Source organism: Leptosomus discolor, unplaced genomic scaffold (genome assembly GCF_034619465.1).
Source record: "Leptosomus discolor isolate bLepDis1 unplaced genomic scaffold, bLepDis1.hap2 HAP2_SCAFFOLD_35, whole genome shotgun sequence".
Taxonomy (NCBI): domain Eukaryota; kingdom Metazoa; phylum Chordata; class Aves; order Leptosomiformes; family Leptosomidae; genus Leptosomus; species Leptosomus discolor.
The window spans coordinates 2,534,311-2,603,919 of record NW_028237764.1 but is presented as its reverse complement, the minus strand read 5'-3'; the positions used below and the strand labels follow the sequence as shown (position 1 = coordinate 2,603,919).

The following is a 69,609-nucleotide window of genomic DNA, read 5'->3' as shown; positions in this document are numbered from 1 at the left end:
TATTTATTACAGTGCGATGGAGTCAGCACCCAGACCTGCTGTGTCTGAGAGGGAAGAGCCCAGGGAGGGACCCAGCCCTTCCAACTCTGCTCTCCTGAACAGCAAAGTCTGGGTCAGAATCACTCTCCAGTAGCACAGAACTTTTCTCCCCCCCATTTTCCATCTCCAGGCTCTCTCCAGACATGATAAGAGCAGCGTGTCTGTGGGGGAGAATGGGGCTGTCACTAGGTTCCCATCCTCCCCTCCTGAAGTGCCCCCACAATGGGGGAAGGGCACTTCAACCCCTTTACCCCACGGAAATGCCCAGGTGCCTGAAAAACTCTGCCCAGTGTCTCCTGAAGGGAGAGTCAGCTTGTTTGTAAATTCCACACGCTGCATTGCATACAGCCTCCCAGGGCCCGTGTCTCAAAGTGGATCTGAGATACCTCCACAACCCAGAGCTTCCATAAGGAAGAAAAAAGCAGCAGGAAGAAGAAAAGAAAAACACGAAGCAATACCCTGATCCTTCTGCAAATAGGGAAAAGGAAAGAAAGACAGCTGGCACTTGGGAAAACTTCCTCCTTACACAGCAGAGCACAGCACCTCCACGCTGGTGACAGCCCAGGCTGGTTGCTCTCAGTCCCTTTTCTCTGCAGAAGGAAGAAGTTTATGTGTCAGGAGAGATGCACTTTTGCTCTACTGCAGCTGTGGCTGCAGAGGAAGCAGCACCTGCCCTGGACCCCCTTGCCTTGAGGGCAGAGGGTCTGCTGAGGGGGAGAGGTGACCAGGGAGGCTTGCTCAGAAGAAGCTCTCTGTGTTGAGTCAGGAGCTTTCTGAATTCCCGCTGCCATGACATTTCTAATTTTCTCTGCCCATGTCTCTGCTGCCTGGAGCTGTCCCTGTCAGGAGCTGTTTCTCTGTCCCACATCTCCTCCCTGGCAGCACTCACACGCACCGTCCCACGCGCTGTGTACTCAGCTCAGCCTTGCAGACCCCTCCTGGCAGCAGAGCACTGCCCAGGGCCATCTCCGTAGCTGCAGGCTCTGATGGGAACATGAGTTCATTGCTGATGAGGCTGCAGAGGTGATGCTGAGGAGCTCAGTAAGCCAAAGGTGGTTTGTTTCTGATAACCTCAGATTTAGAAACCTCCAAGTGAAACACATCTGGAGTTCAGTGCCTCCTCCCAAACCGAGAGAATAATGTCCATGTCCAACACTCCCTCCACCCCAGAGGCCACTCAGAGTAGAAGACTGAAAGCACAGGCTCCTTCCCATTCAGGTAAACCCTGCCTTGATGTACTTCTTGAGAAGCTTCCTCTGCCGATGTCTGGGGGGGGGCGGATCTGGAGTTGTGAGAAGTCCTGAGCAGCACAACACCCTTTGAACAGCAGAAGATCCCTGCCCTGCCCTGCTGGGGATCTGTCCTTCTACCCAGAGTTTCTCCCCACAGCTCCATGAGGAGCTCCAAGAGCAGGCTGAGTGCTGATGCTGGCTGGTGACAGAGTCCCTGCCCGAGGACGCAGCCTCCTGTGGTGAAGGCACCCTGCTTGGAAGGACAGCCCTGGGCACTGCTGGCTGCACACCCACCTTCACACCCTCAAGCCTTCCACAGAACTTGACACTCCACAGCCATCCCCACCAGAAGGCAGCCATCATGCCCTGTCCCTCTCACACTGCACTAGGGAAGCCCTGCTCTGCAGCCTGGCTTCCTCTTCTCCATCACAGACAGATCCCAGAGGTTGGACACATTCAGGAGATCCTGCAAGGAGCCACCGACACATCACCCTGCACCCAGAGACTTACTGTGTCAGAGGCTGGGAAGAGTTCTCCTCCAGTGAGCTCTCAGCCATCCTCCCCCTCTCCCCTGCCTTCAACCTCTCTCTGCCCCGCTCCTTTCTCCTTGGTGCCCACAGGCAGCCCCCTCAGCCCTGCTGTGCTTTGCAGAGCAGCTGCTGCTGGGCAGAGCTGTCTCCCTGCAGCTCTGCCTGCTTGCTAGGAGCTCTCTCTGTCCCAGGAGCCCAGCCCAGATCAGCAGCAGAGCAGCAGCCCAAGAACTTTTTAATGATCACTCTGGTGGTTTTGGTGCCAAGTCCTTCAAGCTCAGACAGTGAGAGGAAGTTGAGGAAACCTCTCAAGGAGTCAAAGTCAGATGCAAACTCCAAAGTTTCTTGGAGCACTAATGGGTTCCCCTGAGGGATGTTACTGACAAAGCCTCCCTGAGGGCTGGTTAAAAATGAAAACTGGAGGCAGTGAGGACAGGTAGGCAAAGGCAAGGTGAAGGTGGCTCTGATGCTGAGTAAACCTTGGTGTGCTTCATCAAGCCAAAAGACCAAGCCCTGACTCCCCAGCCCCTGCAAGGCAGACCCTGTCCCTCAGCCATTCCTCAGGGTTCTTCCTGGGGCAGGGTGATGTGGGGATGTGCAGTGCCAAGGGCAGGGCCAGGGTCCTCTGCTTCTGGGTTTGTGCTGGGTGGGCTGAGGAGGCACTGAGGTGCTGGTGCCTTAAGGTTAAAGGGTAATCTGGCAGGCTTTGGGGGTTGAGACAACAGCCGTAGCCAAGGGGAGAAAGCCCTCGGCTCTCTTGGGGGCTTTTTGTCTTGCCAGAGCCCTTGAGCATCTCCACCACAGGATGTCCTACAGTGTCCCACACCTGCGCTTGCCATTGCACCGTGCAGATCAGACTGTCCCCAGGAGAGGCCTGAGCAACGCCTGAGGGACATGTTCTCCCTTCCCAGAGGCTGGAGGTCAGGACCTGTAGCCTTCATGGAACACCCCCAGGTTTCCTCAGCATCAGATCGACCTTGCCCTTGCCTTTGCCTGCCTGGGACGAAGGGAGCTCCTGGCAAGAGGGCAGTGCTGCCAAGAACTCTGGAGTGTCCCTCTCCTCCCACAGTCACAGAACCAAGGAGGCTGGAAGCCAGCAGCTCCTTTCTCAGCTATGCCAGCCTCCTGCCACCTTGATGTGACCTCCAGCATGTCAAGTTGGACCATTCTGGATCATGAAGAGAAGATCCTTGAGCATCAAACAGCTCTCTGAACCAATCTTCTCTGCAGGGCTGTAGCTCCCTGGCAGTCTTTACGTAGGTCCCTCAGCAGGCCAAAATCTGCCTTCCAGAAGCTCTAATCTTTTGTTTCCTTCATTTTCTGAGGATTTTAAACCCAAACTTCTCACCCTGGACTTTTCCATTCCTCACCAGCTCTACCTTGTTTGTAAATGTTGCACATTAACTCCAGCAAGATGTTAAGCACCACCCTGCAGCTTGCTCACCTCCCTCTTCCAACCTCATTCACAGAGTTGAAGAGCATGTTCAGTTGCTACATTGACCTGGTTATGTCCACTCCAAGGCTTATGCACCCCCACCCCCCCAGTCTATTCACTGAAGGGGCAGAATCAGAAACAGAGCAGGCCTTGATGCTGTGCAAACCACTAGAACATCACTTTGTTCTCAGCATTGGTTTTGCCACAAATTGTCAATTAAATATCTCTCAAATATCCAATAAATTGCCCATGAAGTATCCACTGAGTTCATGTTGTCCATGATTTGGGTTCCATTTGATATGGTGCTTTCTCAGGACAAGAGTGATGTGTTGTCTGGAGTTTCTGAACAGGGAATCTAGCTCAGGTTGGGTCAGCTTTTTACGAGGTACATTTAGGAGGTATCACTGTAGAACTTCCTAAAATATGTAACTCAAATCATAGATTATTTCTGACCCAGGTTAAATCTACTGTAGGTGCATGTCATATTCCCCCATCATCCACCCAGTGGACCTGCGTCCTTGAGCAAAAGCAATCCCACAATCAGGTTGGCCATTTCCAACCCGTGCTGTCTTTCCCAGCCTGTTCCCTACATGCACTATAGGGATCTTATCTCCTTCTACAACAGGCAGGTTTTTGTCTGGGCAGGGCCAGGTCGGTCAGTCGAGCCTCTGGTATTAACTAGGCAGGTGGCTTCTGCCCAGGCTGCATCCCACCGCTTGTATTTCCCAGCCCCCTTTGCTCTCACTCTTGTCCTTAACAGTCCCTTCTCTCGGTCACTCATTCCGGAGGCTGGTGTGTGACAGGGGATGTGGCACACCCAATCATTGCCACGTTCCCTGGCCCAGGGGCTTCTGAGGGTGTTTCAGAAAGGAATCCTGCTGTCTGCCTCAGGTCTTTCTGGGGTGCCACAGCACTTGCTCTTCAAGGCCCAGGATGGTGTTTTGGTAAATGGTGTGCGTCACAGGCCATGTTGCCAACCATCTGGTTGTCACTTCCACCACAGTAAGGACATGTCACTTGCCTTGGCAGGTTCGTGGCAGTGTGATATAACCCATCTGTGAGGCCTCTCTGGATTGATATCGCAGCCACCATCCTTCACACCACAGAGGCTTTGCTCGCTTGGCTCACTTGACTATGGTGCGTGTGTCACACTCCTGAATAACACCTGCAATGGCTACAGTGGTCAAGTTCACCCCTCCATCTCAAGCCCATCTGGACATTGAAGTTCTCCCTTGATGTCCTGACCCTACAGGATTCCACCAAGTTATGTCTAGTGAACTGTTGTGTTCCCAGTCTAGGGCCACCTCAACCACTTCCATTGTTGCACCTGGTCTACTTGCTTGTTGTGTTGATGTTCCTCAGGGATTTCTCTGTCACTTCCCTTGTCCCTGGTGAGTGACTCCAGCTGTTGAGCTTCCTCACCCTCTAACTCCTTACTGGTGCCCCACCATTCCAGCAGCGCAGCAGTCAGGCACCGCTCTGCTTGCCTGTCTGGCACCTGTTATATTGCTGCATTTCTCCAAGGTCTGTCAAGGTCAATGGCCTCGTAGTTTTGTTCTCTTTTGGTGATTTTTCTCAATTCTTCCTTCTATATCCATGCCAAAGAACAGCTTCATACTTCAATTGTTCTCCTGCCTTACTAATAGATAGTACAGATCCGTCCACCTCTGTGTCTAGTGCTACATTTTACTGCTGGGGTGATTCCTCTAGTGTGTCGGGGCTTGGGTTCCTATCTCATCCCTGGTGCCCTCAAGTGTGGTTTGGGTTCCCATCCCAACCATGGTGTCCTCCAGGGTTATGTCCATGTCATAGTCATGGCATCCTCAGTGGTGGCTTGGGTCCATATCTCAGCCAGGCTCATCTGATAGCACTGAACTGATAGACACAGGCCAAACCCCAGTACAGCCACAGGATCTGCTGGGTTTCACTGGGGTAGGTAAGGCACTCTTCTGTTAGGCAGTGTGTCCATGTAGTGGGATTACCTGTTATTACAGGCTTCAAAGCACAGGCGCTGGGAGGTGATAACCACCCTAGGCACCTGCCTACACACCCTGACACCCAGGGACTGGCTGCCTCAGGGCGTGTCTCAGGATCTCCTCACCAACAACTTGTCTCCTCTGATGCCACAATTCCACACCAGATTGCACAGGTGTTAGGAGACAGGAACACTCTTAGCATATAATTACTGCATCATTATCTCGAGACCCAAGGCTTATCACTTCCCCTTCCTGAGAAGAACAAGTGTTCAATCAAGATAAGGACACCTCTGTTCTCCCAAAAGTAACAGATGGATCTACATTGAAGAGAAACACAAGTTGCTCAAGCCCAATGACTTTGCACTAGTCAATGATGGAAACATAGATCATAGAATCATGTAATGATTTGGGTTCAAATGTAGCTCAAATATCATCTAGTTCCAACCATCCTGCCATGGCAGAGACACCTCCCACTAGACCAGGTTGCTCAAGGCTCTGTCCAACCTGGTCTTGAACACTGCCAGAGATGGAGCATCAACAAATTCATCAGGGATCCTGTTCCAGTGTCTCACCACCCTCAGGGTGAACGACTTCTTCCTTGTACTTAGTCTAAATCTGCCCTTTCCCAACTTCCAACCATTACCCCTTGTCCTATCACTGCAGACCCTTGTAAAAACTTCCTTCCCAGCCTTCTTGTAGGCCCCATTTGGGTACTGGAAGATATCAAAGTTCTCCCCAGACCCTTCTCTTTCCCAGGCTGAACAAGCCCAACTCTCTCAGCCTGTCCGCATAGGAACGATGTTCCAACCCTCTGATCATCTTGATAGCCCTTCTCTAGACTCGCTCCAGCACCTTTGTGTCTTTCTTCTGTTGGGGGCTCCAGAGCTGGATGCAGTATTCCAAGTGGGTTTTCACGATGTGTGGTAGTTTGATGTCTGGCAGGGTTTTGGTGTGATTTTGGTAGCGGGGAAGAGGGCTACAGAGATGGCTCCTTTCAGAGGCTTGGAGAAGCTCCCCCGGCTTCAATTTCGAACCCTCCTCTAGCCAAAGCCAGACCAATGGCACCTCTGCAAGTAACTATTTAAGAGTGAAAGAAGCGTTTGATTGCTCTCTTTGTTTTGTCTGTTTGTTTTGGTGAGCAGGTTAGAGACAACCATGTGGACATTCAGGTCAGTGAGGAAGGAGAGGGGGAGGTGTGCCTGGGCAAAGATTCCCCTGCGACCCATGGTGGGGTGGTGGGCTGAGCCCCTGCGAGCATGGAGACCAGTGTTGGCCCAGAGGTTGGCCTGCAGCCTGTGGAGGAGCCCAGGCCAGAGCGGGGACTGGGCCTGAAGCAGACCATGACTCCAGCTGTGCTGGAGCAGCCCGTCCCTGGGAGGGTGGCAGCCCTGGGAGGGACCCACGCTGGGGCGGTTCATGGGGAGCTGCGGCCCCGTGGGAAAGGACTGACTTTGGAGCAGTTGGTGGAGGAATGTCTGCCATGAGAGGGACCCCACGGTGGGGTAGGGGTGGGCTGCGAGGAGCTCTCTCTCTGAGGATGAAGGAGCAGTGGAAACATCTTGTGCCAGACTGACTGCAACCCCCATTCCCTGCCACCCCCATGCAGTGCTGGGGGGGAAGAGAGCTGAGCCCATCAAGACCAGAGGGGTGGTGGTGGGGAAGGTGTGTTGTATTTAAGACCTGGTTGTAGCTCTCATTATCCTTGATCACAGAATCACAGAATCACAGAATGTTAGGGGTTGGGAGGGACCTTGAAAGATCACCTAGTCCAACCCCCCTGCCAGAGCAGGAACACCTAGAGCAGGTCACACAGGAACGCATCCAGGCAGGTTTTGAATGTCTCCAGAGAAGGAGCCTCCACAACCTCTCTGGGCAGCCTGTTCCAGTGCTCTGTCACCCTTACAGTGAAAAAGTTTTTCCTTATGTTAATGTGGAACCTTCTGTGCTCCAGCTTGCACCCGTTGCCCCTTGTCCTATCATTGGCCATCACTGTAATTCAGAAGCAATAAGTTAAAGACCTGCTTTGCCACCTGCACATCCACAAGTCTAGAGACTGGAAGGGATCCACCCAAGAGTGCTGAGTGAGGTGGTCAAACGACTCTCCATGGGTAAGCATGAGGGAGAAGCCAAAGGAGGCAGATATCCTGCTGGGGTAGATCACCCAACCAGGATGAAGAGGCGGACGAAGCATTCTACAAGTGACTGGGAGAAGTCTCACAATCGCTAGGCCTTGTTCTTGTGGTGGACTTCAATTTACCGGTCATCTGCTGGAAATAAAACACAGCAGGGCAGAAACAGCCTGGAAGGCTCCTGGACTGTGTGGGAGGTAACTTCCTGACACAGCCGGTAAGGGAGCCTACCGGGGAGGTGCCTCGCTTGACCTGCTGTTTACAAACAGAGAAGGACTGGTGGGAGATGTGGTAGTCAGAGGCTGTCTTAGGCTTAGCAACCATGAATTGATAGGGTTCTCGATTCTTGATGAAGCAAGGAGGGGGGCCAGCAAAATCACTGCCATGGACTTCCAGAGGGCTGACTTTGGGCTGTTCAGGTCACTGGTCGAGAGAGTCCCTTGGGAGACAGTCCTGAAGGGCAAAGGGGTCCAGGAAGGCTGGACATTCTTCAAGGAGGAACTGTTAAAAACACAGGAGCACATCACCATTATCAGCAGTCCTGGTCAACGGGGGAGGTCCTAGATGACTGGAGGCTTGCCAATGTGACACCTGTCTCCAAGAAGGGCCGGAAGGAGGATCTAGGGAACTACAGGCCCATCAAACTGACCTCGGTACCGGGGAAGATTATGGAGTGGTTCATCTTGAGGGTGCTCACACTGCATGTGCAGATAAACCAGGGCATCACGGCCAGTCTACATGGGTTCATGAAGGGCAGGTCCTGCTTGACCAACAGGATCTCCTTCTACGAACACCGGACTCACGTAGTCGATGAGGCTGTGGATGTCATCAAACTGGACGTGAGTAAAGGCTTTGACACCGTCTCCCACAGCATTCTCCTAAGAAAGCTGGTGGCTCATGGCCTAGACCGGTGCACACTACACTGGGTTAAAAACTGGCTGGACGGATGAGTACAGAGAGTTGTGGTGAACGGAGTTAAATCCAGATGGTGACTGGTCACGAGCAGTGTCCCCCAGGGCTCAGTGTTGGGGCCGGTATTGTTTCACATATTTATCGATGATCTGGATGAGGGGATTGAGTGCTCCCTCAGTGAGTTTGCAGATGGCATTAAATTGGGTGGGAGTTTTGATCTGCTTGAGGGCAGGAAGTCTCTGCAGAGGGATCTGGCCAGGCTGGATTGAGGGGCTGAGGACAATTGTATGAGGTTCAATAAGGCCAAGTGCTGGGTTCTGTACTTGGGTCACAAAAACCCGACGCAGAACTACAGGCTTGGATTGGCTGGAAAGCTGCTCGGCAAAAACAGGCCCTGGGGATGCTGGTCGACAGGCGGCTGAACATGAGCCAGCAGTGTGCCCAGGTGGCCAAGAAGGCCAACAGCATCCTGGCCTTTATCAGCAATGGTATGTCCAGCAGGAGCAGAGATGTGATCGTGTCCCTGTACTTGGCACTGGTGAGGGTGGTCCTTGAATCCTGTGTGCAGGTTTGGGCCCCTCAGGACAAGAAGGACATTGAGGTGCTGGAGCGTGTCCAGAGAAGGGCAATGAAGGTGGTGAATGGCAGAGAACAGGTCTTGTGAGGAGTTGCTGAGGGAACTGGGGTTGTTTAGTCTGGAGAGGAGAAGGCTGAGGGGAGACCCCACCACTTTCTACAAATACTTGTGAGGAGGTTGTAGTGAGGTGGGGGTCAGTCTCTTCTCCCAAGTAAAAAGCGATAGGACAGGAGGAAATGGCCTCAAGTTGTGCCAGAGGAAGTTTAGATTGGACATTAGGAAATATTTCTTTACTGAAAGAGCGGTCAAACAGTGGAACAGGCTGCCCAGGGATGAGGTGGAGTCACTATCCCCAGAGATGTTAAAAAAAAATTGATTCCATGATTCTGTGATTGTTTCACTTGCCCAGATTTTTGCAAGGCTTGTTTAGGTGATATCTGCTGCAGTACTTGCTAAAATAGACAACTACAACTTGCTGTCGATACAAACTGGGAGGAGTGGCTGACACACCAGAAGGCTGTGCTGCCATTCAGCGAGACCTGGACAGGCTGGAGAGCTGGGCGGGAGGAACCTAATGAGGTTCAATAAGGGCAAGTGTAGGGTCCTGCACCTGGGGAGGAATAACTCGTAGAGTGTTCCTCAGATCGTTGTCATGCTGATTCTGACCTTGCCCAGCACAAACTAGTAGCTCCTGTTCTTGTCTGTAGTGCCCTGCGACTCCTCATGCTGTCACCTTGTGGTGATGGCTCTCCAACCAGGGTGAGCCTCCTGCACAGAAACACTAAGAGCTGACCAAATGGAGCTTCAGCGCAGGCAGACCTTGAGGAACTCTGGGATTCAACCAACAGGAACCTCTGAAGTTTTAAAAGGAGAAGTAGCTTCGGGGGGAACAAATAAGCCTATAGATCAGGTTCAGTTGGGACGTGACTGGCTGAGCAGGAGAATGGCCTGGCCACCACGAGGGACACCGTACAAGCCAGCGGTGAGCACTCACCATGAACAAGGCCAGCTGCACAGGGGGCTGCATGAGGAAGAGCGTGGCCACCCAGACATCTTGAGTTTCCATCCCCCTCCAGTGAGACCTGGTGTGCCCACACCTGGTCTGGTGTGTCCCTCTGTGGGAATTCCTGCTGTAGACAGGTTTCTCCAGGGGAGGAACTGGAGAATGCCCAGAAGAGATCTGCACATGCCCTGGACTCTCAGCCCCCACCCCATCTTTGCAGCCCTCTTCCATCTCCACACATCCCCAGGAACATGCTGTCCCTGCAGAACTGCCCAGCTCTCCCAGCAGCCCCAGATTCCCCTCCTAGAGGATGGGTGTCTTTAGTGTCATCTGTGGGAAAGCCCTGGGTACATCCCTCAATTACACTCACCACCTTACATGTCACCAGACACCCACTGGTGACTCCCAAGTTTGGTCCTATGTCTCTAAAATGCTGTGAACCCTGAGCTTTTTATTCGCAATGCCATGGAGGAAGAGGAACTTGAGAGCTGCAGGTCCTCAGGCTGCTTTGTGGAAAGAGCCCAGCCTGAAAGCACTGCACTGGGAAAATCCCATATTATTGCTGAGCTGCTGCGAAAGAGGCAACTCTGAGCCAGTGTCAGACCCACTTTTATAAAGTCACCAGGTGATGCAAATGCAAACCTTTGTGTGATTAACCTCATAGCCTTGAATGACAATAACAGCAACAATAATAATAACAACAACAATAATAATAACAATAACAAACAAAATCGCCAAACGCAAAATCAAACATCAAAATCCAACAGCAAATAACTAAAACAAACCCAAAAAAAAAAACCCAAGGAAGTGTAAAAACAGATACTTTGTGAATCATTTGTAAAGAGATGTAGTAATTTTTTCATTATTGAAAAACTTGCAAGGAATTACTTTCTTAACAGCATCTTTCAGCTCCTCGTTCCTCATGCTGTAGATGAGGGGGTTCACTGCTGGAGGCACGACCGAGTACAGAACTGCTGTCACCAGGTTCAGGGATGGGGAGGAGATGGAGGGGGGCTTCAGGTAGGCAAAAAAAATTGTGCTAATAAACAGGGAGACCACGGCCAGGTGAGGGAGGCAGGTGGAAAAGGCTTTGTGGCGTCCCTGCTCCGAGGGGATCCTCAGCACGGCCCTGAAGATCTGCACGTAGGACACCACAATGAACACAAAACACCCAAAGGCTAAACAGACACTGACCACAAGTAGCCCAGCCTCCCTGAGGTAGGTGTCTGAGCAGGAGAGCTTGAGGATCTGGGGGATTTCACAGAAGAACTGGTCCACCACATTGCCCTGGCAGAGGGGCAGTGAAAATGTATTGGCCGTGTGCAGCACAGCGTAGGGAAAAGCAGTGCCCCAGGCAGCTGCTGCCATGTGGACACAAGCTCTGCTGCCCAGGAGGGTCCCGTAGTGCAGGGGTTTGCAGATGGCAACGTAGCGGTCGTAGGCCATGACGGTGAGGAGGCAATACTCTGCTGGTATAAAAAAGACAAACAGAAAGACCTGGGCAACACATCCCGAGTAGGAGATGGCCCTGATGTTCCAGAGAAAATTAGTCATGGCTTTGGGGAGAGTGGTGGAGAGGGAGCCCAGGTCGAGCAAGGAGAGGTTGAGGAGGAAGAAGTACATGGGGGTGTGGAGGTGGTGGTTGCAGGCTACAGTGGTGATGATGAGTCCATTGCCCAGGAGGGCAGCCAGGTAGATGCCCAGCAAGAGCCCGAAATGCAAGAGCTGCAGCTCCCGGGTGTCTGCGAATGCCAAGAGGAGGAACTGGTTGATGGAGCTGCCATTGGACATTTTCTCCCTCTGGGCATGGGGACCTATTCAAAAAGTTAAAGACAGCGACAACTTCAGGCAGACTTCTCTGGGTATAATCTATTCACTTTCTCATAGAACATCCCCCAAACCGCTCTTCCCTCTTCAGGAAGGCCTTTTTTGAGCTCCGGTTGCTGCTTCTTGAGGGTGTCCCAGAGAGCTGGAGGTTCTGCTGTGGGCTCTGCAGGAGTCAGAGTCTTACCTACAGCGAGAGGTAAATAGGAACAAAGAGTGGTCTGAGATTAAATGCACTTCTGATGTCAAAGACCTTTACAGCTTTGTGGATCCCGACATGATTCACCCGACAACAGAGCCAATTTTAGTTTGTGTACTCTGTTCTAGTTGTGCCATCACCGCTGAGGAGTGCTTTTAAGGCAGAAATCCTTGGCATTTCTGTTGCACTCCTTGTGACACAGTTTTGGTCCTGTGAGGCAAGTGACGGCCGCTCGCTCACCCTCCCCTGCCCCAGGGAACAGGAGAGAATTGGAAGGGTAAAGGTAAGGAGGCTCATAGGTTGAGATGAAAACAGTGTAGTAAATTAAATAAAACAAAATTTAAATAATAATGATAAGAATAGCACATATATATATGAATAGTGCATAATGCAATTGCCCACCACCCACTGACCGAGACCCAGCCCATTCCCGGCTAGCGATCCCAGCGGAGAAAATCCTGAACCCGCAATCACAGATAGGGAGAGAGCCAGACCCCCAGCTAACCCTCATCCATGTCCTGAGCATGACATTGTACGATGTGGACTATTCCACTGGCCAGTTTGGGTCCATTGCCCCGGTTATGTTCCCTCCCAGCTTCTGAGGCACCTGCACACTAGTAAGACATGGGAAGTTGAAATGTCCTTGATTTCTTAGCAACAGCTAAAGCATCAGCGTACTATCAACATTCTGCTCATACCAAATCCCATACAGAATCCAAAACACAGCACTGCTCTTGCTCCTAGGAAGAAGAAAAAGCTCTATCCCAGCCAAAACTAGGACAACGACAGTACATGTTGGTGTCTCAGCTGCACTTCAGTCCTCAACCCCACACAACAGTGAGTGTAACAGCAAGAACAAGGGCAGCAGGGAGGAGATGCCAAAGTCCCCCTGCCACTGGAGCCAGGAGAGGAAGGCGCAGTCGGACACTCGAGAGTGTCTCCTCTGTGGTGGTCAGGTTGCTGGGAAGGTAACTCCTGACCAAATCCCCGTGACATTAACGGCAGAGGCTCTGCTGCGTGAGTGAGGAGACCAGGGGGTTGCTCCAGGGAAGGCATCTGCACTGAAGGGGATGGCAGGGAGATGCCTGAATCCCCCTCCCACAGCATGTCTGGGAGCCGTTCTCTCCTCCTCCCTGCCCATGTCTCTGCTTCCTGGAGCCTGTCTTGGCCAGGACCTGCTTCTCTGTCCCCTCATCTCCTCCCTCCTCACACTCACAGACCCCATCCCACCTGCCACGTCCACAGCTCTGCCCTGCAGACACCTCCTGGCAGCAGAGCTCTGCCCAGGGACATCTCTGTGTGGGCAGGGGTTAATGAGCAGCTCAGACAAGTCCCAACAACAAATGGGGTCTCAAGGCCTGGTGCACAACGCAGAAAGAAATTCCCATTTCTCCCTGCCCACCCAGCAAACCAAGAGGACAAAACTCACAGCCCAGATTTCTTCTCTTTCAGGTGAACAGTTCCTTGACGTGCTGTTTCCAGAAGGAGCCTCTGCAAATGTTGTGGGGGTGATCTGGAGCTGGGAGCAGCCCTGACCCACGCAGTTCCCCCCTGCCAGCAGAAGGAGCCTCCCTTGCTGGGGGTCACTCCTTCCACCCACAGCATCTCCCCACAGTGCCGTGGGGAGCTCCCTGGGCAGGCTGAGAGCTGACCCTGGCAGACAGCAGAGTCCCTGCTCTGGCACACAGCCCCTGGGGGCCAGGGACCCTGCTCTGAAGGGCAGCCCTGGGCACCCCTGCCTGCACACCTACCTTCACACCCCGCAGGTGTCCCTGAGAGAAGGCAGCCGTCATGCCCGGTGCATCTGGTGGGGCAGCAGGGAGTCCCTCACCTGCAGCACGTCCTCCTCCTCTACACTAGAGAAGCTGTTGGGATCCTCGTGAAAGACTCTATGTGCTGTGGGGTGTTCCAGCTTTCGGATAGCCCCCCCGAAACACCAGCTGCATTGCCCTACACCCAGAGACTTACCATGCAGATGACTGTAAAGGCTTCTTTTCCAAGAAACTCTCAGCTTCCTCCCCTCCAGACTGGCATTAAGCTCTCTCAGCCTCACTTCTCTCCCCTTGGTGCCTGCAGGCAGTGCCCTCAGCCCTGCTGTGTTTTGCAGAGGAGCTGCTCCTAGGAAGAACTGTCTCTCAGCAGCGCTGCCCTCTTCAATAAGCTCTCTCCTTCCCAGGAGCCCAGCCCAGCTCAGCAGCAGGGGAGCAGCCCAAGGCAGCCCTTTCTCTGCCCCCTCTGGCCTCCCTCCAGGTGTCCCAGGGGCTCCAGGGGAACCTGCTGTGAAACAGGCTGAAGGACTCACTGAGGTTGCCTCCCTCAGCTGGGCAGTGACACTGACTGCCAGCTGTGTCTTTTCTCCTATCGAAAGAGAGTTGGGCATGAGAATAACCTCTATTCTCCTGTCACTACACAGGACACCTGGAAGGTGAGAAGCAACGATCTAGTTTCTCCAAGTTGGGGAGATGACTTTAGTTGAGTGAATTTAGACATTTCATTCTGGATTTCGTATCCTAGGGATAGAAAGACATTCCAAATTCTTTTGTCCAAGCCATTTCTCTGCTCTGAAGCAGAGCCTTTGCATGATGGCTGAGCTCAGTACAGCTGCTTTTCAAGGACAGCACAGAATCATGGAATCATTTTAGTTGGAAAAGACCTCTAAGATCGTCAGCTTCAGCCATTATCCTAAAACTACCATGCCCACCATTAAACCAGTCCCTAAGCACCACATCTATTCGTCTTTTGAACACCTCCAGGAATGGTGACTCCACCACCTCCCTGGGCAGCCTGTTCCAATGTCTAACCACTCTTTCAGGAAACAAAATTTTCCTAATATCCAATCTAAATCTCCCCTGGTGCAGCTTGAGGCCATTACCTCTTGTCCTGTCATTAGTTACTTGGAAGAAGAGACCAACACCAGCCTCACTGCAACTTCCTTTTAGGTACTTGTAGAGAGCAATAAAGACTCCTCTCAGCCTCCTCTTCACTAGGCTCAACAATCCCTTTCCCTCAGGCGCTGCTCATAAGACATGTTTTCCAGACCCCTCCCCAGCTTCATTCCCTTTCTCTGGACCCACTCCAGCACCTCAACGTCTTTCCTATACTGTGGGGCCCAAAACTGGCCACGGTACTCAAGATGTGATCTCACAGTGCTGAGTACAGGGGCATGATCACCTCCCTGCTCCTGTTGGCCACACCGTTGCTGATACAGGCCAGGATGCTGTTGGCTGCCTTGGCCACCTGGGGACACAGCTGGCTCATGTTCAGCTGGCTCTTGACTAGCACCCCCCCCCCGGTCATTTTCTGCCAGGCAGCTCTCCAGCCACTCATCCCCAAGCCTGTAGCACTGCGTGGGGTTGTTGTGACCCAAGGGCAGGACCCGGCACTCGGCCTTGTTGAACCTCATGGCATTGGCCTCAGCCCATTGACCCAGCCTGTCCAGATCCCTCTGCAGAGCCTCTCGACCCTTGAGAAGATCAACACTCTTGTTTAATTTTGTGTCATCTACAAACACGCTGAGGGTGCACTCCATCCCCTCATCCAGGCCTTTGATAAAGATCTTAAACAAGACCAGCCCCAAAACTGAGCCCTGGGGAACACCGCTTGTGACTGGTTCTCAACAGGATTGAACTCCATTCACCACCGCTCTCTGGGCTCGGCCATCCAGCCAGTTTCTAACCCAGTGAAGAGTGCACCTCTCTAAGCCATGAGCCGCCAGCTTGTCCAGTAGGATGCTGTGGGAGACTGTGTCAAACGCCATACTGAAGTCCGGGTAGACAACATCCACAGCTTTCCCCTCATCCACTAGGCAGGTCACCTGATCACAGAAGGAGCTCAGGTTGGTCAAGCAGGACCTGCCTTTCATGAACCCATGCTGGCTGGCCCTGACTCCCTGGATGTCCTGCACTTGCCATGGGAGCGCACCCAAGATGAACCACTCCAGAATCTTGCCTGGTACTGAGGTCAGGCTGACGGGCCTGTAGATCCCCAGATCCTCCTTCCGGCCCTTCTTGCAGATGGGCGTCACATTGGCAAGCCTCCAGTCTTCTGGGACCTTCCAAGCACAGCAGTAGTCCACATTGAAACTCAGTCTGCAACAGAAAGGCAATTCAAGGGCACTTAAATAACGAGCTGTTACGTTACTATTTCAGAAGCTGTTAAAAAGGAATCCAAGATACTGTGTGGCCACTGCTGAATTTAGTAAGGGAGAGATGTGAAATTCTCTGCGTCCTCTTTGCCTCAGTCTTCCCCAGCAAGTCCTTCTCCCGGGACTCTGTGACTCGAGGCAGGAATTTGGAGGAGAAGCACCAGTAGTGGATGAGGATCAAGTCAGGGGTCACCTGAGCTAACACAATCCTTACCAGTCTTTAGGACAGGAGGGGTGGCTTCCCAGGGAACAGAGAGGACCGGTTGATGTCACAGTGAGGCCATTCTCCACCATCTTTGAAAGGCCATGGAGATTGGGAGAACCCTCTGGTGACTGGCAGCTTTGAAATGTTGCATGCACCTTTCAGAAACGGCCAAGGGTTGAGCAAGGGAACTAAAGGCTCTACCCCAGAGTGTGTCCATTTCTGTGCGTCTGAAGGAGCAGGTGAGGGGATTTACCCAGGGTAGCTTGTGCCTGTCCATCCTCTTTGCTTTCTGTGAGGAAAGGACGGGATTGCTGGACATGGGGAGAGCAGTGGTGGTCTTTTACCTGCAAGTCAACAAGGCGTTCAACATCATCCCCTGCAATACTGCTGTGTCCAAAATAGGGTATTATGGTCTGCCTGGGTGGAGAAGCACATGTGTAAAATAGCGACCAGGACAGTCAACCATGGAGGGACATGGTCCATGCATGGTGCTCTGCCTGGAGGCCAGGACCTAGTAGTGTCCTGCCGGGCTCTGTACCTTAACCTGCCCAGGTTATTGTGTTTGTGATGACCCAGAGGAGACCAGAGAGTGCTTTTTCATAGCCTTTGTAGAAGACATCACACTGAGGAGAGCAGACGCCTCACTGGAGGGCAGGGCTGCCATGCCAAAGGTCAAAGACAAGCTGGAGTAATGGGACAACAAGAACCTCATGATACCCAGGAAGTTGTGTCTTTGAGGCGGACTAAGCCCCTGCAATGACAGGAGCCAGGGACTGCCTAGGTGGGGAGCAGCCCTGTGGGAAAGGCTTTGGTGGTCCTTGGGTTACCTGAGGAATAAAGTGAGGCATCAGCAAAGGCGGCCAAGAGCATCCTGGGCTGCATGAGCAGGAGCACAGCCAGTCTGCTCAGCACTTTTTATAGCACACCCAGAATTTTGTCCTGGGTTTTCACATCCCACAAAGGCAGAGAGCCCTTGGCAAACTGGGGCCACTTCAGTGGAGGACCACCGAGACAGTCAGGATGGGAGAACTTGTGCTGTGAGGAGAAGCCTAGAGAGCTGGGCTTGTTAAGCCTGGGGAAGAGAAGCTCTTGAGGGGAAGATGTGCAGCCTCTCACAGTTCACGGGAAGACTGAATCAGGCTCACGTCCATGGCACAAGAGACAAGGACAAGAGGCAATGGGCTGAAACAGCAAAGGGGTCAGGCTAGATCTAAGGAGAAACTTTTGCACCATGAGGCCAGTCAAGTGCTGGAAGCTCTTTCCCAGGGAGTGCGTACAGTGTCAGTCCTGGAAGGTGATTAAGACATGTTTGAATAAAGCCCTTTCCGGTCTGAGCCTGCTCTGAGGGGGAGGTTGGTTGAAACACCTCCTGAGGTCCCTTCCAGCCTGAATGAGGCTGTCCTTCCTTCCCCTTCATGTTTTCAAGTTAGGGAAAGCTCTCAGGTTCTCCCTGACCACAGGAGTAATTCACATCAGATGCTCGGCTGCTTCACAGGTGCCCCCAAACACCCCTGACCACATCCTTTGCTCCCCTTTTTGTTCCCCCCATCCTTCACTTTTATTATCATAACACCCTCCAGAAAGTACAGCCTACCTCGTTCATCCTTTCAGAGCAGGTGGCTCAACCAATACCAGCATCCAGGTACAGAGTCTGCACATGATCTGGGCGTTGAATCCACCATGGCAGAAACAGAGACAAGGCATTTGATCAGCTCCTTGAACCCAGGGATCGCTATGCCATGCCTCCTGGCTTTCCTGGGAACACCTAATATGTTTTTTTGCCCAGCAAAGCGTGATTCTTCTTTAGGTGTATGGGCCTGTCTCCGGACACATGCAATGTTCTAGGTGGCGAATAGAATCAGAAGAATCTTTTTGACTGGGTTAGTTTCCTTGTCCATGCTGAAATGCAGGGCAGATGAAGGGAGCTCAGAACTTGCAGGCACTCATCATCTAAGTTATGACTTCAGAGGTCGGAAATGCAAGTGATGCTGTTGTACCTGTCCACTGCAGGAAAATTTTGCCTTGCTTTTTTCCTTTGCACTCATCTGCATCTGTCCCTCGGCCTTCTTTGGATAAAAAAACCCCACAGCTCCCCTACTCTACCTCCTCCTCCTGGTGGAAGTAGGGAGAAAAGACACAGGGCAGGTGTGATTGAGCAGCAATTCTTTCCAAGAGCTGTAATCTTGAAATGCTAACAAAGAGGTAGCAGTGAGAGAAAAAACACTGTTCTAAGAGATTCGTGCCAGAGGCTAGCTGCTGAGAGTTATAGCTATTTTGTATATATAGAATAAGCATTGGGAAGGAAATGAAAGAGTTTTAGTTCACCATCATCATCAAGCATAAGAAGGAGTTCCCTTAGAAGTGCTGTCCTGTTACTGCTACTAGTGATAGCACCACTAAGTCCAAAACATCCTTGGGATAACTTTATTTTATCCTGGAGCCAAAGCTCTGTCTGCTCGGATCTTGAAAGGACTGCCTCGAATCTCTGAACCCTCACCCTCTCCAAGCTCCTCTCGTCCACACCCTTGTAACCCAGGACACTTCTCCCCATCCCCTCAGCACACTGCCTGGTCTCTGGTTTTAGCCGGCTGAAGCCAGGGTGCCCTCTTGCACAGCCTTCCCTACAAAAGTCTGCTCTACGTCCTCATCCCACCTGTATTGCCTCAGGTATTGTACAGCTCCAGCCTCCTTCTGCAGAGCTCCACTGGATGGGCACTTTTCCTGATTCTTTCGGGCCCATTCTCCTTCACAACCTTTTCATAGTTTATGCATCCCAAATACACTCTGAAGCCACACAGCTTCACCCATTTCCAATTGCAGGCTCAGTTAGTTCCGCTCTTGCAACAGACATTCTGAAAAGCGGCTCCACATCTGGAAACACACTTCAGTTCTGCATCTACAGTTGGGCTGAAAAAGGAAAAAGCCCTGCTGGGCTAGTTTTTCAGAGGCACAGTTTCAAAGTGGCAAAGCAGCCTCAACACATTAATTCTGAGAGCCAAGTTACAAAGAAAGAGGAAAAAATAGGGGAATTTGTATCGTCCAGACTCACAACTTCTCAGTCAGTAGAGAAGGTCCCACAGCCTGTGGGATGTTTTCCTTAGCAGGCCCGATGGGAAATGGGTTTCTTGGGCCTCTTGGCTCAAGCCTGCTGCATTCCCATTTCCAACAAGAGTAAAAGCTCCAGTCCAGTAGTTAAACTTTCCTGCCCATCCTGCCTCGAGATCCAGGACAGTTGTGTCACACGGTAGTCAGTGTCAGGGGGAAGACGGAGGTAGTGTGAGTTAAAATCCTTTGGCCTCAAATGGAAGCTCAAATCTTGAGTTGGCAGGACATCATTGGCTGCACTTAGACATAACTTTCCTGACACAGCTGTGAGTTCAGACTTAGTTGGTGGAGTTCCTCACACGTCTCAATGAGGAGGGCAGGGTGTCAGGAGACAGGGAGAAAAAAGCAGGTGTCAGTTTCCCAAATCCCATGGCAGTGCTCAAATCATCCTTCCCCTCACCTGCAATCCCATTTCTTGAGATGCAAACCTGGTGGGTCTTCTGTCGATAATGCATCAACAATCCTTCAGGTGTTTCTGCTTCTGTGATTTCCCTAAGAGTGGCAGTATCTATGGAAATAAGTAAAAATATTAAGTAGTAGCCTGCTTCTGTAGTAGCAACTCTGGGCAATGCCAATTACATCAGTAGTTATCACATAAGGCCTGAGATCCCATCCTGCAGTACACCTCCAAAGCCGTTCAGATGAAGCAGGGGTCTTGCAGAAGTGAACCTTTGTGTCCCCTGGTGGCATGCACACTGCTCATCTGCCTCTGCAGAGAGCAGATCCCCTTCTCAGGACAGACTCCTTGCCGGAAGGACAGAGCCGTGGGGGTAGCTCATGAGGTTCTTAGAGCATTCCACTTGGCATCCATCCTCTTTCTGCACAGACGATCACAAAAAGGGAGCTGTTTCAGAACAGGAGGTCCTAAAGACCCTTTCATGGACAAGCAAGCTCACCATGAGCTCTGGAGGGAACCAGGACATTTATTACAAGCACCAGGATGATCCAGGAAGCTCAAGGCCTCTTCTGAAGAGTGAGTGGCCCTGAGCAGCAGTGATTGGCCGTGTGTAGGTGTGGGAGAGAGGGTCGGGGGATGTCAGGGAGAAACAAGGTTATGGCGAATGGCTTTAGCAAATCCTTAAAACCATGTCTGAGCCCAGACATAGAAAGCAGTTGCTGTCTGTGGGTGGACGAGGAGAAGAGCAGCATTGTCCTGGGAATACAGCAGGAAGGAAGGCCCCTCTGGTGCAAATTAGGGATGGCAGGGACACCTCCATCTTGTGTGCATGTGTCAGCCTGGCTGATGGCAATGCCCGCTGCTGGGTGTGGCTGTGCTCAGTCATGCCCCACCAGCTGACTTTTCTCTCTTCTCCTTGTTCACTCCCCACACTTGGATGGACCCCAGGAAAAATCCTGGAGCGTGGAGGACACACAGACCTCCTGTGCTGAGGACCTATTTCTGCAGGGAAAGAAGGGAGGGTTTGGGAGAGACATGGGAGTGCGGGGAGAGAGAGGTGTATGTGTGGCAGTGTGGGTGCTAAAGAAAGGAAGCTGATGTGGGGTGGTGGGGGCTGGGAGGGTGTCCTAGTGGAGTGAAAGAGGTTGAGTTTTGATTTTGAGGCAGAGGGTGGAGGAGGACGTGCAGTTCAGTGCTGGGGCATGGAGCTACGTAGAGGATTCAAGTGAGTCTGGGGGCTGGGACATCTTTGGTGACTGAGGAGCATTAGCAGGGCTTTGGAAGAAGCTGCACAGGTTATGGGGAACTCACAGCCATGGGCAAAACCTCAGAAAATCAGAGCTTAATGTTTGAAGAAATAGTCAGTGAAGACAGAGAGGCATCATTAAAGCCTGGGACAGGATGGGGTCAGAGTGAGGCGGGGAAGCAGGGGTGGTGGTTAAAATCTGCAGAGAAACAGGCACAGCAAAACAGAGTAAAGCCTGTGGTGGGGATGGCCCCTTTGTTGAGCTTGGGAGCCCCCAACAGGACTGAAATCCTTGTCCTTTCCACTATGGCTGTGGTCTCTTCCACTGAGGCCCCTGACAGGACACCAGTTCTTCACCACCACAACGCTTTGTTGCCTTCTCCCCCACCCTCCAGAGAGCCTGGGAGGAGTCCTGCCGCTGTCTTGCACTTGACATCACCCACCCCTATACCTCACTGACCCCAGGAAGGGCCTTGAGCGTCCTGTAAGAGAAACGGTCCCCATTCTCTGGGTATGGGGATCAGGGCATGAACACCCTGCTTGATGGAACACAACAAGGGGATTCACAGTCACTGAACATTCCATTTTCCACCTGTAAGCAGTGTCTGTGACTTCCTGCTTCATCAGCCCCCAGGGACAGTCCCTTTTCTGTTCATTCCCTCCACGGTCTCTTCAGTGATGGCCCTCAGTGGGCACCACTAGCACCCGCAGAAATTTGGAGGTTTGCTGCTGACTGTCACTTCTCCAGAGGCCAGTTCAATCAACTGTCAGCATCTGCAGGGCAGGAACTTGGCACCACAGGGCTCATTCACATCCAAAATGCCCTAACCACCCCAAGCTCCGGGCATAACTTAATACCTCAGTTTTTACACAGTTAATTAGAGCGATTTCAGAAGTGAAAAGATTTGGGTAGTAAATAACAATAAGAAAGAATATCTTTTTCCTCCACTTTTCTTCATTGGCCTGCTTACACATCATGTGAATTCTGCGATTTCCGAACTGGTGTTGAAACTGAACATCTCCAAATGGAGTCTGACTATGCAGGAAAGTCAGGACCCTGTGTGTCAGACAATGTCCCGTCTTCGTCCCTACCTCCAACACCACATTTCTCTCATCAGCCACTTGGGAAATACAGCACCTTTGTTCAAAGCTGAGCTCTCTCCACCACAGCCTGCAGCTGCACGTTTCAGCCCATGGACACCAGTTTCTCCTTGTTTTACCTGGGGAATGAACTGCACCCATACTCAGGAGGGTGTTTCTTAATTGCCAAAAAAAGAAAAGAAAGGAAGACACGGCTTAATAAAAAAGAAAATACAATCCTCTGCTGCATCTTAAGTCCACCTTACCTCCTCTGGAGTCCACTCTCCGTTGGCCTCACACCAATAGCAAACCCGTTTTTGTGTCAAGCACCAATTCTAAGAAGCCCCAAAGCACTCCCTGCCCTGGACTCCATCCATACTCACTCACAGCGAGTCACACCCTGAAGTCATGAGCTCCCTCCTCTCTTTTGAACAGCCTGCACTAATCCCAACATATTTAGGGTACAGAATAATGTTCTTTGTAGACTCCGCAGCATCTAGACCCACTTATTTCTTGTTCTCCTCCAACGCTGGACAGCTTGGGTGCAACTGTCCAGGCTTAGCTTTCTACTCAAGGGAGAGAAATCAGTTGTCCCAGCGCAGATGCTTTGGCCCACCCTGCCTGTCCACCAGCTCCTGCTCCAGAAATGCTCCCACCAGCCCTGGGGGGTCACATTTCCTAGTACCATGTTCAGGCTTCAGCTGACCCCGTGTATCTCGGAGGCAGTGGTCACCTCTGTGTGGGCAGCTGTATCAACCCTTGAATGAAGATGTTAAGCAGAAGTTGAACCACATGCCGAAAAGACCTCGGTGTAATAAGTGTGTGAGAAGTCCTCTTTATTTGAACTTTGACGCTGGTCTGTAAACGTTACAATTTTCTCACAGGCCATGGATACGACCAGGAAGCTGATGACACTTTCTCTCCCTCTGTGTGCACACAGAAATTTGTACATTCAGGCCCTTCTGACCCATAATATGGGAGTTCATCAAGGAGCTCCTCATTAGATTCCTACTCACTGTTGGCTGTTTTCCTCCAGAGTCCTGCCTTGAGGCACAAAGGCCTGGGACACCTTGCTGGTGAGAACTGAGTCAAAGAGCACACTAAATATTGCAGATCTCTCTACACCTGCTTTTACTAAATTTAGAAGGGATCCCATGTTATCTTTGCTGCTTCTTTAACTCTCTCTGAAGCAGTAACAGCTCGTTATGATGCCCTTGCATTTACTTTCATCTTTAAACTGAGATTTGTCATAGACCATTTCTAGGCTTGGCAGATGCTCTCTTTGAAGACCAGCTGTCCTGAGCTCTGCTGCCCTTCAGGATGCTGACCACTGGATCCCCACTGAAACTCCCCAGAATAAGCCAAAGTCTGCTCCTCTAGTGTCCGGCATCCACACTCTCCTATTTTCCTCTCTCACTTTCCTCAGGAGCAGGGACCCTGATAATTCAAGGTGACGATGGCCAAGATTTACAATGCACTTCATATCTCTGACTGGCTCTTCCTTGCTGGAAAGGATCAGATCCAGGTTTGCATGACCTCTGTTGGCCCATCTGTCAGCTGTGCTAAGAAGTTGTCCCAAGAAGCTCCAGAAACTGCCTGCACTGTTCACAGGCTTCGGTGTTCCCCTTCCAGAAATTCCAGGGTCATTAAACTCCCCAGTGAGGCCCGGGCTTCTGCATCCAGGGATTTCCTTGGGCTGCTTAGAAAAGGCTAAGCCAACTTCTCCACCCTGACTGTGGGTTCTCCATTTCCCACCACAGAGTCACCTCCTCTGATCCTCACTCACAAGGGCTCACCAAAGTTTTCACTTGCCCCACAGAGGAGCTCCGTACATCCAAGCAGCTTCTTCACTTTCAGTGAAACCACACTCCTGATCCTTCCAGCCTGCCTGTCCTGAAAAGCCTGTCCCTACCCATTGCAGCACCGCAAGCTACGTCACTTGTTCTACCACGCCTTGGCAGTCACGCCATCGATGTCAAAAAGCACAGGCTGCAGCTCGTCCTGGCTGTGCCCCTGGCTGAGGGCATCAGGGCATGTTTGGGCTGTAGCACCTCAGCTGTGGCTCCAGGCCAAGCCCTGACTTGTCTTAGGGAAACCTGGTGCAGAGGGTCCAAGACCCCATGTGTGCAAAGACTTTGCTTCAGAGGAGAGACACGGCCGAGTGGGCAGCAGATGGACAAAGAAAGCTGCAACAGGATGCCAAAGGAGGGAGCAAATCCCGCTGTCCCCAGGGCAGAGAGAAAGAGGGCTGGGAAGTGCAGCCCTGTCAAGAAATGGATTTGCTGTCAGTGGGGTCTCTGCTGCCCCTGAGGGCCTTTGGTGGAGGTGGAGGTGATCTGCAGGAAGGAGAAGGTGCTGCTGCCAGGGCCCCTGGGAAAAGTGTTTCTCTGTTCCTTGACTTTATTATCACGGGGATGAGGAAAGGTTGGTGGAGCTTAAAAAAAGAAGTTTGAGACTGCAGGCACACAAGCGGAGACCGGGGTGTGATGTGCCGTGTGTTCCTGGACTGCTCTGCATCTCCTGGCTAGAGAAGGGCCAGACCTTGCCACACTGCAGTGGTGGCAATTCGTCACTTGGGTTGTGAAAATTTGCACCTGACCCGTGCTGACCGAGGAGAGAGGCTGGGACACAGAGTACAGAGTTACAAAAGGTGAATAGTTATTGATGCACGTGAGATGTCTGAGCTAGATTGGGGTACCCCAAACGTGGTTTTACATGGGGTTCTTCCACTGTTCAAGCACTCAGGTACAACATGATTTAACTAATTTCTAATTAACACACACACCACCAATTACTAATCCTAGTAAAACTTCACAAGCAGCTCTATTTCTGCAGCGCCACCATCCATCAGCATTCTTGTCTATGGATGCAGCCGTCCCTGGAGCTGGTCTTGTGGTAGTTATCTAATTACGATGACAGATGCTGGGAGGGTTTCACAGATGCATTAGAGAGGCTGGGATGCCAGCGTTATCTTGGTTCTCCAGGGGTATCTGTGGGGATAGCCTGACCGAAGAAGATGAAGTTGGCCTCGACAGCATCCCAGTATACCCGTGAGAAGATGAAAGAAGGGGATGAAGAATGTTGTAAACAGGTTTGAAGAGGAGATAGAGACTGAGCAAGAAGAGACTAAACAAGTGAATACCACAGAGCAGAAATTTGGCAAGAGAACAGCAGATGAAGTGGGAAATACAGTAGTTGCCCAGCCAATCAGTGTGTGAATAGAGGTGAATGGACAGAGCTATTGAGCGAATCATTTTAGCAGCCACAGTGCATGAACTGGTGGACAGATAAGAAAGGTTATAAAAGGGTATGCTTTTTCTACTGCGCCATCTCAGCCATCCTGGCTTTTGTGACTTAAAGGCTGCCTTCTTACATATAATCTTGGCGTGTCCCGTCCCAACCGCGACACAGGCCAATGACCCGAAATCACCATCTTAAATTTTCTTGCTTTTACTCTACCTTTCCTCTTCCCCTGTCCCACTGAGGTTGGGGGAGGGAGGTGAGCAAGCTGCAGGGTGGTGCCTAATATCTTGTGGGGGTTAAACCACAACATGAACAACTAAGGAAAAGCTGGTTAGGAATTGAAAAGTCCAGGGTAAGAAGGTAGTTTGGAGGATACATTGAAAAGGGAAGAAGGCAAAGATCAGGGTTTAAGGAAAGCAGATTTTGACCTACTGAGGGACCTCCTTGGAAAAATCCCATGGACTACAGCCAGCAGAACAGATGTGTGCAGAGAGATATTTGATGCTCAAGGATTTCCCCTTCACAATCCAGAATGGTCTGTCTTGACATGCTGGAAGTCACATCAAGGTGGCAGGAGGCTGGCATGGCTGAGAAAGGAGCTGCTGGCTAAAACCAAGCATGAATGGGAAGCCCAGAAAAGGTGGCAGCTGGCTGCCTTCCAGCTTCCTTGGTTCTGGGATTGTGGGAGCAGAGGGACACTCCAGAGCTCTTGGCAGCACTGCCCTTATGCCACAAGATCCCTTTGTCCCAGGCAGGCAAAGGCAAGGGCAAGGTCGCTCCGATGCTGAGAAACCTGGGGGTGTTTCATGAAGGCTGCAGGTCCTGACCTCCAGCCTACGCGTTGAAGATTCTCACCTTTAGAGTGAGTCTGAAATGACCTGCCATACATTATTTCAAAAGGGCTAACCTTTTATTTGATTCTGGGTTTTGTTCTTCATCTTATTATTGTTAAAAGTAAAGCTTGGTCCCATCTTAGAAAGTTTGCTTGGCAGATTTTTCTTAATTGTGTCTTAATGAGGCGATTCATCTTTTCTACCTGTCCACTAGCTTGGGGTCGGGATGCCGTGTGGAGTTCCCACATTATTCCCGAATATTTACTAGCCTGTTGAACTACTTGACATACAAAATGAGGTCCTCGATCCAAGGACATTGTCTCAGGTACCCTCAATCTTGGAATAATTTCTCTTAGGAAGTTCTTAGTTACTTCCCTGCCCTTATTAGTTCTCCATGGAAAGGCTTCAGGCCATCCTGAAAAGGTGTCAGTTGGTACTAAGAGGTATCTGGACCCTCCTTTTCTAGGGAGTTCTGAAAAATCTATTTGCCACCCTCAGCCTGGTACGTTCCCTTTTCCTGTGTGCCCAAATTTAACTCTAGTCTCTCTCTTTGGGTTATGTCTTAAACAGAGTTCACACCTCTCGGTAAATGACTTGATTTCTGTAACGTCTTTCTGGCCGCAAATTGTCGAGATAAAAAGGTGTAGAGTGCCTCTGTTCCCCGAAGAGTTTGACCATGTTCTGACTTTACCAAATGCCATAGAATATGAAAGGGAACTACTATTCTCCCATCTTGAGTTTTAACCCACCCTTATTGTTCTGTTTGTGCATCTAAATCTTTTCTTAATTTTGGATCCTTGTCGTCATCCTTTACCTGTTCTGGTAGTGGCAAAGTTCTTTCAGGAATTAAATTTAATACTTCGCTTGGTTCTGCAGCCTCCTTTGCCCCTCGGTCTGCCAATTTATTTCCCAGTTCTTGGGCAGTATTCCCTTTCCGATGTCCTCTGCAGTGCATAATAGCTACTGCAGTTGGTGAGGACAGAGCATCTAACAATCTCAAAACAACATCTGCAGGTTTAATATGTTTTCCTTCTGCAGATGAAAGTCCTCTTTCCTTCCAAATAGCTCCACGGGCGTGTGCAACTCCAAAAGCACACTTGAAGTCTATCCGGATCGTTACCCTTTTATCTTTCCCTGGCTCTGGGGCTCTCAGCAGAGCTCTTATTTCCTCCGGCTGGGCTGACGTTTCTTTGGGTAGAGACTTAGCTTCAACTACCTGTTCCTCTGTAGTTACCGCTACCCAGCCATCCTTTTCCCATTTGGAATGAAGCTGCTCCCAGCTCCCAGGTTCCAGTTGGCATCTTCTTTCAGGTCCAGTCTGCTCACCGGCCGATTCCTCGTCCTGCTTGGAGGAGGCTGTCCTGTAAGGCCTAGCAGGTTGCCTGGGCACCTTCACCCTTCAGAGCTGCTTCCCATGGCCCCACTTGTGCCAGTCTCCTGAGGACACCCAAGTCTTCTCCTCTGCAGTCCCAGGTCTGTGTTCTGCTGCTGGACTTCCTTGCACCCCTCTCCTGCCTGGGACCCCCCTATTTCCTGGTCCCAACAGCCAAGGCTGACACGGATTATAGCGTCCCTGAGCAGCTCTTCCTTGTTTGCCAGGACCAGGTCCAGGGGAGCATCCCCCTTGGTGGCCCTTGTAGCATCTCTGCTCAAGTCATCCCAGCAGCCTCCACACTGTTGGCACTGGGTGGCTTTGTATGGCCAGGGGCTGCCAGGGCCCTTCCCGTTCCCAACAGGAACCTGCTCATCAACCTGGACACTCCCAGACCTTTTCTGCCTACCCGCCCTCATCAAGTAGTTCATAACTGTCAAGACATTGTCACCCTCACTGTCTTCTCCTCTAACCCTCACTCACACAAGCTAATGCAACCTGTTGCCCGTCTTGTAGCGGAGCTTCATGTATCTGAGCTGCTCCTTCACACTGGGGGCATGCCCCCACCCTCATCCTCCTTGCCACTGCCCCTGGCACAGCCTGTATCCTTCCAGCGCAGCACCAGCGCTCAGCAAGCTGTCCCACCACGCCTTGTTTAGTGCAGAAATGTCACAGGGCTGTGACAAGCCATGGGGGCTCCTCCTGGCCGTGTGTATTTGGGCCACAGCCCCTCAGCTGTGTCACCGTAGGGGAGCACAGACTTCTCAGAGGGAAACCTGGGCACTGATCCTGACCAGAACACCATTGTACCTCGGGCAGTTAGTGCTGTGCTGCGCTGTGCTGCACGTACAGCGTGGCCTTCAAACCCGCTCTGTGCTGCCCAGATCCCTTGGGAGCAGGACAACCTCAGCAGCATGTGGTCACACAAGAGCCTGGAGGCAGCTCCCACTCTCTAGCGGACATTACGCCTCCTGCGTGGCCTTGCCTCTACCTAACACAGCACCAAAAAGTTCTCACGCAAACATCATTTCTGTTTGACTGTAGAGATGATCAATAGAGTTGTTTCCTCGTAAGAAAATCCTATAGCAGCTGGAACGACCAAAACTGGGGCCTGTCCTCTATGGATGGGGTCTGCATGGTTTGCTGCATTCAGGTCGAAGGCCCGTTCAGTGCCACATGCCCTGGGGTTCCCATCAGTTAAAGGGACCTACGATTATCTGCATGATTCTTTCCTTATAATGTCAGTGCTAATCAATATGGGTTTAAAGATACCTCACCGAGTCTGAGTGCTGTTCTTAGTGGCATTGTGATGAACCAGTGCCTCCTGGTTCAGCACCCTTGGATGCAGCCTCTCCAGTCCCGTGGCCTGGGAAGAGTGCAGTTTGCTCAAGTAACCCCTGCCTTGACCCCCATCCATCCCAGGTTGCTCTCCTTCAAAGGCTGCCTCAAAGCTCAAAGGCCTTGGAGACCTTACTGGTGGCAACTGAGGCAAAGGGGTCACAGACCATCTCAGATCTATCCACACCTGCTCTCCCTAAATTCAGCAGAGGTCCTATATTATCGCTTTTTCTTCTTTAACAGTTCCTGAAGGACCAAAAATTCATCTTGGTGCCCTTGAATTCCTTTTTGAGTTCCAGTTGGGTTATGATATGGACCCTTCCTGTGCTTGGAGGACGCTGTCCTGGAAGACACAGTATCCAGGCATACGGTTAAAATTCTTGGTCTTTGCATGGATTTTATCCTCAAGGAGCCGGTAAAGATCCCTGGGTGATCTGCTTTGTGCTCATGCAATGCCTGACGCTGGTGGGCAGAGAAGGGGCAGACCTTGCCCCTCTCCTGGCATCTGAGGACTCATCGATCGTATCGGTCAATGGCACACGAGCACCAAGTCAAGCTCTCATCGATGCTGTCTGGGGCCTCTGTGACACACCTGCCTTAATGGGAATTGCTTTCCTGTAGGTCCTGTGCTGTCCCTGCCAGCCTCGGCACCTCATGTAGCTCTGGGGGCCTGGGCTTGAGCATTAAATGCAGTAGCTGCTCTGAATTCTGTCAGGCAACGTGGGGATGAACATGGGACAAATGCCATTGTAGTCACTGGTGATCTAGTAAATCCAGCTGGTGAAAAGAGAGACACCTCGCTGTCCCTATGGCAGACGACCGAAATAGTCCATAGGATCACCTCTATAACCGGCCACGAGCGTGATGAGCAGGAAAAGATTATTTTGGCCTTTATAGGGCTGTCATTTCCCTGGGCCAAAGGAATTTCCACCACGCTCATATATGATCCCTGAGATGTTGCCCTGTCTCTATGAACTTCTCCATCAGAGCCTGCAGTAACCTGTGTGCCTCTTGCATCACCTCTGGCAACTCAGATGTGGCCAGGGGTTTGCATCTGAACACCTCCCTCCTGCCTTTCACCTCCAGGAATTCCCAGGGGAGCTGAGAAAAGACGCTCAAATGCAGGTGCTTATTTTATGCAGAGCTGAAGAGAGGCCAGAGGAATCCCACCTCCTGTGGGTCTGTGGCAGGCACGGGAGGGAGCTGAGTCTCCTTCAAATGGCAGGAATAGAAATGCAGGGTGAGATGTCTCCATTGATTCAGCTGAATCTCTTCCCTCACCAGGGATAAAGGAGATCCCTGCCTGTCACTGCCTGGGTGTCCTGTCTGATAATAAGACAAAAAAAGGTGATTTTTATATGTAACTTTGTCTCTGAAATCTTTTCTCTCTCCAGCTGAGAAAGAAAAACCTCAGGATGACTTCAGCCTGTTTGAGAGCAGGTTCCCCTGGAGCCCCAGGGACAGCTGGAGGGAGCCCAGAGGGGGCAGAGAAAGGGCTGCCTTGGGCTGCTCCCCTGCTGCTGAGCTGGGCTGGGCTCCTGGGGTGGAGGGAGCTGCTGGCAAGTGGGCAGCGCTGCAGAGAGACAGCTCTGCCCAGGAGCAGGGCTGGGGGTGCTGCCTGCAGGCAGGGAGGGGAGAGGAGCCAGGCAGAGAGAGGTGAAAGGCAGTGTGGGGTGGGAGGAGAGAGGAGAGCTCGCTTGGAGAAAAATCTTCAGAGCCCTTGACATGGTAAGTCTGTGGCTGAAGGACGGTGCAAGTGCCTGGAACGATCTCCTGAAGCTGGCCCACCCCACAGCCTGCAGCTTCCCTGCTGCACTGTCAGAGGGACAGGGCATGTTGGCTGCAGAGTGTGAAGCCGGGTGTGATGCCAGGGGTGCCCAGGGCTCTCGTTCTGAGCAGGGTCCCTGCATCCCAGCAGACTCTGTGCCATTCCAGGGACTTTCCATTCCTGTCTCCTGCCAGGGTCAGCACTCAGCCCGCCCAGGGAGCTCCCAACAGCAGCGCAGGGAGAAGCTGTGGGTGGAAGCAGCAGGTGGTGGCAGGAGAGTGTCCTTCTGGTTTCACGAGGGTGCTGTGTGGCTCAGATCTCCTCACAGCTCCTCATCCCCCCCAGGACATTTCTGAGGGCACTTTTCAAGGGCAAGGCAGGGATCACTACAAAGGTAAGGGGCTCTCCTGAGTCTGTGTTCTCAGTTTCTTACTGTTGGGGATTTGGGGGGAGAAAAGGCAAAGGAGCTCTCGTGCTTGAACAAGTCACTCAGCCTGCTGAGCTGTAAGTGAGAGTCCCCAGTAGGTCTGACAGCAGCCTCCGAAAGTGCCTCCAGCCACTCCTCTGCCTACGGACAGCACCAGCATCACCTTTGCTGGACCCAGCAGTGTTGGTCTGACCTGCCCTTTTCCACCTGCAAACAGGATCATGCATCCAGCCAGTGACCTGCAAGCAGTGTCTGTAGGGCCAAGGTGAGTGCACAGCGGTTGGGATGGGCTCTGTGAGCACTCACAGGGAAAAGGCATGGCACAGGGAAACACCTCGCAGAAGAAAACTCTCCAGGCAGCAGGGATATGATCTGGGAATGAGAGAAAACTAAAACCAGGAATGTTGTGGGAGGGAGAATTCAGAAAACTCCCGATCCTCCCCTCCCATGCAGAGCCCTTCCTCTCAGCCAGCCCCCTTGCCTCCCCTCCCACCCACCAAAGCCTCTGCCCTCAGGGCTCCGGGGGTCCAAGCCATGAAGCAGCTCCTCTGCAGCCAGAGCTCCAGCAGAGCCGTGCTGCAGCTCTCCAGCCCCGCGCCCAGGGCCCTCTGCAGAGCACAGGGGCTGAGAGCAGCTGCCCGGCCATGTTGGGGTCTGGGAGGTGGCGTGCCCAGCTGGGGCAGGGGGACGCTGCCCTGAGTGCGCGGCTGCCTCTGCCCTGGCCTCTCTCAGCTGGACCCTCCCTGCATTTTCCCTTCTCTCTCTTATTTGCGTTGTCCTCTTGTTCTTGCTGTCAGTCTCTGTGGGGATGGGAGCTTCATCTGCAGAGTCACACACTGACCTTGGGTGTGCTCCCATGCAGGTGTGTCCGTGGGAACGAGTGTCCCAGCTGTCCTGTCACCTCCTAGGGTCTGGTCCATGCAGTCCGTGGAGCCAGAGTAGGAGCTGACTCTTCCTTTTTGAGATGCCGTCTCTAGGGCACTTGGTTGTCTCCTTGAGGTGTCCTTGCCAGCTTTGAGCTGCCCTCCAGGATGCAAACCTGTCGAGTAGAACCTCCGTTTTATCTGAATGCCATGTGGAGAACGGAAAGACTTCAGAGCTGTGGAAATACTGTTGAGTTGGTGAAATGAGGCAAGAGTGTCCTTGGATAGAAGTGGGGTGCTGGGACCTTGAGAAAGGGTGGGACATTGAGTGGTGTGCACTGGATCCCTCTGCTCCCAGCAGGGTCGAGTTGCTTTTCAGGGTAACACGGGATTGTGATCCTCCTGCACCTGAGAAAGGTGCAAGCCCAGGGCAGCTGGGCACAAGGCGGAGGGACAGACCAGCTCCCCTCCCTCTGCACTAAGCACAGGCAATCCTCCTGCCTCACAGGGCTCTGCCGTTCCCTTCCAGTGCAGCAGGAGTGCTGAGGGTTTCTGGCATCCAAGAAAATTGCCAGGGGAAATGGGAGAGCTGTAAACCGCCCCCCCCCCCAAACGTCTCCCACTGCCTTCTGCCCTCCTGCTTCCTTGGTATGGGGAGTGCAGGTGCTGACCAGCCCTTTTGCATTAGGAGTGGTTTCTGCTGACAAAGTCGAAGCCCAGGACTGGTCTCTGCCCCGTCCGTTCCCGTGAACCCCCTGCTGCAGAGCAGGGCTGACTCCTTGGCTGCCAGCAGGCCCAGGTCCTGCTCCTCATGAGACACCAACGAGAGCTCCAGCCACAGAGCTGAAGGAAGAGCTTCTAGAAATGTGTGTGTGTGTGTTTGTAGATGGGAGAGGGGGTATGGGAACTGGCTTTCATGTTTTAGAAAGTCTCCCTTAACTTGTTTCCCTCCTAGAACAGTCCCCCACACCTGACAGCAGCAAATGTCCAACAGCAGCTCCATCACCCAGTTCCTCCTCCTGACATTTGCAGACACACGGGAGCTGCAGCTCTTGACCTTCGGGCTCTACCTGGGCATCTACCTGGTTGCCCTCCTGGGCAACGGACTCATCATCACCGCCGTAGCCTGTGACCATCACCTCCACACCCCCATGTACTTCTTCCTCTTCAACCTCGCTGTTCTTGACCTGGGCTCCATCTCCACCACTCTCCCCAAAGCCATGGCCAATGCCCTCTGGAACACCAGGGCCATCTCCTACACGGGGTGTGTTGCCCAGCTCTTTCTGTTTGCTTTCTTCCTTGGGGCAGAGTATTTTCTTCTCACAGTCATGGCCTACGACCGCTACGTTGCCATCTGCAAACCCCTGCACTACGGGACCCTCCTGGGCAGCAGAGCTTGTGTCCACATGGCAGCAGCTGCCTGGGGCACTGCTTTTCCCTATGCTGTGCTGCACACGGCCAATACATTTTCACTGCCCCTCTGCCAAGGCAATGCTGTGGACCAGTTCTTCTGTGAAATCCCCCAGATCCTCAAGCTCTCCTGCTCAGACACCTACCTCAGGGAGGCTGGGCTACTTGTGGTTGGTGTCTGTTTAGCTTTTGGTTGTTTTGTGTTCATTGTGGTGTCCTACGTGCAGATCTTCAGGGCCGTGCTGAGGATCCCCTCGGAGCAGGGACGCCACAAAGCCTTTTCCACCTGCCTCCCTCACCTGGCCGTGGTCTCCCTGTTTGTCAGCACTGCCATGTTTGCCCACCTGAAGCCCCCCTCCATCTCCTCCAGATCTCTGGACCTGGTGATGGCATTTCTGTACTCGGTGGTGCCTCCAGCAGTGAACCCCCTCATCTACAGCATGAGGAACCAGGAGCTCAGGGATGCTGTGTCGGAAATCATGACTGGTTGTTATTAGAAAGCAGGAAACTGCCCATCTTCCTCTGCATAGCAGTTGTCCTGTACCTCTGTAGAGGCCCAACCTCTCATCTGTATTTTCTGCTGTTGATGGTGGCGTTTTACCAGTCATGATGTTGTACCCCCCTTCTAATTCACTGTCTGCCTTTCTTTCCAGACAGAGAGGATGTGTAGAGGAGTTGCTGTGCTCCTTGTGTGTTTAAAGAAAACACACAACATGGAAGTCCTGCGGAGACATTTTTCCTGAGATCCTTGCTCCGTTTTGGAGCTGCTGGGAGAATTCCTGTGTGCAGAGGTGGAGGGGAAGAGAGTTCCCAGCATGGCAGCACTGCCAGGAGCACTTGGTCTTCCAGAGCTCTTCTCTTTCCACTTCCACTCTCTCCCTCTGAGCCCTTGGGTTGCTGTAAGGCCCGATTGCTCTGGCAGCTTGGTCACAGTCCTGCTGCGTGGTAGTCCTGTGACCGCAGGCAGGGACAGGCAATGGGCACTTCTCTGACAGAGCTGCCCTCCGTAAGAGCGGTTCCATCAGGAAAGGGGATCTCCTCAGGGCACTGCCTGAAAGCTTAGGTCTTCCTCCAAAGTTGCTCTCAAGAACATGCCCAAGAAACTGTCCCACAGATGACAATGCCAGTGAACAGAGGAAGAGTGTGAGTGTGCAGGTTGTGGGGAAAACAGCAGTGTCCTCGCACAGCCGGCCCTCCTAGGAGAGACCTGAAGGACCAGCAGAGCAGGGTCTTGTCTGTGCCTGGGCTCACTGGACACCCTGGAGAAGCTGCCTGTGCTGGTTTGGGCTGGGATAGGGTTAATTGTCCTCATCATAGCTGGTAGGGAGCTGTGTTTTGGATTTGTGCTGGAAACAGTTTTGATAACACAGGGATGATCTCTTTATTGCTGAGCAGTGCTTGCACAGAGGTAAGACCTTTTCTGCTCCTCACCCCACCCCGCCAGCGAGTAGGCTGGGGGTGCACAAGGGGTTGGGAGGGGAAACAGCCAGGACAGCTGACCCCACCTGACCAAAGGGATATTCCATACCATGGGATGTCATGCTCAGCAATAAAACCCGGGGGAAGAAGAAGGAAGAGGGGGACATTCGGGGTGATGCCATTTGTCTTCCCAAGTAACCATCATGCACAATGGAGCCCTGCTTTCCTGGGGATGGCTGAGCACCTGCCTGCTGGTGGGAAGCAGGGCCTGAATTCCTTCTTTTGCTTGGCTTGGGTGCGCTGCTTTTGCTTTACCTATTAAACCACCTTTATCTCAACCCACGAGTTTTCTTACTTTTACCCTTCCGATTCCCTCCCCCATCCCTCTGCAGGGGTAGCGAGGGAGGGAGCAGCTGTGTGGTGCTCAGCTGCCGGCCTGGGTTAAACCTCGTGCCCTGGCGCTATCATCATGGAGGAGCCCCATCACAACCACCATTTCCAGCACTGCCCTCTCACCCCAGCTCAGAGAGGTTCTTGTCCCGGCACAGAGGGACACTGAATGACCAGGTCAGACGTCCATGTTCTCATTGTTCAGATGAGATGTAAGAATGCACATCACATCCATGAGGAGAGGTGAGCCTGAAGGAGCACAAACGCCATCAGCTGTTCCTGGGGATGCCATGAAGGGCAGTGGGACAGGCAGTGTCTCAGGGTCACTTCACATTGATGGTAACGTCCCCTGGGAAACCACCGGAATGCAGCACTGGGGTGGGCTTCCTTGAACCCAAACGTCCCTGCGTCCATTTCTCTTGCCGTGGGGCATTTCAGATGAGTGCAGGGCAACGGGACACACTGCAGGGTTGAGGTGCCTGCCAGCCTCTGGGAATGGCAGCAGGAGGCCAGAGAGGCACGACAACTCCTGCCCTGCACTGCCTGTGTGTGTGCGAGGGAAGGACTCGTGTCTCTGAGCAGCCCTGCGGGTAAGATGAGTGCACGAGACCAGCTCAGATGTGCTGAAGGAGCTGATAGATACTACTGCTAAGCTACTCTCCATCATCTTCGGCAGATCATGGCAAACAGGAGAGGAGCCTGAGAACTGGAGGAAAGCCAATGTCACTGCAGTCTTCAAAAAGGGCAAGAAGGAGGATGTGGGGAACTACAGAGCAGTCAGCCTCCCCTCCATCCCTGGAAAGGTGATGGAACAGTTGATTCTGGGTGTCACCTCTAAACAGGGGGAGGAAAAGGGGATTGTCAGGAGTAGTCAGCATGGATTCACCAAGGGGAAATCATGCCTGACCCACCTGAGAGCCTTCTGTGACAGCATGACTGGCTGGGTGGAGGAGGGGAAAGCAGAGGATGTTGGTGACCTTGACTTCAGCAAGGCTGTTGTTGTTGTCTCCCAACACATCCTCATAGGGAAGCTTAGGAAGTGTAGTCTAGACGAGTGGAGAGTGAGGTGGATGGACAACTGGCTGAAGGAGAGAGCTCAGAGGGGTGTGCTCAGTGGTGCTGAGTCCAGCTGGAGGCCTGTGACTGGTGGTGTTCCCCAGGGGTCAGTACTGGGTCCCATCCTGTGTATCATATTCATAAGTAACCTGGATGAAGGGACAGAGCGCACCCTCAGCCAGTTTGGTGATGATACTAAACTGGGAGGAGGGGCTGAGACGCCAGAAGGCTGTGCTGCCATCCAGAGACCTGGACAGGCTGGAGAGCTGGGAAGGGGGGGGACACCTCATGAGGTTCAACAAGGGCAAGTGTAGGGTCCTGCACCTGGGGAGGAATATCCCCCTGCACCAGTCCAGGCTGGGGGTAGACCCACTGGAGAGACAGACAGAGACAGTCCTTCAAGCATTTCTCCCACCTAAATTTTTCTGTTTTGCATTTCAGTGGGAGTCCTCACAGAATTTGTTGTCTCTTTTCTACCCTTTCCAAACACTCACAAAGGATTTCTTTCTCCAGAACACATTTTAAAGAGGCTGTTAGCTATTTCACCCCATTCCTGGGTAATCACAAATTCATTCACTCAGACCTATTGCAAACCTCTGTCACACCTATGTGCCAAACTCTCCTCTTCTATAGCACGAATACTAAAAAAGCAAAACAAATGAAATCAAACCAAATCTGTATGTTAAAAGCTGTTCTTTCTATTTTTCCATACTTGTATTTTTGGACTAGGAATCACTGAGAACCTGTTGATTTTAAAATAAGTAATATCAAGTATCTCTTCTGTAATCCCCCACTTTCTTCCATGGCTTCTTGTTCTCTGTTTCTTCAGGAGAGGACAGGGGTGGGAAGGGGGAACAAGGACCAAGTCTGACTTGTCTTCCTTAGTACTCTAAATAGTGACTGAAATTTTCTGTGGTTCCACACAGTCTCATCTGACATCCGCCTGCACTCAAATGCAGTTGTTTCCAAACAGCTGCTCATTGCTATTACCCTCAAATGTCCTGACCTAAGCACAGAGCAAGGGTGTCTGGAAGAGATTTGTAAGCTTTCTTTTACATGCCAGTTATAGGCTGGGAGGACCAGCTCGCATGCTGAGGAGATCCCTATCCTGGGCAAATTGCAGCCCCACTTGCCAAACTTGCTCCCCAGGACAGCAGGAGACAACTGGCCTAGGGGATCCTCAGGAAGGTCCTTTGGACCCAGGGAAAGGCCAGCCTGACCTGAGCTGCCACCCACAACAAAGGGTTTCTCTTTCCATGTCCCCCCTGCACACACACACACGGTGCCCTGCTCTTCTCCCGGGACATCCCATCTCCCCACAGAGACTTTTCCCTACAGAGCTCATCTCTGCTGACCTGGACAGCCATTCCTGCACCGCCTCACCAGGCTTCCCACAGACCTTGAACTGGTGGTGCTGCTCTGCAGAGCAAGTGGGCTGTGGCGGCCAGGGCCATGCTGGTGAGGCTGAGAGGCAGACCCAGCTCAGGGCGCCTACTGCCCCCTTCACCTCAGCACACAGACACTGCGCCAGCACCTCCACAGAAGATGTTGAGAAAGGAACTCAAACAAACAAGTCAGTGCAGGGTCCTTTCTTTGGTTTAAACACACAGAGAGCACAGCTCTTATTTACAAAAATTCTCTGGGGCACACAAGGCAGGCAGACACTAACACAGAAACAGGATGAAGAATAAGGGAAGGGTTTGTGAACAGCATCGATACAACCAAGAAAATCTAAACACAAAGAAACCAAATCAAACAACCTCCTAAACCTACAGGCTATGCCAGTAGTGAGTTCCATTACTAGTGATAGGCAGAGGAAGATGGGCAGTTCATTGCTGCTTTTGCAAAGAAACCAGTCATCAGTTTCTTCAGGGCGTCCTTGAGCTCCTGGTTCCTCATGCTGTAGATGAGGGGGTTCACTGCTGGAGGCACCACCGAGTACAGAACCGCCATCACCAGGTTCAGGGATGGGGAGGAGATGGAGGGGGGCTTCAGGTAGGCAAACACGCCAGTGCTGATAAACAGGGAGACCACAGCGAGGTGAGGGAGGCAGGTGGAAAAGGCTTTGTGGCGTCCCTGCTCCGAGGGGATCCTCAGCACGGCCCTGAAGATCTGCACGTAGGACACCACAATGAACACAAAACACCCAAAGCCTAAACAGATACAAACCACAAGTAGCCCAGCCTCCCTGAGGTAGGTGTCTGAGCAGGAGAGCTTGAGGATCTGGGGGATTTCACAGAAGAACTGGTCCACAGCATTGCCCTGGCAGAGGGGCAGTGAAAATGTATTGGCCGTGTGCAGCACAGCATAGGGAAAAGCAGTGCCCCAGGCAGCTGCTGCCATGTGGACACAAGCTCTGCTGCCCAGGAGGGTCCCGTAGTGCAGGGGTTTGCAGATGGCAACGTAGCGGTCGTAGGCCATGACTGTGAGAAGATAAAACTCTGCTGAAATGAGAAAGAAAAACAGAAAGATTTGGGCAATACATCCCCAGTAGGAGATGGCCTTGGTGTTCCAGAGGGCATTGGCCATGGCTTTAGGAAGAGTGGTGGAGAGGGAGCCCAGATCAAGGATGGAGAGGTTGAGGAGGAAGAAGTACATGGGGGTGTGGAGGTGGGCGTCACAGGCTATGGCGGTGATGATGAGTCCGTTGCCCAGGAGGGCAGCCAGGTAGATGCTCAGGAAGAGCCCGAAGGTCAAGAGCTGAAGCTCCCGTGTGTCTGCAAATGCCATGAGGAGGAACTCTGTGATAGAGCTGCCATTGGACATTATTTCACTGCAGGAATGGGGCACTGTTGAAAGAGAAGAAGACATTGACAAGCCAGAACAGGTTCCTCTGAGCCAATCTTATGCCATATCTCACAAAAACCACCACAATTACTTCTTTCTTTTGGGGGAACTTCAGCCAGTTCCTTTTTGTGCGGTCAGGATTGACGAGCAGGGGCTCTGCCCATGGGCTCCAGACAAGTCAGACCTGTGCTATTGCAGTGGGGTCAAGCAGCCCATGCATTCGGTAGGTGTTCCTGGCAACGGGTGCCTTCAGTTGAGTGAGAGGTATTTGCCTCAGTGACCGTGACAATTGTCCCTATTTATTACAGTGTGATGGAGTCAGCACCCAGACCAGCTGTGTCTGAGAGAGAAAAGCCCAGGGAGGGACCCAGCCCTTCCAACTCTGCTCTCCTGAACAGCAAAGTCTGCAAAGGAATCACTCACAATTGACACAGAACCTTTCTGACCCCCATTTTCCGTCTCCAGGCTCTCTCCAGATATACTAATAGCAGCGTGCCTGTGGGGGAGAATGGGGCTGTCACTAGGTTCCCATCCTCCCCTGCTGAAATGCCCCCAGCACAGGGGAAGCTCTTCAAGCTCTTCATCCCACGGAGATGCTCAGTTGCTCGAAAGACTGTGCCCAGCATCTCCTGAAGGGAGACTCAACTTGTTTCTGTGTCCCACACACTGCGTTGCCCAGGGGCTCTAAGGATCTATGTCTCAAATGCATCTGAGACACCCCAAAAATCCCCCTAAAGTCGAGGGCTTTCACAAGCAAAAGAAGGAACAGCAGGAAGAGGAGAAAAAAAGCTGAGCAATACCCTGATCCTTCTGCGAATGGGGAACAGGAGAGGAAGACAGCTGGCACTGGGGAAAATATTCTCCTTACATAGCAGAGCACAGGACCTCCATGTCGGTGACATCCCAGGCCGGTTGCTCTCAGTCCCTTTTCTCTGCAGAAGGAAGACGTTTATGTGTCAGGAGAGATGCATCTTTACTGGAGGTCTGTCCTTCCACCGACATCTTCTCCCCACAGCTCCATGGGAACAACCTGAGGCAGGATGAGTTCTGACTCTGGCTGATGACACAGTTCCCGCCTCTGGTCAGTGCCCCCCTGGGTGAAGAGACACTGCTTTGAAGGACAGCCCTGGGCACCCCTGGCTGCACACCCACCTTCACACCCCACAGCCATCCCCACCAGAAGGCAGCCGTCATGCCCTGTCCCTCTCACACTGCACTAGGGAAGCCCTGCTCTGCAGCCCGGCTTCCTCTTCTCCATCACAGACAGATCCCAGAGGTTGCACACATTCAGGAGATCCTGCAAGGAGCCACCGACACATCACCCTGCACCCAGAGACTTACTGTGTCAGAGGCTGGGAAGAGTTCTCCTCCAGTGAGCTCTCAGCCATCCTCCCCCTCTCCCCTGCCTTCAACCTCTCTCTGCCCCGCTCCTTTCTCCTTGGTGCCCACAGGCAGCCCCCTCAGCCCTGCTGCGCTTGGCAGAGCAGCTGCTGCTGGGCAGAGCTGTCTCCCTGCAGCTCTGCCTGCTTGCTAGGAGCTCTCTCTGTCCCAGGAGCCCAGACGAGCTCAGCAGCAGAGCAACAGCCCAACAACTTTTTAATGATCTCTCTGGTGGTTTTGGTGCCACGTCCGTGAAACCCAGGCACTGAGGGGAAGTTGAGGAAACCTCTGGAGGAGTCAAAGTCAGATGCAAACTCCAAAGTTTCTTGGAGCACTAATGGGTTCCACTGAGGGACGTTACTGACAAAGCCTCTCTGGGGGCTGGTTGAAGGAGAAACCTGGATTCAGTGATGACAGGTAGGCAATGGCAAGGTGAAGGGGCCTCTGATGCTGAGTAAACCTTGGAGTGCTTTGTCCAGCTAAAAGACCAAGCCCTGACTCCCTAGCCCCTGCAAGGCAGACCGTGTCCCTCAGCCATTCCTCACGGTTCTTCCTGGGGCAGGGTGATGTGGGGATGTGCAGTGCCAAGGGCAGGGCCAAGGTCCTCTGCTTCTGGGGTTGTGCTGGGTGGGCTGAGGAGGCACTGAGGTGCTGGTGCTGTAAGGTGAAGGTGTCTTCTGGTAGGCCTTGGGGGTTGAGACAACAGCCCTAGCCAGGGGCAGAAAGCCCTCGGCTCTCTTGGGGGCTTTTTTTCTTGCCAGAGCCCTTGAGCGTCTCCACCACAGGATGTCCTACAGTGTCCCACACCTGCGCTTGCCATTGCACCGTGCAGATCAGACTGTCCCCAGGAGAGGCCTGAGTGACACCTGAGGGACGTATTCTCCCTTCCCAGAGGCTGGATCTCAGGACCTGTAGCCTTCATGAACACCCCCAGCTTTCCTCAGCATCAGAGTGACCTTGACTTTGCCTTTGCCTTTGCCTGGGACGAAGGGAGCTCCTGGCAAGAGGGCAGTGCTGCCAAGAGCTCTGGAGTGTCCCTCTCCTCCCAGAATCACAGAACCAAGGAGGCTGGAAGGCAGCCAGCTGCCGCCTTTTCTGGGCTTCCCCTTCATGCTTGGTTTTAGCCAGCAGCTCCTTTCTCAGCCGTGCCAGCCTCCTGCCACCTTGATGTGACTTCCAGCATGTCAAGGTGGAACATTCTGGATCATGAAGAGGAGATCCTTGAGCATCAAACACCTCTCTGCACCTGTCTTCTCTGGTGGCTGCAGCCTATGGCATTTTTCCAAGGAGGTCCCTCAGAAGGTCAAATTCTGCTCTCCTGAAACCCTGTTTTTGCCTTCTTCAATTTTCTCCACATCCTCCAAACTACCTTTTTACCCCATCCCTCTAAAAGCTCATTCAGCCATTTCCATGTTTCATCAACCCATAGCTTGAGAACTCCGTCCTTTGGCATCTGAATACTTTTAGGGATTGACTCAGAGTGATCTGATAAATTCATGCAACACATTCCTTCAAAATCCTCACATCCATGACTTGTGCTAAAAGCAAAACACCAATAGCTGTACGATTTTGCAGCATGACATGCCCAACTATTACACAGGCTTCTGTAGAACAACTGCACTGGTGCTCGCTCTGAGTGACCAGTTACAGATCAAAGGAAACACACGTGACCAAGGCAAAGTAAAGCAAACACAGGAAAACAAGCTCAGCCCCTGTAACTCAGACTATTCCTAGCTAGCAGGAATCCACTTCTAGAAATCTGTCAAAGGCTTTTATATCTTTTCTTTTATCTTTTTTTTCTTTTTTTCCCTTTTTTCTCTCTTTTTTCTTTTTTTTTCCTCTCTTTTTTTCTTTTTTTTTTCTTTTTTTTTTCCTTCTTTTTTTTTTTCCCAATTTTCTTAGCAACAGACTTCCCTCCCCCCCCCGAAATTGACCAAGGTGGGAGGGGCAGGTCCATACTGCAGTGTTTTTGGAGGGGAGGGGAGAGCTTGTTTTTTGGGGGGTGGGGGGATGAGATCCATTTTTGGGGGGAGGGGGAAGGGTTGGGTGTGACCCCAGGCGTGATGCCGGGGGTCCCTTTTCCCCCGCCATGAGCCTTCGGCATCATCCTTGTCCTCCTTCCTCCTCGCCGGGGGTGGGCAATGGGAGGTGCTCAGCCAGGCCATGGGTGTCGGGGCCGCAGGGGTCGGGGCCGGCCGGCCCTGGCAGCTGAAGAGGAGGACGCTCTCACTGGGCGCGTCTCTCTCTGCCACACCAGGCAGACACCGTGGGAGCCGACGCCGCCACCAGCACCAGCTGAGCCACCTTCAGCCGTGACAGCGTCCCATGGAACCAGGGGTACTCGGAGAGGGGGTACTCCAGGGGGTCCATCTGGCGCCTGTACTTAACCGGCAAGGCACGCAACATTTCCAAGTCCCCCTCTTCCCGAGCCTTGGGGCGAAATTCGTCCCATATCTCAGGGGAATAGATAGTACATGAGTCCACTCCGGGGACTGCGATCGTGACCCACTTCAAGATACACTTAAGTTAGGACTCAATTTTGGCCTCTCTCTCCTGCACATTTTGTTCCAATTCCCTTTTTAAACTATTGAGATTCTTGCTTTGTTTATCCAGCTGCTCCTTCAGATTATTTAGCTCTTCATGACAGTCTTTTCCTCCCCAGACACAGAGGTACCCATTCTGCCCCGTTGCTCACCCCTGTCCTGCAGAGAAGATTAATGTGACTCCGCGATCCTTCTTCCTTTCAGCAGCCTGGGGAGTTCAACAGGGTTGCCACTGGATCAGCTACTCCTTAAGTTACATTCCCAGCCGCTCACCTTTATTCCTAGGTGATTACTTGTCCGGACGGCAGCTCTCAATCCACTGCTTTATTCGTTCTGCTGGGCTCTCCACCGGTTGCTCACTGCCGCGATTCAAGTCCCTGTTCGGGCGCCATTTGTGGAGATTGAGGGCACGGACTCCGATCGAGGATGAATCGAAGACCTTTATTGTTTGCTACAGCATCATTATATATGTTTCTCTACTAGTATACGTGCCACTAAGTAAGCTATGATTGGTGTACAGGCATTGTCCGTGCGCCACTACCGCTAGCCCCGTTGGCTGCTGTCCTGCAGGTTTGTGTTCTTCTCGTGTCTAAGGGTCTGCACCCGTTTACTTCCCTGTTCTCTTCCTTTGCTCTTGTTCAAGGCTCAGGGCAGGAGCTGCCTCAATCCTGTTACCTCTTTCCATCCTTTCTCTCCTTTAAAGCCACCACACCAGCAGCAGCACATACACAGCTGGGAAGACAGCGGGTCCCATCCCATTCCCCTCTCAGGCTCATCTGGGGTGAAGGTCATGAGGGGGCCTTGCATCCCCTGCAGCATCAACCCATGGATTTGGTTCACTTTGGTCCTTCCCCCTGACATGTTTGTCCGTCCTGTGTTGCAGACTAAGAGATCTCTGTGGCTGTTCACGAGCCGCAGACATTCTCTGTCTCCCTGGGCACGGCTGAGTTTAACTGAGGTGTTGTGACGTGTTTCGATGGCTGCAGGGCCATTTGCAAGTCCTCGCGTTGCTCTTGTCTTTGCCAGGTCCCGCTTGTGCTCCGTGCTCGTGTTCACCTGCTGGGGAATGGCTCCTCTGCCCATGCTCAGCCTCACCATCTTGTGTGCCACCAGACCCTCTGTGCCCAGTGCAGAGACTGCTTCTTCTGGGGCATCATCCCTTTGCTGAGAGGAGCCTGCACGGGCACCAGCTACTATGAACCAGGAGCGTTGCTCTCTCCTCCGCTGTGCTGCTGAGCTCCTTCACAGGGACTGCTGTGGTTTATGCCTCCATGATAGGCACCATCCTGAGGATAACCTCTGTGCAAAGCCACAATAAGGCCTTCTTCACCTGGGTATCCTTCGCCTTCATATCCTCTATTTCTTCACTCCCTATCGCATAGGCTGGCTGCGTGTTTGATGATGCTGGGCCTGAACAGAATCTGTCTGCAAATTTGCAGGTTCCCCTAAGGAGGTACCTTCAGGAGAAGAATAATTTTAGATAATTTAGGTGTCACCCAATGGAGTAAGAATACGCCAGCCTTTGAGTGTTTGAGCTGACCCAGAAAATGGAAACTGGGATGACCACCTCTGATTCACCGATTCACCACGCTCAAATTGCTGGAGGTGACTGAGCTTGAGCTTTTGCTCAAATGCAGCCGGTGGTTCAACCTCAGAAAGTTTTCCAGGCGAACCCAGTGCAGAGCTTCCCCTGTGCCAGACTAGAGGCAAAGAACAAGCCGGGCATTTGGGATGTAAGACAAGCCTGACCCCAAGCTGAAATGTCGTGCCAATGTGGAGCACCACCCTATGCTAAAATTCCAACTTTACTCCTTGTGTAATGCTACCCATTCTGCCCTGGGACAGACCCTGGGGGGACAGCACAGCCTGTGGAGAACTTTTGTTTCACTGCTTCAAACCCACCAGCTCCTCCCCTCGCTCTCCTCCCCTTGTGTTGTGAATCATCCTGTGTCTGGAGTCATCTGCTCTGCTCCTATCTATGTCTAAAAACAATGGTATAGATTAAGGGAAAAACATTGGTTGTTATTATGTACACCTTTCTTGTGCTTCCTTCTGTTAGATTCGTATTTTGATTTTAAAAAATAATAACTGGATATATCCGAGATTTGAGACTTGAACAGTGAGTGTCACCGACTGTGCTGCAGGTGCCTGTGAGAACTTGTTTCCCAGAGGCTCCCTCTATACTCAATGGAGACAAGAGAAAACACTAGAGGCTGGGTCCTCCCAGCCTATAACTGGAATGCAAAACAAAGCTTACAAATCTCTTCCAGACACCCTTGCTCTGTGTTTCGGTCAGGACATTTGAGGGTAACAGCAATGAGCAGCTGTTTGGAAACAACTGCCTTTGAGTGCAGGCGGATGTCAGATGAGACTGTGTGGAACCACTGAAAATTTCAGTCACTATTTAGAGTACTAAGGAAGACAAGTTAGACTTGGTCCTTATTCCCCCGTCACCCCCCTGCCCTTTCCTGAAGAAACAGAGTGGAAGAAGCTATGGAAGAAAACGGAGGATTACAGAAATATACTTGATATTATTTATTTTGAAATCAACATATTGTCGGCGATTCCTAGCCCAAAAAGGCAAGTATTGAAAAGTAGAAAGAACAGCTTTCACCATACAGATTTGATTTGTTTTCATTTGTTTTGATTGTTTAATGTTTGTGCAATAGAAGAGGAGAGTTTGGCACATAGGTGTGACAGAGGTTTGCAACAGGTCTGAGTGAATGAATTTGGGATTACCCAGGAATGGGGTGAAATAGCTAACAGCCTCTTTAAAATGTGTTCTGGAGAAAGAAATCCTTTGTGAGTGTTTGGAAAGGGTAGATAAGGGAGAACAAATTCTGTGAGAACTGCCACTAAAATGTGAAACAGAAAAATTGAGGTGGGAGAAATGCTTGAAGGACTGTCTCTGTCTGTGTCATATAGCAAGACTGCAAGAAAGGAAAGCAGCAGAGAAGGAAGGGCAGAACTTTTCAGCCAGACGGTGAAATTATCACAGTTGGTTTTTGCCAGGTTCCTGTCTCACCAGGATGAACTGAAATTGAACATGGGAGCAGAAAACAAAACTGCAGTTACTGAGTTCATCCTAGAGGGTTTCTCAGGGCTTGATCAAAGACTACAGCTATTTCTCTCTCTGGTCCTTCTGCTCGTCTACCTGACAACAGTGATGGGGAATGTGACCATCATTTTCCTGGTGTGTATGGATCACCGCCTGCAAACCCCCATGTACTTTTTCATCAGCAACCTGTCCTTCCTGGAGATCTGGTTTACATCCTCCACAAGCATCAAACTCGTTGTGATCCTGGCTTCTGGGAGGAGAAGAATCTCCCTAAGCAGCTGCTTTGCCCAATCCTATTTCTATTTTGCCCTGGGCTGCACAGAGTTGGCTCTTCTGGTTGTCATGTCCTTTGACCGCTATGTTGCCATCTGCCAGCCTTTGTGTTACGCTGCCATCATGAAGCCTCAGCTCTGCATCCGCCTGGTTGTTGCTGCTTGGGTCACAGGCATCACACTCGTGAGTTACCGTCTGGTCCTCCTCTACGCGCTGACTTTCTGTGGCTCCAACAAGATCCACCATTTTTTTTGTGACAACTCCCCCTTGTTCAAATTGTCCTGCTCTGACACCAGCCTGTTTTGGAAACTAGACTCTTTTTTATTGCCATTTGTCGTACTGGGTTCCTTATGTTTAACTCTGGCATTTTACATGGGCATCCTTCTCTGTATTCTACACCTTCCAGCAGCCTCTGGGAGGAAAAAAGCTTTTACTACATGTTCTTCCCATCTCACCACCTTGGCCATTGTATATGGGAGCTGCATTGCTCTCTACGTGTGTCCTTCAGAAGATGTTTCCTTGGAGACAAACAGAATCGTAGCTTTGCTGAACACCGTCCTGTACCCATTCTTAAATCCATTCGTCTACAGCCTTAGAAACAAGGCTGTGATGCTGGCCCTGAACAAAGCCATTGCCAGTGCAACAGTACAGCTTTTCCCCTCATCATGATGCCTTTCTGGACAGCGATTCCAGTGACCTGCTGTCACCTCTTAAATGATACCATTGCGAATGTATGTGACCTCCAAACACAGATGCCTCAGGAGGCTGATGTTCTTCTGGGATTGTGTCAGGCTAAGTGATACGAAGCTCATCTGTACAGTCGAAGAAAGCACTACCAATGGCAGAAGGAGTAGCTCAGCTAATACCCTGCCTCAGCTCTCCCAGACCCATCCCAGGAGAGCCACCAGCTCATCAAGAGCCCTTCTCTGCAAACTAAGAAGAGCACAGAGGCACAGTGACAGGTGAGAACCCAAATTACAGGCTCCTGAGGCATGAACAAGTTGTCCCAGCTCCTTCCAGGGCTGCCCTGGGAGAGCCATCAGCCCCGTTTCCAGGTGTGATACCCATCAAGAGAAGTCACTGAGAGCAGCTTTCTGGATCACCACTTGGGCTAAGGGGTCTGTTGCCTGGAGGTGGAGGACACCTTTTGGGATGCAGGACAGGAGCATTTTTGGATTGCACAGGACTTATTATGGGAAGTTTAGGGGAGGCCCTCGACCAGTGTAACCTGTTCTGTCTTCTCATGAATCTTTATTTCTAACTCTTTCCTGGGTGAGTGAGTCTCTCCTCTGTGTGAATCTATGAGCAGAGGGGTGTGAGTGCAGCAACTGGAGCAGGACCAGGGGGTCAGACAGCCCTTGTGTCGTTTGTGCCAGCAACCGAGAGACCGGAGTAACTGGACGTCAGAGTTTGCGTGTGGGTGTGTGTGTGAGACTGAGGTGGTCTGTACCAGCACCTAGAATGGGATTGTAGCCTCAGGGGCTCATACTGAGGAGACTGAGTGTCAGAGCCCAGGCGCTGGAGGGATCCATCCTGTACAGGTTTGTCTATAGAATAGAATGGTTCAGTTGGAAGGGGCCTACAATCATCATCCAGTCCAGCTGCCTGACCACTTCTCACCAAAAGATAAATCATGTCCTTAAGGGCATTGTCCCAATGCCTCTTAAACACTGACAGGCTTGGGGTGTCAACCACCTCTCTAGGAAGCCCGTTGAAGGGTTTGACCACCCTCTTGGTAAAGAAATGCTTCCTAATGTCCAGTCTAAACCTCTCCTGGTGCAGCTTGGAACCATTCCCACATGCCCTGTCACAGGCTATCAGGGAGGAGAGCTCAGCACCTCCCTCTCCATGTCCCCATCTCAGGAAGCTGTCGAGAGCAATGAGGTCACTCCGCAGCCTCTTTATTTCCAAGTTACACAAACCCACTCTCCTTAACCGTTCCTCATAGGACATGCCTTCCAGCCCTGCCACCAGCTTTGTTGCCCTCCTCTGAGCACCTTAAGTATCTTAACATCCTTGAAAATTGTGGGACCCAGAAGTGCACACAGTGCTCAAGGTGAGGCCACACCAACGCCGAACAGAGTGGGATAATCCCCTCTTTGGGCTGGCTGGTTCTACTCTGTTTGATGCACCCCAGCTTCTAGTTTGCCCTCTTGGCTGATGGGGAACCTTGGTGACTCCTGTTGAGCCTGCTGTCAACCAGCACCCCCAGATCCCGTTCTACAGGGCTGCTCTCCAGCCAGTCCTCTCCCAGTCTACACTTGTGACTGGTGTTCTTTCATCCCAGGAGTCGAATCTGACATTTGTTCTTGTTAAACACGGTGACAACTCTGGGTCATGGATACAGGTATTAAATTGAACAGGACCCAGAAAAGGTCTGTGTGTTCCCCACGTACGTCCCAGTATGTATCCTTGCTAAGTCCACACTGCCTGCATTTGGACACATTCTTCTCTTTTAGGGGCCCAGGAACATCACCCAGGAGGACTCTAATTGATGGCACACTCCTCACCAAAACGAGCTTTTAGAATCATAGATTCATTCATAGATTTGGTTGGAAGGGACATTCAATGGTCATCTAAAGACACTGAAATCATTTAGTCCAAACCCCAGCTGAGGCAGGGCCAGCTGGAGCAGGTTGCTGAAGACCTGGTCGAGGTCGGTTGATGGAGACTCCACCAATCCACTGGGGCACTCTGTTCCAGTTGTTGACCACCCTTCCAGTCAAAAAGCATTTACCTGTTTCAGACAGAATTTTGTGTCTATATATCTGTGTCCATCACCCCCTTGTCACTGGGAACTACCAAGAAAAGTTTGACTCCCTGGTCTTCATGCCCTCCCATCAGGTATTCCTATACATTAATAAAATCCCTCCACGCTTCCTTCTCCAGACTGAACAGTCCCACAACTCTCAGCCTTAACACCTATGAAAGCTGCTCCAGTCCCTTAAACCAGCTCTGTGGCCCTTTGCTGGACGTGCTTTAGTAGATCAGCAACTTCCTCGCCCTGGGCAGCCCAGCACTGGACACAGCACTCCAGGTGTGGCATCACCAGTGCTGAGTGGAGGGGAAGGGTCACCTCCCTCCACCTGCCAGCAACGCTTTCCCTAATGCAGTTTTAACCTAATGTTTCTCTACCCGTCCCAACTGGAATGGCCTGACTTGGGTAGAAGAATATTGAGGGAGACCACGACAAGGGTTGGGCTGAAGCTGAGGCAAATGGCAGCCACTTTTTATCTCCTCGTGCACAAGTGTAGGCTGTCAGGTTGGTGAGGCACGAGTGACCCTTGGAGAGTCCATGTTGACAGTCACTCTCTCGCAGGTGCTCAGAACTGTCACCCATGAGGACTCTCAGTGATGTCACACTCCTCCCCAGCGTGAGCTTGTACAGTCTGGGGTTCCCTGGGATGCACTTTTGGCCTCTTTCAAAGATGGATGTTTGTCCTCTCTCAGAAGAGACCTCTGCCATTCCCATGACCTTTCCAAAGGGATATTCCAAAGAAATATCCATCTTCCCCTGTGAGTTCACTAACACTGTTCTTCCTGTTCTATGGTGGATCTAATTTCTTTAATCTTTCAGATATTTGCACCTGTTCAGGATCCAATGACCATTTCTGAAGTCATCTTTTCAGATGCAGACTGACAAAGATCATTACTCTCTGGTTTCCTCCTCCCCTTAATCTTTGCTCATTCAGATGCCTCTCACCTAGGTTGCTGTTTTGAGCTTCAGGCAGTAAAATCTTACCTGTCTTTCAACAGTCTGATTGTGTCCTTAGCCAACGCTTTCATTGTCTTTGTTTCTAATTATCTTGTATCCACTTACTGTAGATATTTCTCCTCAGATTATCGCTTGTAGGAATTTCAAGCTCATTAGAGACAGCTCGGACAGAGCATGTGCTTGCAGAGTGTGTTTTATTGTTCATGAAACTTCATCATGCCTCACTGTTCTCTACACATCAGGAAAGTTCTTCTGTGCCCGTGTGCAGCCAGGTCTGTCAGGAGAGCAGGCAGGAGGTGATGCAATGGAGCTGTAACATCCAGCTGCAGAATGCAGTGGAGAAGGCTGATGTCACAAAAAGTGATGCAGGTTCCAGGGGACAATGAGGAAAACGGTGGGGTTGGGGAAGTGAGGAGCAAGGTTGCCCAGACAGTGTCAGACCTCAAAAAACTGCTTTTCCGACCAATTCAGACCTCTTCAGGAGACCCTCTGGAGCATTAGCACTTGAAGAATACTGCTCTAAACCCTTCTCTGAAAGAAAAGGCAGAAGGGATAACACTTAAAATAAAAATTAAAGTTATTAGATGCACTTTGAAAACTTCCTCCTGAACTAAACTCTGAAACAGCTCCAGTTAGCTATGCAAGTTTTGAAGACTTGAAGAAAATGACAACAAGGCAAACAGCTCGTTAGGGCATTTGGGGCTCATTCCATGACTGTCAGGTACTGACAGAAGCCTGAAGAAACCTCCCCAGAAGTCAAAGTCAGAAGCAAAGCCCCGAAGTCCCTTGAAGCCCTGACTGGCCCCCCTGAGGGCCCTTACTGACAAAGCCTCCCCAGGGCCTCCTTAGAGCAGATCACTGGAGGCCATGCTTGCAGGCAGGCCAAGGCCCTGTGCAGGGGGCTGGAATGCTGAGAAAACCCTTTGCTTTGCTTTAGGAAGCAGAAAGGCCAAGCCCTGACCCTCAGGCCCTGCCAAGGCCCATCCTGACACCCTCCAAGTTCCATCTCACCAGCCTCGCTGGCAGAGGCAACTGCTCTAGCCAAGAGGACCAAGACCTCAGGCCTCTTGGACCTTTCAGCCTTGCTACAGCCCTTGGCCATCTCTCCTGCAGGCTGTCCTACCCTACCCCAAACTTGCACCTCTTTCCCTTCAGGCTGTTGACACCCTGCTTGCTTTCCCACCCAGCTCTCACCCCACCATTTCTACACCTTCCCTCATGTCTCTCCACTCTCGCTGGCCATTCCATGAAACACAAAGCCATAGGCTGATCCAGACCCCCTCTCGGTGACCTCTTGCACCACAAGGCTACCCTTGCAGTGACATCTCTTTTGCGTTCACCTCCAGTCTGAACCTTCCAAGCTTCACTTTGTGGAGCTTTCCTTCTCTTCCCACTACCAAGAAAATCTCCATCAGCTCTGAAACCACCCTTCAAGCAGGTGCACGCTGCTCTTGTGCCCTGAGCCTCCACTTCAGCAGGCTAAAGAAGCCCAGAACCTTCATCCTTCCTGCACAGGCTCCAAACTCCAGCCTGGCAGATCTCCTCGGCAGTCCTTCGTTTCCTCCCCATTCCCCCAGACAACGGAGCTCCAAAGCCAGACTCTGGTCATCCACATGTGGCCACACCAGTGCTGAGTCGAGGGGGATGAGAGGTCCCTTGTCTGGGTGGCCACGCACACCCTAATGCAGACCCGTCTCTGCAGCCCCATCTGCAGCTGGCCTTCCACACGGTGAGCGTGTACCACCGGCTCCTCTGGCATCCCTCGTAGTGCCCAGGCCCTTCTCCTCAGGGTCACTCCTGAGCTGCTCAGCTCCCAGCCTGCCCTCAGCTATGGTTTCACTCTGCCCCCATAAAGGACTCACCACTTCTCCTCACAAAGCTTCCTGGGGTTTCTAGTGCCAAATCCCAGAGATTTCCAAGGTCCCCCAGCAGGGAAGCACCATTGGACCAGCTCTTCATCTGCACCCGCAGATGGCTCACCCTGACCTGTGGTGCCTCTGACAAGACAACAGCATGAGGAATTGCAGGGCACTACAGATCATAACAGGAGGCACTTGTTCAGTGATAGTGCTGACCAAGGGACACATTCCCATGGTGTTCAGCCCTGAAACATCAAAGGAAGCTCCAAAGCAAGGCAGAGTAGGAGCAGGGAGGGAAGGGTGAACAGAGATGGGCTGTTTGCATGGGAGGGTACAAGGATGGTCAAAGGGAAGAAATTGTGACCAGGAAGTGAGGGAAAACGAAAAGAAAAGGTGATGTCGTGGAGCTGATGAGGGCTGTTTGGGGGTACCTGCCAGGCAGCCCTGCATCTCTGCAACAATGCCTGGAGTGGGACAAGAAAGCCACAGGTCATCTGACCAAACTTTCTGTTTGAGGTCAATGGTCAGCAGGCACCTGCATGATTTCCCTCCATCAGGAAGGCAAGATCTGTGTTGGATGGAAATAGAGAATCATTCCTGCTGGAAGGGACCTCAGGAGGTCTCTAGGCCAACCTGCTGCTCACAGCAGGGTCACCTCTGGGGTCAGAGCAGGTCGCTCAGGGCTTCATTCATTTGGGGCTTGAAAAGCTTCAAGGACAGAGACAACACCAGCTCTCTGGGAGATCTGCTGCGGTGCTTCACTGTCTTGGTGAACAGAGTATTTCCTCCCTTCTTTCAGGTGATGCCCATTGGCCCTCATCCTCCCATCATGCACAACAGAGTAGAGCCTCACTGCATTTTCTTGCTGATATCCAAGAAGATCTGGGAAGGCTGTGAGGGCTCCCCAAAGCCTTGTCCTCTCCTGGCTTTGCACCTTGGCAGCAAAGGTGGCCAAGAGCATCCTGGGCAGCAGTAGGAAGAGCACTGCCAGAAGGTTGGTGGAAGTGATCCTTCCTCTCTACTCAGCACTGCTACACTTTCTCTTGCTCACCTCCCTCATGGTTTTTGTACCCTACTACCTTCACCCACACTTCAACCAAAGCTGCCCTCCACAGCAGAAGAGCTGTGACAACCCCTATCCATGCCCTCTTCCTGAAGGGCTCTACCAGGTTCTTAGGGAAGGGGATTCTCACCATCAATGTGCTTTTGCTGGCCTGTCAGAGACACTGGCAGAGGTGAGCCTAAAATCACGTATCCCAGCCAGGAGTCAAGGGCTGATCTATCAGCTACTGCAGAAAAAAATCACAGAATGAGAGAACAGTGGGGGTTGGAAGGGATCATGTACTCCAACCCCCCCGTTAAAGCTGATTTGCCGAAAGCAGGTCGTGGAGGATCATGTCCAGGGAGGTTTGAATATCTCCAGGGAAGGAGATTCCCTGTTCCAATGCTCTGTCATTTTACTGTAGAGAAGTTTTTCCTCATGGTGAGGTGGAACTTCCTGTGCTCCAGTTTGTGCCCGTTGCCCCTTGTCCTGTCACTGAGCACCTCTGAAAAGAGCCTGGCCCCGTCCCCTTGACACCCACCCTTTAGACATTCATAAGTGATGGTAAGGTCCGTTCTCAGTCTTCTCCAGGCTAAAGAGCCCCAGGTCTGTCAGCCTTTCCATATAGGGGAAATGCTCTGGCCCTCTCATCATCTTAGTAACATCCATTGGACTTTCTCCCGCAGTTCCCTGTCCCTCTTGAACTGGAGGGTCCAGAACTGGACACAGTACTCCAGATGTGGCTTCACCAGGGCAGTGTAGAGCAGGAGAATAACCTCCCTCGAACTCCTTGCCACACTCTTTGTGATACACCCCACGATACCTCTGGCCTTCTTGGCCACAAGCACACATCGCTGGCTCATGGTCCACTTGTTGTCTACCAGAGCTTCCAGGTCCTTCTCTGCAGAGCTGCTCTCCAGTGGGTCCACCCCCAGCCTGGACTGGTGCAGGGGGATATTCCTCCCCAGGTGCAGGACCCTACACTTGCCCTTGTTGAACCTCATGAGGTTCCCCCGCTTCCCAGCTCTCCAGCCTGTCCAGGTCTTGCTGGATGGCAGCACAGTCTTCTGGCATGTCAGCCCCTCCTCCCAGTTTAGTATCATCACCAAACTGGCTGAGGGTGTGCTCTGTCCCTTCATCCAGGTTACTTATGAATATGATACATAGGATGGGACCCAGTACTGACCCCTGGGGAACACCACCAGTCACAGGCCTCCAGCTGGACTCAGCACCACTGAGCACACCCCTCTGAGCTCTGTCCTTCAGCCAGTTGTCCATCCACCTCACTCTCCACTCGTCTAGCCCACACTTCCTAAGCTTCCCTGTGAGGATGTGGTGGGAGACAGTGACAAAAGCCTTGCTGAAGTCAAGGTCACCAACATCCTCTGCTTTCCCCTCATCCACCCAGCCAGTCATGCTGTCACAGAAGGCTCTCAGGTGGGTCAGGCACGATTTCCCCTTGGTGAATCCATGCTGACTACTCCTGACAATCCTCTTTTCCTCCCCCTGTTTAGAGGTGACACCCAGAATCAACTGTTCCATCACCTTTCCAAGGATGGAGGGGAGGCTGACTGCTCTGTAGTTCCCCACATCCTCCTTCTTGCCCTTTTTGAAGACTGCAGTGACATTGGCTTTCCTCCAGTCCTCAGGCTCCTCTCCTGTTTGCCGTGACCTGCCGAAGATGATGGAGAGTAGCTTAGCAGTAGCATCTGCCAGCTCCCTCAGCACATCTGAGCTGGTCTCGTGCACTCATCTTACCCACAGGGCTGCTCAGAGACACGAGTCCTTCCCTCGCACACACACAGGCAGTGCAGGGCAGGAGTTGTCGTGCCTCTCTGGCCTCCTGCTGCCATTCCCAGAGGCTGGCAGGCACCTCAACCCTGCAGTGTGTCACGTTGCCCTGCACTCATCTGAGATGTCCCACGGCAAGAGAAATGGATGCAGGGACGTTTGGGTTCAAGGAAGCCCACCCCAGTGCTGCATTCCAGTGGTTTCCCAGGGGACGTTACCATCAATGTGAAGTGACCCTGAGACACTGCCTGTCCCTCTGCCCTTCATGGCATCCCCAGGAACAGCTGATGGCGTTTGTGCTCCTTCAGGCTCATCTCACCTCGTGGATGTGATGTGCATTCTTACATCTCATCTGAACAATGAGAACATGGACGTCTGACCTGGTCATTCAGTGTTCCTCTGTGCCGGGACAAGAACCTCTCTGAGCTGGGGTGAGAGGGCAGTGCTGGAAATGGTGGTTGTGATGGGGCTCCTCCATGACGATTGCACCAGGGCACGAGGTTTAACCCAGGCCGGCAACTAAGCACCACACAGCTGCTCCCTCCCTCGCTACCCCTGCAGCGGGATGGGGGAGGGAATCGGAAGGGTAAAAGTAGGAAAACTCGTGGGTTGAGATAAAAGTGGTTTAATAGGTAAAGCAAAAGCAGCGCACCCGAGCCAAGCAAAAGAAGGAATTCAGGCCCTGCTTCCCACCAGCAGGCAGGTGCTCAGCCATCCCCAGGAAAGCAGGGCTCCATCGTGCATGATGGTTACTTGGGAAGACAAACGGCATCATTCCGAATGTCCCCCTCTTCCTTCTTCTTCCCCCGGGTTTTATTGCTGAGCATGACATCCCATGGTATGGAATATCCCTTTGGTCAGGTGGGGTCAGCTGTCCCGGCTCTTTCCCCTCCCAACCCCTTGTGCATCCTCAGCCTACTCGCTGGTGGGGTGGGGTTAGGAGCAGAAAAGGTCTTGACTCTGTGCAAGCACTGCTCAGCATTAAAGAGATCATCCCTGTGTTATCAACACTGCTCCAGCACAAATCCAAAACACAGCTCCCTACCAGCTATGATGAGGACAATTAACCCTATCCCAGCCCAAACCAGCACAGGCAGCTTCCCCAGGGTGTCCAGTGAGCCCAGGCACAGACAAGACCCTGCTCTGCTGGTCCTTCAGGTCTCTCCCAGGAGGCCCGGCTGTGCGAGGACACTGCTGGTTTCCCCACACCCTGCACACTCACACTCTTCCTCTGTTCACCGGCGTTGTCATCTGTGGGACAGTTTCTTGGGCATGTTCTTGAGAGCAACTTTGGAGGAAGACCTAAGCTTTCAGGCAGTGCCCTGAGGAGATCCCCTTTCCTGATGGAAGCGCTCTTACGGAGGGCAGCTCTGTCAGAGAAGTGCCCATTGCCTGTCCCTGCCTGCGGTCACAGGACTACCACGTAGGAGGACTGTGATCAAGCTGCCAGAGCAATCGGGCCTTACAACAACCCAAGGGCTCAGAGGGAGAGAGTGGAAGTGGAAAGAGAAGAGCTCTGGAAGACCAAGTGCTCCTGGCAGTGCAGCCATGCTGGGAACTCTCTTCCCCTCCACCTCTGCACACAGGAATTCTCCCAGCAGCTCCAAAACAGAGCAAGGATCTCAGGAAAAATGTCTCCGCAGGACATCTTGGTTGTGTGTTTTGTTTAAACACACAAGGAGCACAGCTCCTCCTCTACACATCCTCTCTGTCTGGAAAGAAAAGCAGACAGTGAATTAGAAGGGGGGTACAACATCATGACTGGTAAAACACCACCATCAACACCAGAAAATACAGATGAGAGGTTGGGCCTCTACAGAGGTACATGACAACTGCTATGCAGAGGAAGATGGGCAGTTTCCTGCTTTCAAATAACAGCCAGTCATGATTTTCAACACAGCATCCCTGAGCTCCTGGTTCCTCATGCTGTAGATGAGGGGGTTCACTGCTGGAGGCACCACCGAGTAAAGCACTGCAAGCAACAGATCCAGGAACGGGGAGGAGATGGAGGGGGGCTTCAGGTGAGCAAACATGCCAGTGCTGACAAACAGGGAGACCACGGCCAGGTGAGGGAGGCAGGTGGAAAAGGCTTTGTGGCGTCCCTGCTCCGAGGGGATCCTCAGCACGGCCCTGAAGATCTGCACATAGGACACCACAATGAACACGAAACAAACAAAGCCTAAACAGACACTGACCACAACCACCCCAGCCTCCCTGAGGTAGGTGTCTGAGCAGGAGAGCTTGAGGATCTGGGGGATTTCACAGAAGAACTGGTCCACAGCATTGCCCTGGCAGAGGGGCAGTGAAAATGTATTGGCCGTGTGCAGCACAGCATAGGGAAAAGCAGTGCCCCAGGCAGCTGCTGCCATGTGGACACAAGCTCTGCTGCCCAGGAGGGTCCCATAGTGCAGGGGTTTGCAGATGGCAACGTAGCGGTCATAGGCCATGACTGTGAGAAGAAAATACTCTGCCCCAAGGAAGAAGGCAAACAGAAAGAGCTGGGCAACACACCCCGTGTAGGAGATGGCCCTGGTGTTCCAGAGGGCATTGGCCATGGCTTTGGGGAGAGTGGTGGAGAGGGAGCCCAGGTCAAGGAGGGCGAGGTTGAGGAGGAAGAAGTACATGGGGGTGTGGAGGTGGGGGTCACAGGCTATGGCGGTGATGATGAGTCCGTTGCCCAGGAGGGCAGCCAGGTAGATGCCCAGGAAGAGCCCGAAGGTCAAGAGCTGCGGCTCCCGTGTGTCTGCAAATGCCATGAGGAGGAACTGGGTGATGGAGCTGCCGTTGGACATTTGCTGCTCTCAGGTGTGGGGGACTGTTCTAGGAGGGAAACAAGTTAGGGGAGACTTTCCAAAACATGAAAGCCAGTTCCCATACCCCCTCTCCCATCTACACACACACACAGACACTTTTCTAGAAGCTCTTCCTTCAGCTCTGTGGCTGCAGCTCTCGTTGGTGTCTCATCAGGAGCAGGACCTGTGCCTGCTGGCAGCCAAGGAGTCAGCCCTGCTCTGCAGCAGGGGGTTCACGGGAACAGAGGGGGCAGAGACCAGTCCTGGGCTTCGACTTTGTCAGCAGAAACCACTCCTAATGCAAAAGGGCTGGTCAGCACCTGCACTCCCCATGCCAAGGAACCAGGAGGGCAGAAGGCAGTGGGAGAGATTGGGGGGGGTGTTACAGCTCTCCCATTTCCCCTGGCAATTTTCTTGGATGCCAGAAACCCTCAGCACTCCTGCTGCACTGGAAGGGAATGGCAGAGCCCTGTGAGGCAGGAGGATTGCCTGTGCTTAGTGCAGAGGGAGGGGAGCTGATCTGTCCCTCCGCCTTGTGCCCAGCTGCCCTGGGCTTGCACCTTTCTCAGGTGCAGAAGGATCACAATCCCATGTTACCCTGAAAAGCAACTCGACCCTGCTGAGAGCAGAGGGATCCAGTGCACACCACTCAATGTCCCACCCTTTCTCAAGGTCCCAGCACCCCACTTCTATCCAAGGACACTCTTGCCTCATTTCACCAACTCAACAGTATTTCCACGCTTGTGAGACCTTTCCGTTCTCCACATGGCATTCAGATATAACAGAGGTTCTACTCGACAGGTTTGCATCCTGGAGGGCAGCTCAAAGCGGGCAAGGACACCTCAAGGAGACAGCCAAGTGCCCTAGAGACGGCACCTCAAAAAGGAAGAGTCAGCTCCTACTCTGGCTCCATGGACTGCATGGACCAGACCCTAGGAGGTGACAGGACAGCTGGGACACTCGTTCCCATGGACACCCCTGCATGGGAGCACACCCAAGGTCAGTGTGTGACTCTGCAGATGAAGCTCCCATCCCCACAGAGACTGACAGCAAGAACAAGAGGACAATGCAAATAAGAGAGAGAAGGTAAAATGCAGGGAGGGTCCAGCTGAGAGAGGCCAGGGCAGAGGCAGCCGCGCACTCAGGGCAGCGTCCCCCTGCCCCAGCTGGGCACGCCACCTCCCAGACCCCAACATGGCCGGGCAGCTGCTCTCAGCCCCTGTGCTCTGCAGAGGGCCCTGGGCACGGGGCTGGAGAGCTGCAGCACGGCTCTGCTGGAGCTCTGGCTGCAGAGGAGCTGCTTCATGGCTTGGACCCCCGGAGCCCTGAGGGCAGAGGCTTTGGTGGGTGGGAGGGGAGGCAAGGGGGCTGGCTGAGAGGAAGGGCTCTGCATGGGAGGGGAGGATTGGGAGTTTTCTGAATTCTCCCTCCCACAACATTCCTGGTTTTAGTTTCCTCTCATTCCCAGATCATATCCCTGCTGCCTGGAGAGTTTTCTTCTGGGAGGTGTTTCCCTGCCCCTTGTCTTTTCCCTGTGAGTGCTCACAGAGCCCATCCCAACCGCTGTGCACTCACCTTGGCCCTACAGACACTGCTTGCAGGTCACTGGCTGGATGCATGATCCTGTTTGCAGGTGGAAAAGGGCAGGTCAGACCAACACTGCTGGGTCCAGCAAAGGTGATGCTGGTGCTGTCCGTAGGCAGAGGAGTGGCTGGAGGCACTTTCGGAGGCTGCTGTCAGACCTACTGGGGACTCTCACTTACAGCTCAGCAGGCTGAGTGACTTGTTCAAGCACGAGAGCTCCTTTGCCTTTTCTCCCCCCAAATCCCCAACAGTAAGAAACTGAGAACACAGACTCAGGAGAGCCCCTTACCTTTGTAGTGATCCCTGCCTTGCCCTTGAAAAGTGCCCTCAGAAATGTCCTGGGGGGGGATGAGGAGCTGTGAGGAGATCTGAGCCACACAGCACCCTCGTGAAACCAGAAGGACCCTCTCCTGCCACCACCTGCTGCTTCCACCCACAGCTTCTCCCTGCGCTGCTGTTGGGAGCTCCCTGGGCGGGCTGAGTGCTGACCCTGGCAGGAGACAAAGTCCCTGGAATGGCACAGAGTCTGCTGGGATGCAGGGACCCTGCTCAGAACGAGAGCCCTGGGCACCCTGGCTGCACACCCGGCTTCACACTCTGCAGCCAACATGCCCTGTCCCTCTGACAGTGCAGCAGGGAAGCTGCAGGCTGTGGGGTGGGCCAGCTTCAGGAGATCGTTCCAGGCACTTGCACCGTCCTTCAGCCACAGACTTACCATGTCAAGGGCTCTGAAGATTTTTCTCCAAGCGAGCTCTCCTCTCTCCTCCCACCCCACACTACCTTTAACCTCTCTCTGCCTGGCTCCTCTCCCCTCCCTGCCTGCAGGCAGCACCCCCAGCCCTGCTCCTGGGCAGAGCTGTCTCTCTGCAGCGCTGCCCGCTTGCCAGCAGCTCCCTCCATCCCAGGAGCCCAGCCCAGCTCAGCAGCAGGGGAGCAGCCCAAGGCAGCCCTTTCTCTGCCCCCTCTGGGCTCCCTCCAGCTGTCCCTGGGGCTCCAGGGGAACCTGCTCTCAAACAGGCTGAAGTCATCCTGAGGTTTTTCTTTCTCAGCTGGAGAGAGAAAAGATTTCAGAGACAAAGTTACATCTGAAAATCACCTTTTTTTTTTGTCTTATTATCAGACAGGACACGGAGGCAGTGACAGGCAGGGATCTCCTTTACCCCTGCTGAGGGAAGAGATTCAGCTGAATCAATGGAGACATCTCACCCTGCATTTCTATTCCTGGCATTTGAAGGACACTTCGCTCCCTCCCATGCCTGCCACAGACCCACAGGAGGTGGGATTCCTCTGGCCTCTCTTCAGCTCTGCATAAAATAAGCACCTGCATTTGAGAAGTCATTTCTCAGCTCCCCCGGGGAATTCCTGGAGGTGAAAGACAGGAGGGAGGCGTTCAGATGCAAACCCCTGGCCACCTCTGAGTTGCCAGAGGAGATGCAAGAGGCACACAGGTACCTGCAGGCTCTGATGGAGAAATTCATAGAGACAGGGCAACATCTCAGGGATCATATATGAGTGTGGTGGAATTTCCTTTGGCCCAGGGAAATGACAGCCCTATAAAGGCCAAAATAATCTTTTCCTGCTCATCACACTCATGGCCGGTTATAGAGGTGATCCTACGGACTATTTCGGTTGTCTGCCATAGGGACAGCGAGGTCTCTCTCTTTTCACTAGCTGGATTTACTAGATCACCAGTGACTACAATGGCATTTGTCCCATGTTCATCCCCATGAACATGATGAAGTTAACAGCTGTATGTGTCATTTTAGGGTGGAGAAAGGAAAGAGTTGCCTTTTCTCCCGGTTGGCCCTTAACAGGAGGAGGTTATTCGAGGTGCCTGCGTGGATCGTGTGGATGGGTGAATGTGACCACAATTCAGAAAGGAGATGATTTTATGTGCCCAGCAAATCAGAACAGTAAGATTCTAAATATTACCCTAAGTGGTAATTGTTCAAGCTGGAGGCCAGCTCCTACCAACAGGAGCGTAACTGAAAGGCAGGGGAGGGTCTTTATTTCATGTCCAAGGCTAGACGAGACAAATGTCCCAATTCTTAGTGAAGGAGCCATCTCTTGCTGTAATATAATGGGCTTATCAACCGATTTAATACAATGTCAATCAAGAAACGAATCACTTAATGCTTCTCAGTCCCACACCTGGCCTAAAAGGGAGTTAGAGACGCTATTTTGTATGAATGTTACTGCTATTAAAAACAGGAGTTGGTGGGGAGATATGCTTACCATGCTCAATCCTAGACGCAAAGTTAATAAGGATCAGCTAGTTAGAATCCCACCTACCTGTGCGGAAATGGCACCAAATCAGCAGAAACCTGTGTTATACTTCAACATTTCTCTCCCAGCTACCCCTCCCTGTAGGATAAAGCACACCTCGTAGGAGACATTATTCGGAGGAGCTGGGACCGTTATGGGGATTCTAAATGCTGTGGATTTGGAAACTCTGCAAAATAGAGTTGGAAGAGCAGAGTTTGATATTTCTCAATCTGAACGACTTCAGGCAGAATAGTTACCAACCACTTTTAAATCGTAGATCCGGTCCCTAAATTATGATCACAGGTTCTTACATTTATTTGAGGTGAGCATTCTGAACCAATTGGAAACCTCCAAAACCCGAACTCAATTCGTGGGCTGGATGGTTTGTACTTTACAGACTATTTGGGGAATTACTCAAAAGGACCAGGTACAGGCAGGCTTAATGAGGAATAGTGAATTCCTGTGGAGACAATGATTGAAACAGTGGATCAGTCCGCAGCATTGGGTGAAGTCTTATCTGACAGTGTGCAAGGAAATGATGCATTTTAACGTCCCTCAGAAAGATCTCCTGTGCAGGTTTTTGAGATTACCAAATCTGTTCTGTGGGTCTGGGAAGAACGAATATCCGTTACCTGAAATGAAATGTAAATACATAGGGACAGATAATCGAACATATGATTTGGACCAATGTCAAGATACCTTAAATGGGAAAGGATGTGGCCAACAGTCTCAGCTTTATGAGCCCTGCCTACAGGAAGAGTCTATCGATAACTGCAAATGGACAGTATTATCCCCTGAAGTATTTGAAATGTCGGTGGAAGTCAATGCAAGCCATGTTTGCTTTGTAACAAATAACAGAGCAGTAGTAGAGAAATCTGGTCTAGATACTGCATTTGTAGGGTGCCTGAGAAATCTCACTCATTTAAACTGGCATGGGCAAATGTGTACCTTACGCCCATACCGAGCAGCAAACTAGTATGTCTTGGCGTTCTGAAAGCTTGAACCTAAGTCATACGTGCCTCTCTTCAGAAAAATCAAATAAGGTTTTAAAGGAATCCGTGGAATTAGAGGAACATTGGAGAAGAAGAAAGAAGACCCTGACTGAGGCCATGGTAGAGACAATGATCACCAAGGACAAATTAGTAAAATGATAAAGCCAGAGAGTAGGTGATACAGCTCATAATTAGTGGGACATCGTCTCAGGTTATTCACCTTCTGCCCAGAAAATTTTGGATTTTATGATGCACCCCATCCTGATTCTGATCACAGTAGTGACGCTAATGACCTTCTTTAGAATCATAGAACAGTTTTGGTTGGAAGAGACCTTCAAGATCATCGAGTCCAACCTTTGTCCTAGCTCTGCCAACAGCACTAACCCACGTCCCTAAGTACAACATCTACCCATCTCTTCAACACCTCCAGGGATGGTGACTCCACCCCCTCCCTGGGCTGGCTGTTCCAATGCCTGACAACCCTTTCAGTAAAGAAATTCTTCCTAATCTCCAGCCTGAACCTCCCCTGGTGCAGCTTAAGGCCATTTCCCCTTGTTCCATCACTTGTTACTAGGCAGAACAGACCGACCCCTGCCTCGCTACCAATTTAATTGTTATATGTGGTGTAAGCTTAGAACTCTTACTCGCAGAATATGGGCCTTACCCAAAGTAATGAAGTATGAGAATTTAGAAGATCTGTAAAAGAGTTTGCAGAGATTAAATAAAAGGGGTTGAATGAGAGGGCTAAGATTTCCTTGTATTTACCGTGTTAAGCCTGGCTGTTTTAAACTACTGTCTTTCAGAAGCATTTGATCTTATATACTCTGTCTGTAGTTTACACTGTTTGTTAGAGAATAATATTTTTACCAGTTAAGGCATAAGGAATTTGATCATGTGTTTGTGTCAAGGAACAACAGTTTGTGTGGCCTTTGGTGTCTGGAAGATACAGACATATCGACGTGTGTAAATAACAAGAACTTGGAAAAATACCCAAGTATAGTACGAGACCAGGAGACACAAAAATACGTTCAAAAGACAACTTAAGCATGTGCACCGGTTGGGGTTAAAGAAGGACAACGTGAGGAAGACTACAGAAGACCACCAGAGGGAGAAGAGTCCTCTACCATAATTAACTGTGCAGGTTCCAAAAAATTAGCGTATAATAATGGGTTCTAGGAAAATCCTGATTATTCTAATTAGTTCTGAGAGATGTAATGAATAGGCACCAGTTAAACTATGTTTAGGCTGCTTTGTGAGACCGCTTGTGGCGGAGAGATCCCCAGTGCTGCCCAGTGCTGCAACAAAGAACGCTGCTTCATGACACCTGTTGTTACTGAGCGTTCATCTCAGAATGCTCACCCGGCCGCAGCTGTCCTCCCACCTCAGTGAGGGGCGTTAGAAAGCAGGGGGGTTTGGAAGCTCCGAATTTGGTTTCAGCATAACGATTCGTTCCCATATATAAGCAATGGCAACAGCTCGGCTTCTTTGCAGAAGGAAAAGCAGCCCTGCAGTTCCTTAAGCCCCAGGGCTCTGCATCAAGCACCAACGCAGCAGCAGATCCAACCAAAACCAAAAATAGCACAAGACATTTTTCACATCCATCAGCAATTACTTCTAAAAAAAGATTTCAGTTCACTCTTCTAAAACCTGAAGCCACCTAAAGGACGTGGCCTCAAGAGGTCAGGGCAGACATGACGTTGCTCTACCTGTTGCATCTCTGCAAAGGCACTGGCCTCCAAGACCCCCCTGCTCGTCCCCAGCCTCTCCCAGTGGCATCAAACAGGTATAAAAATTAATTGTATGTATAAAAATCAATCGTATATACTCTGTTAAGATACCCTGTAGAGTCCCAAGCTACATAGACCAGAGGTGTTTGTTAACCGATGGTCTGTTCATGGTTAAGGGCAAAGATAATATGTTCTTGTTTAGGGATGTCTGCTAGGTGGGATTTATTACTCTAACTTTTTGTTAACAGTTTTTGAATCGTGACTAAAGGAGAGTTTGAGCCAAAGGCTTTGACTCAAGGACATTGGAGGGTCGCACATTTGAGTCTGGGGTCTGCGGGTGGTCACAGCACAGCCCCTTGACTCAATTCAAGAACCTACTGCGCACAACTGGATGAAGGGAGCGAGATGATAGTGAGTTACAGGAATTAACATGTTTATGTATGAGAACCTGTTTATTATGTATTATGTATCCAGTATAACCAGTAACTGGGACACTTCTTGTTAACCTCAGCGGATCCTGGGGATCGCAGGACCTCCAGCTGGCACTGAGGTCTTCTTGGGAATAACCATCAATCCCCGGACCACACTGCTCAAGCAAGTTCCCCAGGAACAGGTAAAGGTGTTCTGTCATTATTGGGTTGGGGGAATGGTAACTGCCTGTCTGTAAGGCGTGGTGAAACCCCACAGGACTGGGCTAAGCCTAAGGCAACTGATATTGAAAAGTGCAATCCCGTGAGGAGACAGCCTGTGGGATACCCAGGTTTTGTATGTACTTGGTAAAAGATGGGAAATAGGTGATGTCAGAAGTGATTGAAAACATGGTGTGGCAGTCGCTAGAAACAGGTCTATGCTGATGAAATCTTGCTGTAAAGGTGCCTCTGATGTCAGATATGGTTGAAAATGTGGTGTGGCAGGTACTGAAAGCAGGCTTATGCTGGTGGAAGGCGACTAAAGTGCCTGCAATGTCACAGAGTTTGAAAATCTGGTGTGGCAGTCACTCGAACCAGGCTTGTGGTGCTGGAACGTGGCTGTGAAGGTGCCTGTGATGTCAGAGGTGGTTGAAACACCTGTGGGGCAGGTGCTGGAAGTAGGTGAGTGATGGGGAAAGTTGCTGAGAATATGCCAGCGATGTCAGAGGTGGTTGAAGATCTGGTGTGGAAGGCACTGGAAGCAGGTTTATGCAGCTAAAAGCTTGCTATGAAGGTGTTTGTGATGTCACAGTGGTTGAAAATCTGGTGTGGCAGGCAGTAGAACCATTCTGATCCTGGTGGAAGATGTTTGGAATGTGCCTGTGATCTCACAGGAGGTTGAAAACTCTGGTGTGGCAGGTGGTAGAACCAGTCTTATGCTGGTGGAATTTTGCCATTATGGTGCCTGTGATTTCACAGACATTCAAATTTATGGTGTGGCAGTCGCTGGAAGCAGGCTTATGGTGATGGAAGGTTGCTGAGAGTGTGCCTGTTATGTCAGAGCTGTGGCAGGTGCTGCAAGCAGGGCTCTGCTGGTGGAAGCTTGTAGAGAAGGTGCCTGTGATGTCACACACACTGAAAATGTTCCACTGTTGTGGAAAGCTACTGTAAAGTGCCTGTGATGTCACAGAGGGTTAAAATCTGGTGTGGCAGTCACTGGAATCAGGCTTCTGCTGGTGGAAGTTTGCTGTGAAGGTGCCTGTGATGTCACAGTGGTGGAAACTCTTGTGTGGCCGTTTCTGGAAGCAGGGTTATGGTGGCGGAAGCTCGAGGCGATTGTGCGTGTGATGGCACAGGCGGTTTAATAATGTGGTGTGGCAGGCTCTGGACACAGGCCTGTGCTCATGGAATCTTGCCATGGCAGTGATTGTGATTGCACAGGTTGTTGGAAATCCATTGTGGAAGGCACTGGAAGCAGGCTTATGGTGGTGGAAACTCACGGTGAAGGTGCCTGTGACGTCAGAGGTGGCAGAAAATTCAGTGTGACAGTCGCTGGAAACGGGTTATCCTGGTGGAAGCTCGAAGTGAAGATGACTTCGGTCACTGAGAAAATGTCACAATAGTGTTCAATCTGGGCATACCTCCTTCGTACACCAAGGCTCTCTGGGCCACCCCGTCACGGGGGCAGGTCCCGGTAGTAACTGGTTTTATAACTTTAAACAGGCCTCTTAATACGATTGGTTGTTGTCGTGCAATTTTCCCTACTTCTATGAGAGCCAGGCTAACCACAAACAAACCTCTCTCCCAAGCACTATATCTCCTCTCGGCATCCTTAAATCTTCATGAGTACAATCCCATGGGCTAGGTTGGACCCTCAGGACCCTGTGGCCATCTGTGTATTGACAACCCTGACATGACGTACCTCCATTCCTCCTGGTAAAGATCCATAGGGTGGATAGGGCTGAGCGATTCTTCAAACTGTGATATAGATTAGTGAGACCACACAGACCTTTGGGAAGCCAAGAACAGTATTAGTATATAATTGTTGCATCATTACCTCCAGACCCAAGACTTATCACCTACTCTAAGCGAGAAGAACAAGTGTTCAACTAAGATAAGGAAACCTCTCTTCTCCCAAAATTAACAGCAGTGTCTACATCAAAGAGAAACACGAATTGCTGACTCCTGATGACTTTGCAGACGTGAGTGATGGAACATCTGGATTAAGAGATAAACCACAAGAATGGTGCTGGCTGGTGATGCTGCAAGAGCAATAAAAATATGCTGACTTGTGTTTAAGGTTTCAATAATTAGAAATACGCATTAGCAGGAGGCTTGGTGTTTCATATCATACCCTTGTAGCATAAGCTATAAAACCCCTAAAGAATAATCCAATAAACATAAGGAAAAAATTTCTCACTGTGAGGGTGACAGAGCAGTGGAACAGGCTGCCCAGAGAGGTGGTGGAATCTCCTTCTCTGGAGACATTCAAAAGGCGCCTGGACACCTTCCTGTGTGAGGTACTCTAGGTGGTCCTGCTCTGGCAGGGGTGTTGGACCAGATGATATTTCGAGGTCCCTTCCAACCCCAAACATTCTTTGATTCTGTGATTCTATGAATGGAGTTCAATCCAGATGGTGACTGGTCACAAGCAGTGTCCCCCTGGGCTCAGTATTGGGACCGGTCTTGTATAACATCTTTATTGATGAGCTGGATGAGGGGATCGAGTGCCCCCTCAGAGAGTTTGCAGATGGCATTACATTGGGTGGGAGTGTTGATCTGCTGGAGGGTAGAGACCTCTGCAGAAGGATCTGGCCAGGCTGGATCAATGGGCTGAGATCAATTGCGTGAGGATTAACAAGGCCAAGTGCCCGAGTCCTGCTCTTGGGTCACAACAACCCCACGCAGCGCTACAGGCTGGGGATGAGTGGCTGGAAAGCTGCCCGACAGAAAAGGCTCTTGGGGTGCTGGTCGACAGGCGGCTGAACATGAGCCAGCAGTGTGCCCAGGTGGCCAAGAAGGCCAATAGCATCCTGGCCTGTATCAGAAAGAAGGTGGCCGGCAGAAGTGGGGAGGTGATCCTGCACCTTTACTCTGCACTGGTGAGGCCGCCCCTAGAATCCTGTGTGCAATTTTGGGCCCTTTACTGCAAGAAAGCCATTGAGGTGCTGGAGCGTGTCCAGAGAAGGTGGTGAAGGGTCTGGAGAACAGGTCTTATGAGGAGCAGCTGAGGGAATTGGGGTGGTTTAGTCTGGAGAAGAGGAGGCTGAGGGGAGACCTCATCGCTCTCTACAACTACCTGAGGGGAGGTAGTAGTGAACTGGGCGTTGGTATCTTCTCCCAAGTAACAAGCGGTAGGACAAGAGGAAATGGCCTCAAGTTTCTCCAGGGGAGGTTTAGTTTACAGGTGAGGAAAATTTTCTTTCCTGAAAGAGTGATCAAACATGGAACAGGCTGCCCAGGGAAGTGGTGGAGGTGTTCAAAACATAAGTTGATGTAGCACACAGGTCCGCACCGGGGGTCTGAGCCTGCTCAGGGGTGGAAGGCAGGGGGGAAAGAAGGGGAAGGGACAGGAGCGGAGGAGAGGGTAGGGGAGCTGCCATGGCTTTGCTCTGGATCAGCAAGGCTTTCCCAAAATTCGGGTCTGTCTGTTCTCCAGCCACAGCCCTGGGCAGGAGGAGCAGCGTGGCAGGAGCTGTTCACATCGGCCAGGCCAGAACCTGGCAGGAGACGGGACTCAGCCACCATGGACATCACAGGCACCTGCACAAACCATGAGCTTGCTCCTGCCCTACTAGCTACAGTGCCACCAGGTTCATCAGAAGGAGATGCACATGCCAGGGGACACCTCTGGGCCTGTACCCTGCTTGGGATCATGTGACATCACAAGCAGCTTGTTGAGAACTGAAGGAATCTTAAGAGCTCCTCAGCCACAAGTGACATCACAAAGCACCTGCACAACCCAGCTGCCTCCTCCCGCCCACTCACATCTCCATGGAAATGGGACAACACAAGCACCTCTACAAGCCACATGGCCTTTCATCCACTATCCCATACTCAGACAGCAGTTGCCTCAAAAGCACCTTCACAAGCCAGGGCGCTACTTCTGATCTTGGTTCAAGGAAGCCCATCCCAGGGCTGCATTCAGGTGTTTCCCAGGGGACGTTACGCTCAACGGGAAGTGACCTCAAGGCACTGTCTGTCTCACAGGCCTTCACGGAACCCCTAAGAACAGCTGATGGCCCTTGTGCTTGCTCGGGATCACCTCCCCACATGCACACGATGGGCATGCTTACGTCTGCTCTGTACAATGCAAACATGGACTCCTGACCTAGTCCTTTGGTGTGCCTCTGTGGAGGGACAAGCAACCCCTGTGAGCTGAGGTGAGAGGCCAGTGCTGGAAATGGTGGTTGTTATTGGCTGCTCTGTGAGGATGGGCCTCGGGCAGCTCCCCCAGGTTGTCCATGGAGCACAGGCACAGACCAGACCCCGCTCTGCGTGTCCTTCATGTCCCAGAGCAAGAAACAGAGGCCACAAACAGAGAACGTTCATCCAGTCGGCATGCTGAGGAGATCCCCACCTCAGGCACTTTGCAGACCCACGTGCCAAACTTGCTCCCCGGGATAGCAAGAGACAACTGGCCCGGGGGATCCTCAGGAAGGTCCTTTTGCCCCAGGGAAAGGGCAGCCTGACCCGAGCTGACACCCGCACCAAAGGGTTTTTCTTTCCATGTCCCCCCTGCGCACACACACGATGCCCTGCTCTTCTCCCGGGACATCCCATCTCCCCACAGAGACTTTTCCCTACAAAGCTCATCTCTGCTGACCTGGACGGCCATTCCTGCACCCCCTCCCCAGGCTCCCCACAGACCCTGAACTGGTGGTGCTGCTCTGCAGAGCAAGTGGGCTGTGGTGGCCAGGGCCGTACTGGTGAGGCTGAGAGGCAGACCCAGCTCAGGGTGGCTACTGCCCCCTTCACCTCAGCACACAGACGCTGCCCCTGCAGCTCCAGAGAAGATCTTGCAGAAAGGAACTCAGACAAACAAGTCAGTGCAGGGTCCTTTATTTGGTTTAAAGACACAGAGAGCACAGCTCCTTATTTACACAAAGTCTGTGGGGCACACAAGACAGGCAGATACTGACATAGAAACAAAATGTGAAATGACAGCATTTTTGTTGAAAACATTAATACAACAAAAAATCTAAAACCAAAGAAACCGAACAAAACTACCTCCCAAAAC

The 69,609-nt window shown here is 51.8% G+C and overlaps 3 protein-coding genes and 2 pseudogenes across 3 annotated transcripts; 2 read left to right on the top strand and 3 right to left on the bottom strand.

Moving 5' to 3' along the window:
• Positions 1-10,664: 10,664 nt before the first annotated feature.
• Positions 10,665-11,624, bottom strand: LOC147413022 (olfactory receptor 14C36-like). The gene has a single exon (XM_086480888.1). It carries the CDS (start codon positions 11,622-11,624, stop codon positions 10,665-10,667), a length of 960 nt encoding a protein of 319 aa, XP_086337014.1.
• Positions 11,625-31,235: 19,611 nt separating this feature from the next.
• On the top strand, positions 31,236-33,784 carry LOC147413021 (olfactory receptor 14C36-like; annotated as a pseudogene).
• A 4,168-nt stretch (positions 33,785-37,952) lies between these two features.
• Positions 37,953-38,918, bottom strand: LOC147413020 (olfactory receptor 14C36-like). Its single transcript, XM_086480887.1, has one exon. It carries the CDS (start codon positions 38,916-38,918, stop codon positions 37,953-37,955), a length of 966 nt encoding a protein of 321 aa, XP_086337013.1.
• A 5,215-nt stretch (positions 38,919-44,133) lies between these two features.
• Positions 44,134-46,862, top strand: LOC147413019 (olfactory receptor 6X1-like). Its single transcript, XM_086480885.1, has 3 exons — positions 44,134-44,196; positions 44,245-44,315; positions 45,875-46,862. The coding sequence occupies exons 1-3, from the start codon at positions 44,134-44,136 to the stop codon at positions 46,860-46,862; spliced, it is 1,122 nt and encodes a 373-aa protein (XP_086337011.1).
• A 9,573-nt stretch (positions 46,863-56,435) lies between these two features.
• LOC147413018 (olfactory receptor 14A16-like) lies at positions 56,436-59,011 on the bottom strand (annotated as a pseudogene).
• Positions 59,012-69,609: the final 10,598 nt, after the last annotated feature.

Bases quoted from the DNA above. Each gene is read 5' to 3' on its own strand.
- LOC147413019 (XM_086480885.1), top strand. From the start codon at position 44,134: ATGATAGGCACCATCCTGAGGATAACCTCTGTGCAAAGCCACAATAAG. The intron at 44,197-44,244 runs GTATCCTTCGCC...CCTATCGCATAG, and splicing joins ATAAGGCCTTCTTCACCTGG to GCTGGCTGCGTGTTTGATGA. The intron at 44,316-45,874 runs GTACCTTCAGGA...GGTTTTTGCCAG, and splicing joins TTGCAGGTTCCCCTAAGGAG to GTTCCTGTCTCACCAGGATG.
- LOC147413020 (XM_086480887.1), bottom strand. From the start codon at position 38,918: ATGTCCAATGGCAGCTCTATCACAGAGTTCCTCCTCATGGCATTTGCA.
- LOC147413022 (XM_086480888.1), bottom strand. From the start codon at position 11,624: ATGTCCAATGGCAGCTCCATCAACCAGTTCCTCCTCTTGGCATTCGCA.